The 72,089-nt window shown below is 37.3% G+C and overlaps 3 protein-coding genes and 3 long non-coding RNA genes across 6 annotated transcripts; 4 read left to right on the top strand and 2 right to left on the bottom strand.

Annotated features, from left to right (window-relative positions):
• The first annotated feature begins 4,085 nt into the window (after nt 1–4,085).
• Nucleotides 4,086–5,865, top strand: LOC131008164 (zinc finger BED domain-containing protein RICESLEEPER 2-like). Its single transcript, XM_057935058.1, has 3 exons — nt 4,086–4,226; nt 4,630–4,777; nt 4,811–5,865. Exons 2-3 carry the CDS (start codon nt 4,636–4,638, stop codon nt 5,863–5,865), a joined length of 1,197 nt encoding a protein of 398 aa, XP_057791041.1. The 5' UTR covers nt 4,086–4,226; nt 4,630–4,635.
• Nucleotides 5,866–5,884: 19 nt separating this feature from the next.
• On the top strand, nt 5,885–7,364 carry LOC131008163 (zinc finger BED domain-containing protein RICESLEEPER 1-like). The gene is made up of 4 exons (XM_057935057.1): nt 5,885–6,520; nt 6,598–6,641; nt 6,776–6,852; nt 7,122–7,364. The coding sequence occupies exons 1-2, from the start codon at nt 5,885–5,887 to the stop codon at nt 6,637–6,639; spliced, it is 678 nt and encodes a 225-aa protein (XP_057791040.1). The 3' UTR covers nt 6,640–6,641; nt 6,776–6,852; nt 7,122–7,364.
• A 1,815-nt stretch (nt 7,365–9,179) lies between these two features.
• LOC131007774 (uncharacterized) lies at nt 9,180–13,024 on the bottom strand. The gene is made up of 4 exons (XR_009096276.1): nt 12,495–13,024; nt 11,967–12,125; nt 10,618–10,711; nt 9,180–10,526 (listed from the first exon to the last, which is right to left on the bottom strand). It is a non-coding gene; the product is annotated as an uncharacterized LOC131007774 (long non-coding RNA).
• A 26,386-nt stretch (nt 13,025–39,410) lies between these two features.
• On the top strand, nt 39,411–40,401 carry LOC131007773 (uncharacterized). The gene is made up of 2 exons (XR_009096275.1): nt 39,411–39,736; nt 40,170–40,401. It is a non-coding gene; the product is annotated as an uncharacterized LOC131007773 (long non-coding RNA).
• Nucleotides 40,402–41,474: 1,073 nt separating this feature from the next.
• On the bottom strand, nt 41,475–44,078 carry LOC131007772 (uncharacterized). The gene is made up of 2 exons (XR_009096274.1): nt 42,188–44,078; nt 41,475–41,619 (listed from the first exon to the last, which is right to left on the bottom strand). It is a non-coding gene; the product is annotated as an uncharacterized LOC131007772 (long non-coding RNA).
• Nucleotides 44,079–44,865: 787 nt separating this feature from the next.
• Nucleotides 44,866–45,528, top strand: LOC131008162 (uncharacterized). The gene has a single exon (XM_057935056.1). It carries the CDS (start codon nt 44,866–44,868, stop codon nt 45,526–45,528), a length of 663 nt encoding a protein of 220 aa, XP_057791039.1.
• Nucleotides 45,529–72,089: the final 26,561 nt, after the last annotated feature.

Raw genomic sequence — 72,089 nt, 5'->3', positions numbered from 1 at the left:
TATTAAACCATTCGAGATTTCGAAAACCCAAACCCCCTTCACATTTACTAAACCATTCGACATATCTATTGTTAATTTCTTATTAATAAAAAAAAGAACACAATGCAAATAACCCAAATTGTCAATAACTTAATATATCAAATCAAATAATAGTATTTTTTTAATTCTCAAGTTTAAATCAATTTTTTTCTAGTTCACTATTACACAACTAATTACTCCAATATATAAAATAAAAGTCATTCAAATAGTATAAATATGTATAGTTTATAAAAAAAATAATCTTTAGTTAATGAAAATTTAATAAACTTTATTACTTAGCTAAATAAATTTTTCATATATTAAATTATTGATAATTAAAATGTTCTTTGGCTGACACACCTAAATTCGAAGAATCCCCTTACTATTATTGAATTAATTCAATTAAAAAATACTTATTTATTAAATTGAGGTTTATTAAATTTAAAAAAATACTATTATTTGATTTGATATATTAAATTATTGACAATTTAAGTTATTTGCTTTGTGTTCTTTTTTTATTGGTAATAAATTAAATAAAAAATATTATTTTGCCAACTAATTGTCACGCAAGAATAAATACGTCACGTCAAAACTGGCACACCATATTATATATTAGCTTGGTATTTGGCCGGAATTTGGATTAGTAGCAAAATCAGATAAAATCAAAAGTTTAGTAATTATCACGCCACAGTTCAAAGTTTGTGTGCAAAACCAGAATTGGATGAAAGTTCAGTATTTTATGGGCAATTAACCCTAATAATAATAATAATAATAATAATAATAATTATTATTATTATTATTATTATTAGGGTTAATTGATAATAATAATAATAATAATAATAATAATAATAATAATAATAATTATTATTATTATTATTATTATTATTATTATTATTATTATTATTATTATTATTATAAAGAAAATCAATTAAGTCAATCTCATTTCGAGCAAATATTACTAAACCATCAATATAACAAAATTAATAGATCATTTAATATAAAAAAATTTGGGCTCTTAAAAGTTCAAACTATATTATTATCAAAAGTTCATATTTAGATAACCCAAAAATAATTTTAAAAAATCAGGAAATATACGAATATTATGAAAAAAGAAAATATAACAACAAATATGTTTATATAAATAAATAATTCGTACATATAACATAACTAAATTCAAATAAATCTATATAATGTTTTGATTTCTAATTTTTAGATATATAACTATTTTTTATTTACAAATTCATACTAAAATTAATGCAAATTCCTTCTCCATAATTGTATAAAAAATTATTATAACTAAAAAATATTTAAATTTTAAATAATTATAGTATGTAAACTTTTTTGAGAGGACAAAAATTCGACAACTACTTATTTTTCCACCAACAAATGAAAACAACAAAATACAAGAGTATGATATTCAACATTAGAGATAAATAAGAGAGCAAAAAAAATTGACACTTTTAATGATCATAACTTATTTTTTTTAAATTCAATTTTCATAATTTTTATATCGAATTAAAGATTTTTTCATAATCATTAATATAAGGGGTAATTGCCTGTAAATCCATAACGTTTACTCGGAATTGGTTTTTGCTCCCATTTTCGAAGGTGTGGCCCCTAAATACATAACCTTTTATTTTGTCTCATTTTTCTCCTGTCACCGGTTTTTTCTTACGCCGGCGCCGGAAATTACACCGTGGCAGCCGGAATTGACAAGGTGGCAGCCGGAAATTGACACATGGACATATTATTAACATGTGGAATAAAAATTTAAAACAAAAAAAGAAAAGAAAAACCCACATCATCATCTTCCCCAACCCCCAACTCCCAAACCCTAGTTTTCCTTCCCCCACCCGGCGCCGCCGCCTGCCGCCACCATCGCCACCGGCCGCCACCCCTGCCGCCACCATCGTTGTCGACCGCCCTCTCACACAATCACACAGAGAACAACCCCAGCCCCAGTTAATTTTCGACCACGCAAATCGGCCACGCAACCCCAACCCCGCCGATCTCTGCATCGGCCACGCAACCCCAGCCCCAGTTAATTTCCGGCCGCGCAAATCGGCCCCGCAACCCCTACCCCGTCGATCTCTGCAAATCGGCCACGCAACCCCAGCCCCAACGCAACACCACCCCACACCGCCACAAACTCGAACAGAAGGTGGAGACCGGATTTGGGGATTTAGGGCTTCGGATTTAAGGGTTTAGATCTGGGGAAGATTCAAGGTCTGGAAGGAAATGGCGGAAGGGGAATTGGGTGAAGCTCTCTTCCTCGGAAATGGGGCGAAAATGGCGGATTTGATGGTGGGAAGGGCTGACGGAATTTGGTGGTGGTGGTGGGAAGGGCTGACGAAACTTGGTGAGGTTGACGCCTAGGTTCGCCGCCGCCGCCGCGCGTTTGCCTTGGCTCCCCTCCAGCGAAATAGCCACCACGTCGCCGCCATGTCGCCGCTGAGCCGAGGTGAGGAGGGGGGTGGCTGGCGCCGTCGCAGGCGGCAGAGGGTGGGGGGAGGGGAGGAAGGGGAAGAAGATGATGGAGTTGGGAGAATTTTGTTTTTTTTTTTTAAATTTTATTCCACATGTTAATAATATGTCCATGTGTCAATTTCCGGCTGCCACCTTGTCAATTCCGGCTGCCACGGTGTAATTTCCGGCGCCGGCGTAAGAAAAAACCGGTGACAGGAGAAAAACGAGACAAAATAAAAGGTTATGTATTTAGGGGCCACACCTTCGAAAATGGGAGCAAAAACCAATTCCGAGTAAACGTTATGGATTTACAGGCAATTACCCCTTAATATAATACCCATAATGAATATTTTTTCATGAATCAAAGTTAACAATTTTTTTGAAAAGATTTGAAATAAAACAAAAAAGAAGAGAAAAAAAATTGGTGAGAAAAATTGAGAAGAGATAGAATGGTAAAAAAAACTTTAATTTTATACTCATAAATAGATTACTATAATGCGATAACATGCGCATCTCTCAGCGACAAAAAAATGACGGAGAATTAATTATAAAACAAATTGATCGTACATGAGACGTTGTAATTATTCATATTTTTAGTAATATAATCTCTCCTTCTCGTAATAGTATGCATAGTCTTTATCAATATAAACTAGTGTATAACCCGTCGAAATTCGACGGGATTTTAAATTATAATTTAAATTATTTAGTAGTATATTATTTTTATATAATATAATTAATTTTTAATTAATTTAATTTGATGTAATAGAATTTACATTAGACTAATCTTAACTATATCCCTCTATTAAATGTTAACTTTTTGCTAAATAGTAAAAATACCCGTTTATATAAAATTTGTACATTTTTAATATATTGACGAATAAGAATTAATTTAAGATCTCATTTTTCATCTAAGCATCATCTCATCTCATGATCATCAAGAACTCGAAAGACAATATTTGACTTTTGAACGCCAAACTTTTGAGCATTATCTCGTTTAGATCCTAAAATACTATGCATGACTAGGGGTGTAAGTGAGTCGAGCTAGCTCGCGAGCTACTCGGGATCGGCTCGAAGATTACTCGAAATCGACTCGATGTTAGTCGAGTCGAGCTCGAGCTCGAGCTACTCGAGTTGGTACCGAGCCCGAGTTCGAGTTTCGTGATACTCGACTCGTTAGGCTCGCGAGCCTTATCGAGCTCAAATAATTATATATATAATATATAATATATAATATATAAGCCCAAAATTAAATATATTTCAAAGCCCACAAAGATGGCCCAATTCCTAAGCCCATTCTAACAACTAGTGAATTTGAATTACACAAACCCTAACTCTCACAACAGTCAACAGCTGCTGGCGCGCCGCCCACCCCCAATCTCTCATCTCTCTCTCTCAGCTGGCCGGTGACACGCACTCCGGCACTCGACGCGACGGCGGCTCGGCCTTTCCGGCGAAGGTCCAGACAGCTTAACAGCAGCAGTCACGCACGCACGGTTCTGTGCGATTCTGCGCTGCACGAGCACGACCTCCATCCATTCCTGCCGTTTCTTCTCGCCATTTCCCGCCGTTTCTTCTCGCCATTTCCAACATTCCAGCACGACCTCCATCCACCATTCCAGCACGACCTCCATCCACCATTCCAGCACGACCTCCGACTGCCATTTCCCAGCCCACCGCGACAGCAGCAGCGACGCCGCGACGGCTCTGCCCTCCTCGGCGTGACAGTAGCAGCAGTGCAGCAGGTTCTATTTTCTAAATTTTGGTTGTGGTTTCTGTTTTTTGTTGGATTCATGTCCAAATAGATAGAAATCTTAGTTTCTGTTTTTTTTTTTGCTGCTAATTCTGCACTATAGCTTTTGTGATATCAAATTAGTGATTGTGACAGGAAGCATATGTTAGTGATTGTTAGTGATTGTTGTTTGTGTTTTGAAGTTAGCATTATAGCTAATTCTGCACTATAGCTTTTGTGACAGAAATCATATGTTAGTGATTGTTTGTGTTTTGAAGTTAGCATTATTTGTTGCTGTCTGCTGAACTTCATTGAACTTCATTGCTGTTGTTGGTTGTGTGCAGTCCTTAACTTCATTTAGAACATATAAATGTGTCAATTGCTCTAAATCAATCTAATAAGGGTAACTCTTTCAGTTGATAATGGCATTCTCCCCTCCTGAAGTCTCCTCAACAATGCCCAATGCAATAACATCTCAAAACTCCATTGACAATCAACATTCAACGGATGATCATATTGTTACAAATACTGACATTGAAGGTGGAAGTGGAGATGGTGAAACAGGTGGAAGTGGAGATGGTGGAGATGGTGAAACAGGTGGAAGTGCAGATGGTGAAACAGGTGGGAGTGGAGATGGTGATACAGGAGGAGCAGAAGATGATTTGCACTTTCAGCCGAAGAAGAGACAAAAGACTTCGAAAGTTTGGTTGGAGTTCAATGTAATTGATGCTGTCAATAAAGCCGAGTGCAAGCATTGCAAATCTAGACTATCGATTTTGAAGAGCAAGAGTACTACCCACCTCTCAAGACACTTGGCTTGTTGTTTGAAGCGAAAGCTAAATCAGAAGCAACAACAGAAGATTTCATTGGAGCCTATCAATGAAAATAGTGTTTCCATGGCTTCCATTGCTCTCACAGATGGCAAATTTGACATGAGAAAAATGAGGGAGGCAATTGCTCATTGGATACTCATGCACGAGCATCCATTTACAATTGTTGAAGAAGAAGGATTTAATATGATGCAGAAACGTGCAGCATTGGATTGGGAAAAGGTATCACGCAATACAATCAAGAAAGATTGTACTCAAGTGTATGATATTGAGAGGAAGAAGCTGATGGCACAACTAAAGAACATCAACAAGATTAGTGTGACTACCGATTTGTGGAGATCAACGAATCAGAAGATCGAATACATGGTACTTACTGGACATTTTGTTGACTCTTGCTGGAAATTGCAAAAAAGAGTTCTTAGTTTTGTTCATCTACCACCTCCTCATCGTGGTGTTGAGATAGCGGATAATCTTTACAAGTGTATGAAAGATTGGGGTATTGAGAATAAAGTGTTCACCATTTCAGTCGACAATGCTTCAAACAACGATGTGGCAATTCGCATATTGGCTGACACTTTCTCAAGAAACAAGAAGTTGTTATGTGGAGGTAAACTGTTCCATGTGCGGTGTTGTGCACACATCCTGAACCTTATGGTTCAGGAGGGACTTTCAAGGATTGCTTACATTATTGAAGACATACATGAAAGTGTGCTCTTCATCAATTACAATGAGGCAAGACTTCGAGCATTCTCTGAAATTGTGCAGCAGTTACAACTACCACATCGGAAGCTTGTTCTCGAGTGCAAAACAAGATGGAACTGAAGCACCCTTTATTCATGACATGGTTGGAGCTATGAAGACTAAATTTGACAAATATTGGGGAGAGTGCAACTTGTTGATGGCTATTGCTGCTATTTTAGATCCGAGGTGTAAGATGACGGTCATTGAGTATTGTTTTCCCAAAATGTATTCCAAAGAAGAAGCTCGTGAAAAAATCAAGAAAGTCAAGGATGCATTATATGAGTTGTATGATGAATATGTGGCGGACATGTATTCTGATACTTCTACACAAAGTGAGCAAATCATTGACAATACCGATCGCAGAAGTGGAGTTAAAGTAGCTTCGGGCTGGTCCGAGTTCATTCAACATGTGAAATCTGCTCAAACTAGTAAGCCACAACAGTCAGAGTTGAGCAACTACTTGGAAGAGGGATGTCATATTTGTGAAGATATGTCAACTCCATTTGATGCTTTAGAATGGTGGAGAACGAGTGCCTTGAAGTATCGTATATTATCTAAAATGGCTCGTGATATACTAGCTATTCCCGTCTCAACTGTGGCATCAGAAGCTACTTTTAGCGCAGGGGGTCGAGTTATTGATGCATATCGAGCCTCATTGAATGCCGATACAGTGCAAACATTGATTTGTGGAGGAGATTGGTGTCGTAGTCTTCATGGTGTGAAGAGAAAAAACAAAGTAAGTTATGTTTTTATTGTTTTATGGCTTCTTAAATTTATTTTAACTTAAATTGATTATCTTATTTTATACTACAGAGTGAGAAGAAACCTTTGGAGATTATGCTGCCCATTCCTTGAAAGTAAGATAGATTTTGCAATTATGTTTGTAGTTGTATTTAATTATAACCAGGTTACATGCCTTTTGGTCTAAAAGGAAAGCTATCAAACTCTTTCGTCCTTGTAGCTAAGGTGTTAAATGCTGTGAAAACTGTAGGTTTGATGTTGCTACTTTGATTATCAATGTTGTGGCTGGAATTTATGCTGGAAATGTCCCACTTGTGCAGGTGTCAGGTGTGTATTATATATATATATATATATGTATATAACAGTTTATAATATAATACATAGAGTTACATGTGAATTTATCCTCAAATGTTGTATGAAATGAACGAACTGTGCGTTCTTACAATTTATGAAATGAAATGAACTGTGAATTTATCCTCAACAGTTTGCTTGTGTTTTTCAAGATCGATTCAGCAGTTTATAATTATGTATTCACTCTCTTGGAAATTTGAATATCCTTGTGTATTGAATTATGATATGATATGTTAACTTTGCAGAATATGTATGGCTGAAGTTTGATCATGGTTGGTGTTGCCGTGTTGGTACTGGAGAGACGACTTGGTGTTGCCGATTCGGAAGCTGCAAATTTATATTTTTATGTTGTATTTCATTTAAGACTTGTTACTTTTCGAATTTTTGATGCCTTTAAACTATTTGAAAGTGCATTTTTATGCTTTCGATGTTTTTGGATATCTAAGATTTGTTATAATTGATTTGGAGAAAGACTTTTGGTGATGAAATGATTTGTGATTTTATTCAATTTGTTGAAGTATGTATGAAACGAGCTCAAACGAGCTCGAGCTCGCCGAGTTTGAACGAGCTCGAGTTCAACGAGCTTAAACGAGCTCGAGCTCAAACTCGAGTAAGACTCTACAATCGAGCTTAACCGAGTCGAGCTCGAGCTCACGAATATGACATCGAGTCGAGCTCGAGCTCAAAAAATTCAAGCTCGGCCGAGTCGAGCTCGAGCTCGAGCTTCCTCAAAATAGTCGAGCTCGAGTCTGAGCTTAGCGATACTCGACTCGACTCGGCTCATTTACACCCCTATGCATGACTTAATGTGTCAATCATTTGAACATCACTATCTGGTGCTTTAAATATCATAACTCACTTCTAAACATCATTTTCATTATGAGCTTGAAAGACCAGGGCTGACTTGTGAGATTATACAATCTGAAGCTTGTGAGATCATAACTAACTTCTAAACACCATCTTGTATAGAGCTTGAAATATCATAACTGAGTTTCAAGCATCATTTCGTTTGGAGTTTGAAAGAATAAAACTGACTCATGAAAATCATCATATTTGAAGTTTGAAAGACCATAACTAAGTTCTGAGAATTATCTCGTCTAAGGCTTGAGAAAATTGATGTGATATTCAAATTATATCATATTAATTTATTTAGTAGTATTTCTTTTGGTAATTTTTCATAAAAAATCAATGTGTAATCCAAAAAAAAAAATGCAAAATATCTTATTTTATGACCAAATTAAAATGGAGAAATAATTTATTTAATCACAAGTATTTATTTTAAAAAATAAAATTAATTATTTTTTTATTCAACTAAATAAATTCGATCAACTTTTATTGCAATTCAAATTGTATTAATCTCAATCACTTCACCAATTAAATGTGGGTTTTTGGTTTTAAGAGCATCCTTTTATATAGATTTTATTTTGGTGAAATCTCATAAAAAATCAATGTGGGATGAGAAGATTTTGATAAATAAGAATGAATATGAAAATGTCTAGAGAATTAGGATAAATAAAAGTGCAAAAGTATGGTGATGCCACATAGGAGTATTCCATTTTCCTATTAGATATGTGATTATTTTAAATTTTAATATGTATTCTCGTCCTAAACCCATATAATAATATCAACTAATTTCTCGAATTTTTTTAAATTTATAAAATATGTATATAACCAAATAAAATGTTAAACAATAATTTGTTAATAATCTCAATAAAATTTCAAACAATAAGAACCTATTTATTTCAAATATATTTAAATATATTTTTATTAATTTTTCAAAGTTAAGTATTTTTTTTTATTTAGATTTTTAAATGGTAAAGTTTAATAATAATTTTTTTTTAAAATTGTGAATTGTGAGATTTAATATAGATTCAATATATATGAGCATGTGTTAGATCAATTCGAGAATGATAATTTATTTGAAATTATTTTTCATGATCAAATTTAATTGAAGAATCTATTTATTTTAAATGTATCCCAAAAGTATCCTTTTATTTATGTTTTTTTCATAGTGAAGTTCAATAAAGATCAATGCGCAATGGTAAAATATAATATGGAACGATGTTAAGCTAATATATGAATGAAGATTAAGCCTTTTATTTAGATATATCATTATGAGATTAATGTGGAAATGCAGATTTATTTCAAATTATTTTATATGAAAAATTAAATTGAAAATTTTCTTTATTACACATATATCTTAGTATCATTTTCTTTATTTTATATGACCAAATTAAATTGAACTACCTATTTATTTAAAATACATTGAAGTATTATTAAGTACTTTATGTGACCAAATTCAATTGAAGAAAATATTTATTTCAATCCTTTTATTTAGGTTTGCAAATATTGAAATCTAATTACAGTTTTTAAAACTTTAAATTACATAAGCAGCTCACATCTATGCGTGCAGTATACAAAAACAATCATCGTCAGAAACTATCTTCTGCTTCTTCCCCTTGTATGCGACTTCCAAAAATCCTTAAATTTGTAACTCCAAACATGGAGCCTTTCCACACTCCCATAAGCATCTTTTTGCTAAATTAAATACTCCGAGTGTCGAAACTTATTTTTGATCATCTTTTTGCTTCTGAAACTATGTTCCACGTTACTGCTGTTCTAAGTTATTCAATTGTTAGAACATACTAAATTCGAAATTTTATTATTAGCACACTCCCATAAGCATACCTAGGAACATTACTCTGCACCAAAAATCCAAACCCAAATCCTTGGATGGACTGCAGAATCTGATGGATCGCATCGTGGCTTGTCTGGCGCCGCCAGCCTTCTTCAGAGCCGTGCCGTCTGCAAGCGGGAGTACGGCCTCATATTCTCGGCGGCCTTCATCGAAGTGTACCTGTAGGTGGCCCCTTCCTAGCTGCCTGTTATATATATATGTTCTATAGCTGCAACGTGAGTTCGTCGTAAATGAGATAGATGTATATTCTTAAATGATATTTTCACTACTCAAAACCACATTGAAAATCAACTTAACAGAGGATGTTCCACATATCAACCCCACGTCAATCAGCACGGCCGACCCACCATAACAACGACGACGACAGCAATAACAAAGAGGCGAATAACCCATATATGATATATCCACCTAAATTTATAACTAATATATACACAGCCGAGAAAATCTCATCTCATAAGCATTGAGTTATGATTCATCACATGAAAAAGAACAACACACAAGCACACGAGCGTTTCCAAATATAGTCAAATAGCAAACCTCAAGAGCAGCAGAGCGAGCAAAGAGCCAAGCCATTCTCAGATAAAGTTATTATTCGGAGAACTTTAAGCAAATAAAGAAGTGTGATGAAGAAATATAATATTTCTCACCTCAAGATCAGTTGCGCCGTCTCCAATCATGACTAAAGATTTGAAACCTTTAGCCTGAAAATAGAAGAGTTTTGACGAGGGTTGAAGAAAGAAGAAAAACGTATTGAAACCAAGAAATGTATGATTATAGCCTGACCTTCCTAATCTGCTGAACAGCAACGGCCTTCCCTCCACTTCTTGAAGTTCCCTCCACTTCTTGAAGTCGGCTCATTAGGATCAAACCCCGAGAATTCACCAGAGCTTCCAAATTGAAGTTGATTGGCATATATGTTCTCGAGTGGTATCCCAAGGAGTGTAGCGACGGGCTTCAAAAATATTGCATAGACTATATTTTAGAAGCCTACAAAAGCTCAAGCAGTGAAGAAGAGATTACTACTTTTAAAATAAGCAACTTACGTTTATCATTTGACGAAAACCTCCAGAGACCAGATAGACAGCCTTGTTCTTTTCATGCAACTTCTTCACCAGTGCATCAATTCCAGGAGAAAGCCTACATAATGGAAAGTAAGCAAGCCAACCACTTAGAAGAAAGCGAAATGCATTTATTTTCACACAACAAGATCTGATAAAAATTACAAAATTATTCAGCTCGTATAAATTCAGAATTTAAATCACTCCAGAACAACAGCTAACGTTATCATCTCTCACTCATAAATACATATGGAGTCAGATAGTTCAGACTGTATGCCAAGCATTGCTCGAGCACAGCAGGCATACACACATAGGTGTCTGTTTATCTAATATCTCTAAAACAAAATAGAACACTGATAAATCGCTTCACATTCCTCAATTTCTCTTACACTGTAAACTGAATAGTGCAGTCTATTTTAAAATGCATATATGCTTAAATAACATCACGAAATAAGTAACCAGTCAAAAAAAAAATCAGGAGACAAGATGCTTGGAAGCCAAGGTTAAAAGGAAGTGTCCAGTTACCAACTATAATACCTTACATTGTTGTGGAAACATGTTTCAAATTTCAAAATACAAAACCTCAAATTACCTTTGCCAAATTGAAAGAATATTACTCAGTTATGGCTCTCCACTTCAGTCGAGTTGAATATTCAAACTTTTTACTACAACACTTGTAAGTTCAAAATATAATGAGAAAGTTCCACCCGCTAAAATTTTAACCATGAACTCATATTAAGAAGCAAGTTGACATAAAAATGTATAAAGAGGATATCGCCAACCACAACAATAGTTTATTAGATCCCACTGGTTAAATCTCAAATGAAATTAGCCGTAACAGACAAACAAGTTTAATATACATATTTCACCATGACATAAACTGCTAATTTAACAAAAAGCTAGAAAATATTTTCTTTTCCTTGGGATAACTAACAAACCAATGACAGACAAATTTTGCATACCAAAAGAGGAACAAAACTCTTCTGCTCAGAACTACTTCAACTACACATAGAGGAGTTAGATCTAGACAAACACGCTAATAGAACTCTCCATGAGATAAGGTGCAATGTAAAAAGGTCGGCACATTTCATTACTTTCATTAAAATTTATGTACAACATGTAAAAAGAACAACACACAAGCACACGAGCGTTTCCAAATATAGTCAAATAGCAAACCTCAAGAGCAGCAGAGCGAGCAAAGAGCCAAGCCATTCTCAGATAAAGTTATTATCTTATCACCATAAGTTTGCTCTTAGAGTAATTCGCTAAAGAAACCCCACTACTCAGCAGTAAGCATAAGAAATAAAATTCATCAAAAAGAGCTGAGAGCTTACCGTTGCTGATTCAACAGATACAATACCATGAAGATTAAGACGCACTTTGACTTTCAATTATGCTGACATTAAGTTAAGACCAGTGCTTCCAGCATGGATGCCAATCAAGGCAATTTTAACTTGATGAAATCCAAAGAGTCGTTATGCATAAGTAAGGGCCTTCAAAGAAATTGACAACAGACTTCTGTTATATTTTTCAGTTTGCTAGAGTTAAATACATAATACAAAATCATTTGATAGAAGACTTAAGGCAGAACAAAAATGTAGGAATAGTGGCATTACAATACACAAGCATCACTCAACCAGATCTCTCTTTCTTATACATGGTTAGCAGCTGAGCATTACAATCAAGACAAAATAGTTTGAAACTTGGACGAAATTGATAGTCCATTTCTACGTCACAGGAAAAATGAAATCAATAACCAGGAAAATCGACGCACCTGCGAAGAAGAGTTAGAGTAGGGGCGGGATGCTACAATTATGAGAAACAATAGAAATATATAAACATCAAACTGTTCAAGCACATACCTTAAAAAATAGTCCGAAATCAGGCGGGGGAGATGGAGCACCAAATCCTGATTTCCAATTTTGATGTATCGGCGGCGCGGGACCCGATAGATAGAGATTAGCAAATCAACTGCTATGATAAGTATTTGCAGACAGCGGGAGAGGGAATTGACGTGACAAGGATTTGCAGACGGGGGAGATGAGATTTGAGAACGATTTGTAGACGGATGGAGAGAGATTTGAGAATGATCGGAAGATGGGATTCGAGAATGGTGACTGCAGACGGATGGAAAGGGATTTGAGCAGATTTGTTGATCAATTGCTAATTTAGTTTTGTAACAGTGATTGACCATGAAATTTGCAGAGGGATTGAGAGAAATTTTAGAAGTATTTGCAGATAAATTGCGCTCTAATTTGTAACGGTTGACTGAGTATGAGAATTGGTTTTTTTGCAGAGCTTGAGAATTGAAACGTATATAAAAATACATAATGCAAAATACAGGATTAGATAAATCAAAATGCTGGTTTGAGAGGGTGCCATGTAGGAGAGAGAAACAATATGAGGGCTAGAATATGTATTGCTTTATAGAATTGATAGATTTTAATGAATATTAGATGAATATGTGATGAGTGAAAAAAATCGACATAAATTTTAATAAATATTAAATGAACATATCATGAGTGGAGAAAATAAATTATTATTATAGAGAGAGTATAATAAAGTTGAAGCGGCATTGATAAAAGCTGTATTTTTTTCACATTATTTTTTGAGTGGATTTTGAAAATAGCCACTTTTAAATAGTAAAATTAAAAAATACCTACTAAGATAAAAAATTTAAAAATTAGCCACACTTACCATTTTACCCTTGCATATAAAAATTTAAAAATTGCCCGCGAATTCACAATTGTCATTAATTTTGGTTGTGAATTCAAGCTTTGAAACTCGAATCCACAACTGAATAGCTAGTATTGGTTGTGAATTCAAGTTTCAAAGTTTGAATTCACAACTAAAAATAGTGTCAGTTGTGAATTCGTGTGAATTCACAACTAGAAATAGTGTTGGTTATGAATTCAAGTTTTATTGGTTGTGAATTCACAACCAATGCTGGTAATTCAAAAATGGTAACAAAATTAGAGAAACGAAAAGTAGAATACTTCTATTCATAAACTATTTACTTTCAAGACTAAACCTAACAGCTAAAATATATCAGCGAAACAAGTGTTGAACATCAGATCTAGAAAAAGAAAAGGTGAATAACACAACAACAAAACTAAGCCTTTTTGGGTGATTTGGTTTTAGAGGCTTTCTCCGCCGCTGCCGCAGACTTCTTCGGCAAAAGCACCAGATTAATGTTGGTCAACACTCCGCCATTAGCGATGGTGACGTCGTGAAGCAATTTCCCCAATTCATCGTCGTTCCGCACCGCCAGCTACACACGCCTCGGCACAATTCTACTCTTCTTGTTGTCCCTCGCGGCGTTTCAGGCGAATTCCAACACCTATAACCCAAAGAGGCATCGAATCAAACAACTTATCACGACAATCAATTTCTCCAGCTATTCACGAAGAGGCAACTAGAAGTCGGCACTTGAACCACTGGAAAGAGTGAGAGAGAGAGAGAGAGAGAAAGAGCGGGGGGGGGGGGGGAGGAAGGAGAGAGAGACCAAGAAGAGAGAGATAGGGATTTAGTGTGGGTAGTTTTTTAATTTTAATCATAGGGGCAGTTTAGTCATTTAACACAAAATGGGTAATTTTTAAAGTTTTTTTATTTGAGTGGGTAAATTTTAAGTTTATTAAAAGAAAATGGCTACTTTCATATATTGACTCTTATTCTTTGTTAGTTATTTGGACTTTCACCGTATTAACTTTGAAAAATAATACGTCTCGAAAAACAACTTTGAAAAATAATACTGTAATTTTTACACAAAATAATTGACATCCTAGAGACAGAGAGCTAGAAAACAAATTCCTGTCTTTTTTTATTATTGTTAAAAAAAAAAAACCATGCATCCATGTCATTTTGATAAGTTGTTTAATTATGAAACTTTTTTTTAAGAGTTACAAGAGGGTTCTAATATAATCTAATAAGTAACCCGCACGCAGGCTGGACCTCTACACCACACAAAGGTGAAAAAACAACAGCATGCAGGCGGAACCACTACCCACACAAAGGTGGGAACACTACCCACACAAAAGTGAAAAAAATTACCCTCACGCAAGCGGGAATTAAACTCAAGACCTCTCATAAAGGAGAGTCTTTGGGTGCTTCAACTTTGCTATTTGAACTAAGCCTCATCGGCTTGCTTATGAAAGTTTTTGTTAAATTGTTAATATGTTATCGCCAAACTGAAACTACCATGCGGTAGAATTATGCTTTCGTATAATCTTAGTGGGAATTTTAAATTTTTATAAAAAATGTTATAAGTTATAAAAAAAATATTTTTAAAAAGTTCAAAATATTAGGTTTGTATAAAAATAAAACCATGTATTCATTTTCGGTTCCCAAAATTATGATGTCTCGCTGAATATCTCTGTATAACTTATATTTTATTATTTTAAATGATATGATATAAAACCGTAAAGATTAATTATCTTGATTTACGCCGTCATGCCAATTCTGATTGTAATAATTTGGTGGCAATTTTGTCAAAGAATTTGGATCACTTTCAAGTTAAGGAAAAAAGAAGATTAATAAAATAAGAATAGTGAGATTAGAATGGTACAAATGGCTGTAGCTTTTGTTTGTCGTGAAATTGAATGGTCCGAACTAAGCCGGTCATTTTTTTTAGGGAGTCATTTAGTCAATTTGATTTAGATAGATTGATACAAATTACAAAATCGTCCAATTGTTGTATGGGAAGGCCTGCAATATTGATTGCATCAAAAGATTTTTTTTTCTCAAATTGTTTTTTCTAACAAGCACACGTATTTCAATATTTCTAAAATCAATATCAACTTTGTACAAAATTATATGTTTGATGGTTAATTTGAGAGTAATTTTGTTTATTGTTAAAAACTTGCTACTTTCTCATTGTTAGAGTGAATTTTTATAAAATATTAGGTAAAAATAAAAAATATTGAACTTGATAGAATTGAAGCTTATGTCTATATGTTGGAGTAAGAAGAAGCTCATATTAGTAAAAAGCGTGTTTAGCTTTAGTTTGTTAAGAGAAGTTACAAAGTTGTTAGTGAGGTAGTTAAGATGTTAGTTAAGCTACTGAAGCCTGCGTGCTTCCTACTCTTTCTCTATTTATATATCTTTGTACCTTGTATTCCTTTGATTTAGTTTCAGTCAATACACAGAAAATCTCTCTCTCAAATCTTTACTCTTGTTTTCATTAAGTTCAACATGGTATCACTCGCCGATTGAAGATCTCATTCGTGGATCTTCCTCCTTCGATCAATTCTAGGTCGATTCTCCGATCCTCTCCTCGATCAATTCTCGATCGATCTACCGATTGAAAATCTCATTCGTTTTTTTCTTCTCGATCTATTCTAGATCGGTTATCACATCATCTCCTCGATCAATTCTCGATCGATCTCCTTTTTTTTTCTGTTCAAAGTTTGTTTTCTTCGTCAGATCTCATGGATTCACGCTCCAACTCTCCTCATCTACCTCACTTTCCCACCATTATCAAGCTTGATCGCCATAACTATGCCTTTTGGCGTGCTCAAGCTCTCTCTACCATACATGCTCATGGTTTTGATCGTTTCATCTCCCCCACCGCTGCTGCTCCCCACCGCTTTCTACCGTCAGCATCATCTGGTGCGCCTGCGCCTAATCCAGATTTCGAGATCTGGCACCGCAAAGATCAGCTGCTCCTCAGCTGGCTCCTATCCTCTCTAGCAGAATCGATGCTAGGACATGTAGTCCGCTGTGCAACTGCTGGCGATGTTTGGAATGTTCTAGAGCGTCTATTCATGTCACAGTCAAAGGCGCGCATCATGCAACTCAGACTTCTTCTACAGTCAACGAAAAAAGGCTCTCAATCAGTGGATGATTTCTTTCTTAAGATGCGTGGTTACGCGGATCAACTCTCTGCTGTTGGACAGGTTATCAACGATGATGAATTACTGATGTATATCTTGGCTGGTTTTGGTCAAGAATATGAGGCGCTTGTTGTTAACATCATGCATCACTCTCAACCTCAAAATCTGCAAGAGGTTCAGTATGCATTCCAAGCGTATGAACTACGCCTTCAACAACAGCAATCTACTATGCACACTCTGTTTGAACCTGCTGCTGCAAATGTTGCATATAGAGGAGGTCGAAGCTCAACTCCTGGCAGAGGCAGTTATCAAAACCGTGGTGGCAAAACTTCATCGGGAAAAGTCATTACTTGCCAACTCTGTGGCCGGAATGGACATGTTGCCATCAAGTGTTTCAAACGCTTTGACATTCACTTCACTGAAAATACTCTAACTTCTCCTCAGGCTTTCTATACTGATACTAGTAACTCGTCTGCTGATGCCTCTATTTCTCAGGAAGCTCTGCAGGATGACACAAATTGGTATGTGGATAGTGGAGCAACCGCTCACATCACAAATGATATGAACAATCTTGCTATATGCACTGACTACAATGGCTCTGAAAACCTTGTGGTTGGCAATGGTACAGCTCTCCCAATCTCTTCCATTGGTTCAAACAGTATATCTTCTTCTTCCTCACAACACTCATTACTTCTAAACAACATACTGTATGTGCCTCAAATTACTAAAAATCTCCTTAGCATTTCTCAGTTCACAAAAGATAATCATGTCACTATTGAGTTTAACCATAATTCGTGTTTTGTTAAGGACAATCACACCAACAAGGTGCTCCTGATGGGCAAACTCTCTAATGGACTGTACCAGCTTGACCTCTCTTCTCTCCATAACACCAGAAATCGTAACACTTCTACTGATTTCAATTGTAAAACTGTTACTGCTGTCTCTAGATCTCAAGGTATTTTCAACTGCATTCAAAGCTCTGTATCTTGTAATAAATCCCAGACTTTTGCTGGACTGTGTACACAATCTTTGAATACTTTACATAAAAGTCTTGGTCATCCTGGTTCCTATGCTTTAGCTCAAATATGCAAGTCTTTACACATTCCTTTTGATAGCTCTAAACTAGAATTTTGTGAGGCATGTAAACTTGGTAAAATGCATCAGAAACCTCACACTCCACAGGTTGTGCACACAAAAGCTCCTTTTGACTTAGTGCATTCTGACCTATGGGGACCATCACATGCATCCTCCACACTTGGTTACAAATACTATATAGCCTTTGTTGATGATTTTAGTAGATACACATGGCTTTTTCCCCTCACTCTAAAATCTCAAGCTGCCCAAGTTGTTATTAATTTCTTAACATATATCAAGTGTCAATTTAACACTCAAGTAAAATCTCTTCAAACTGACTGGGGAGGGGAGTTTAGGCCCTTAGTTTCACATCTCCAAACCTTAGGTATTCACTTCCAACACCCATGTCCCTATATCCATCAGCAAAATGGTAAAATTGAGAGAAAACATCAACATGTCGTAGACACTGGTCTTACTCTTCTAGCACAGTCCACTCTCCCATTTGAATTTTGGTGGGATGCTTTTCAAACAGCTGCCTTTCTTATAAACAGGCTGCCCACCCCTTCACTCAAGCATGTGTCTCCTTATCAAGTCTTGTTTAACAAAATACCTGATTACACAATACTAAAAGTTTTTGGTTGTACTTGTTATCCCTACCTAAGACCCTATAGAAATCATAAAATGCAGTATAGGTCTGAAAAGTGCATATTCTTGGGCTATAGTGAAAATCATAAAGGATATAGGTGTCTCAGTCCTCAAAAGAAAGTTTATATTACAGATACAGTTAGTTTCAATGAATTTGAATTTCCTTATGCATCTATGTTTACTTCTCCTCCTCCTTCTTCACTTTCTACTGCTGGTACACCATTTCCTGCACACATTCCTCTCCGACCTTCTGCCCCAACTCCACTTCCTCATTCCCCTCCATCATCTTCCTCAAATACTTCCTCATCCAACTCCAACTCTCCAGATGTTATCACATCAAATCCTTCCTCATCCAACTCCAATTCCTCTAGTACTCCAGATGTTATCACATCATCCTCAGAACCCAACTCAACTGAGCTCTCCCACCCCTCCACTAATCCTGCTCCATCACTCTCTCCGCCAACCCCACCTCCATCAAACCTTAACACTCATTCCATGGTTACCCGTGCCAAGCATGGTATTTTCAAGCCTAAAAGTTATGCTGCGCAGGTGTTCTATGTCTCAGTGAACAGTGAGCATAACTCCACTGATCTTGTTATCCAAGAAACCTTTGATGCAAGCAGTTTCTCTGCATCCTCTCATCCTCAAGAAACAAACACACTTCCTGCTCTGCCATTGTCCACAGAGGAGGCTCTAAATCACCCTGGTTGGCTAGCTGCAATGAACAAAGAAATAGCTGCTTTAGGTATTAAAGGCACTTGGATCTTACTGCCTCCTGACCCCAGCTATAAGGTAATAAGCAATAAATGGGTATTCCGGATAAAAACATTAGCTGATGGTGCTCTAGATCAGCTCAAAGCTCGCCTTGTTGCTCGCGGTTTTGAACAAATTGCTGGAGTGGATTATCTTCAAACCTTTAGCCCGGTTGTTAAAGCTTCTACAATCAGGCTCCTATTTTCTATTGCTGCCACCAAAGGTTGGGTAATCCAACAAGTGGATATCAATAATGCATTCTTAAATGGTGAATTGGAGGATACTATTTACATGAAGCAACCTCAAGGGTTCGAGGACCCTGCTCATCCTGACTATGTCTGCAAGTTGCAAAAGTCCTTGTATGGGCTTAAGCAAGCCCCTAGGGCTTGGTATGATAAGCTCTGAGGCCATCTTTATCAGCTTGGTTTTCAACGCTCCACCTCTGACTTCTCCTTATTCTACAAAAACTGTAATGGCAAGCTACTTATGGTGCTAATCTATGTAGATGATATTCTCATTACAGGTGATGATGATGCAGTTGTACATGACTTGATTGCTCAGCTACATGCAACTTTTGCTCTCAAACATCTTGGAGAAGTCAGTTACTTTTTAGGCATTGAAGTCACTAAGCCCACTTCCTCATCTTATTCACTATGCCAACGCAAATATCTCAATGAGTTGCTGGCCAAAGCAAATATGTCCTCCTGCAAACCTTGCTCTACACCGATGGCTACCTCTCCAAAACTTACAAAGGCAGATGGCTCTATCTTCTCTGATTCGTCTCTATATCGGAGCACTGTTGGGGCGCTCCAGTATCTAACGTTAACCCGCCCCGACATCGCTTTCTCAGTCAACAAACTTAGCCAATTTCTATCTCAGCCAACAGACGCCCATTGGTCTGCATGTAAGCGTGTTTTGCGTTATCTTAAAGGGACGTCCCATCTTGCTTTACAGTTCACACCTTCCTCTCACCTTCGGCTTGTTGGTTTCTCCGATGCCGACTATGCTGGCTGCCTCGATGATCGTCGGTCAACAGGGGGATGCTTCTTGGAGCTCCAAGAAGCAGCCGGTGGTTTCTCGCAGTAGTGCGGAATCGGAGTACCGCTCACTTGCGAACATCACAACTGAACTTTTATGGCTGCATGCTCTCTGCACAGAACTTGGCTTAGTCATTCCCAGTCCTCATCAAATATGGTGCGACAACACCAGTGCAGTGGCTCTTTCTGCCAACCCTGTTTTCCATTCTCGGACGAAGCATATCGAAGTAGACATACATTTTGTGCGCGAAAAGGTAATGGCCAAAGTTGTAGAGGTTGGTCATGTTCCCACTGAGGACCAAATAGCGGACATTTTCACCAAACCATTATCGGAGCATAGGTTCTGTCATCTTCGCAGTAAGCTCAACTTACTTCCTTTGGCATAAATGTTTCTAGGTCAAAGCAAATCTTTCTGGGAGTATGTTGGAGTAAGAAGAAGCTCATATTAGTAAAAAGCGTGTTTAGCTTTAGTTTGTTAAGAGAAGTTACAAAGTTGTTAGTGAGGTAGTTAAGATGTTAGTTAAGCTACTGAAGCATGCGTGCTTCCTACTCTTTCTCTATTTATATATCTTTGTACCTTGTATTCCTTTGATTTAGTTTCAGTCAATACACAGAAAATCTCTCTCTCAAATCTTTACTCTTGTTTTCATTAAGTTCAACACTATACAAGTTTTATAGGTGGAAACGAATCAAAAATAAAACTACAGATATAAGAAAATGAACTGAAACAAAAACAATGTGCAATAGAAATTTGCACGCGATGAGTGCATGTGGCAGTATGCCTGGACCGCATGCAAGGACGAAGCTACATACTAGACTTGATTGGACGATCACCCATACAATTTATTATTATTATTATATCAATTTTTTTATAAGTAAAATTATAATTATGCCCATCTATTTTTAAAATTTAGCTCCGTCCCTGACCACGTGCGACACCCTTTTTGTGCATTATAGTCCTAATATATTGACAAAATTTTATAATAGAATGCTCAGACCACAATTATTAATAAAATTTCACTATATATTTAACAAAATTTAAAATACTTGCAATCGAGTATATCGAGAATTTGATTGCATATATACATAATGGATTCATGTTTATATAGGGCTTGAGAAATATACCGAAAACTCGGTATATCGATCATATCGTACCGAAAAATATCGTAAAATATCGAACTTAAGGTATACTGGATTTTTCGGTAAGGTATGATATCGTACCGAAAATTTTCGGTAAGGTAAATGTATGAATTTTCCAAATATCGAGGTATACCGATACCACAATATATACCGAAAAAATCAATAAATATTGTATTAAAGGTATATACCGTATTATTGGTATACCAGTATATGCCGTCTAACGGTATATACCGCTGATGTGGTATAATACATTTGTCTGGTATACTGCAGTTTACAGTATATACCGATAATACGGTATCATACCTTGTTCGGTATGATACCGCGATTGTCGGTATACCGAAAATTACGATATATATATATATATATATATATATATATATATATTTAAAATATACATATTTTTATGTAGATACTTTTAAAAATATTGATTAATAATATTGTAGAATGATGTATATAATCTATGTAGTTTATTATACAATTTAATACTATAATATATGAATATACATGTATGAGAATATTACTAACTTATAACATCTATGTAGTTTATTATATAATATATGAATATATATGTATTAGAGGGCATATAAATATAATCAAACTATATAAAAATGAATAAAATGTAATATAATAATTTAATATAATTGAATTATAGCATTGTTTATATTAGTATTATAATATTGTTATTATATAATTACCTTATATGAGTTACATAGTTATGATATACTAATAGCTTTATATGAGTTACATAGTTATAATATACATATATGTGAATATGGTACTTAGGACTTGTACTAGTTTGAAATTATTAAGACATGAATAAATTTTGTGTAGTTTATTTTATTGTATTTGAGTTTATTATAGTTATTATATTTGTTAGATGTTGTTCATTAGGTAAACATATTTGAAAAAAAAATAAGTTATCGATAATAACGTATCGAAACTTATCAATTTTAATATACCGATTATTTTGTATACCGTGAATGTGCGGTATACTAAAATATGATACGGTATACCGAAACACAGTAAGATATATCAAAATAAAGGTACAGTGAAGGTATGAGATTTTTTCATACTGTACTTTAAGGTATACTGACCTAAGGTATACCGTAGGTAAAGATAAGGTAAATGTATGCGATTTTTCCATACCGAAGGTAAAAATAAGGTATAAAATATGAGGGATTTAATAAGGTATGCTGTACCGTCCAACGTCCAACGCCCAACCCCTATCTTTATATATTTTTCACTTGGTCCAAATTTGGACAGTGTCCCATAAAGTTTACCTTCCTTGTATGATTTGTAATTATTATATGCGCATCAAGTTTAATGAGTAGATGCATCCGTGGTGGATTCAAATTCCCTATTAGCTAACAAACATAAATGCGATGGCTACATTTTGTTAAAATCATAATTGCTCTATTAAAAATTCAGAATAGCCCACTAAGATAAATACTTTCCTTTTGGTTTGTACTAATTTGTGTGAATTTCAATTATAATATTATAAGTGGGAACATACAAAACGTTTTTTTTTTTTTTGGGTACCCATAAAAATGTGTGTAATTTGTGAGTGCGGCGATGATTTTACGTCTAAAAAGAATTGATAAAATTTAAACTTTAAGACTTTTAACCATAAAATCAATCATCCATGAATATATTTTTGTGTGTGATATGAGGGTGGGTGTGTAAGTCAAAATATGAATTAACTTTTGTATTAAATTTAACCTAATCGCCTGCACACACAAAAAAAAGTGGAACCACTACATAGGAATGATAAGCGGGGGCCCAACGTCTAGAAATGGTCCAATCTTGCTGAAAACTGCATAAACATAAACTTCAACAATTGCGAATGAGATTCACTGGACCACACTTTATGTCATATTTTATATTCTATTATCAATTTTGCTTAATTTTTTATTTATATTTTCTTCAATTTCAACTTTATATGCTTTAGTTAATTTTGTGATTATTAATTAAGATTTATTCCATCAATTTAGAACATATAATTATTTTTCATCATTTAATTTCACTTTTATTAGCTAATAATAGGTTGATAAATTCAAAGTCGTGCTATATACTTTTTAATACAATTAATTTTTTAAAATAAAACTTCAATATAATTCATAGTATTATTGTAGAGGCTAAAATCTACAATTGAAGTTGACGTCTGCACGTCCGGATAGATCGGGCACTAGCAACCTGTCAACACAAGAACACGTAAGAGCCCTAGGTTGAGCACCGGGTGGGGGTGTCGACCGTAGAGCCTCCGACGCTCAAGTCAGTAGCGGAATAGCAAAATAAAATGATAAGCGAATTGAAATATAGAGAAAGGCAGGCTGGAGTGTGCGGTTGCTCCAGGCTGTAAGCGGCGTCGGAGGGTGGAAACGGTGACAGTGTGTTGTGATAATGGAATATGGGAGGCGGAGGTAGGCCAAGTTGGCTAGGCGGCGGAGTAGAGAGAATTCAAGGAGTCGATAGCAAGTAAGATTTTTTCGTGTCCCTTTTGATGACCTAGTCGGGCTGTTTATATAGTGGACATCCAGCCGCTAGGGTTTCTACAGTCTGGCCTCGTCAAGGCCCTTATCTCCCAGGTCGTTGCGATTTGGACGGGATCGTAAAGATTCACCATTTGACTATGTCAGCTTGGCGAAAGATGTTTCTTAGGGTTGATGGCTAGGTCATGTGACTTCGTCAACAAGGTGGGCGGTAACCCTTGGGCCGGATGTGATACCTTCGGCCTGGTTATCGATTCAAGTTGATCTATAGCTTTTTGGGCTAGATACACCAATATGTTTGACTGACTGAGCCTTTTAGGATCGTGCCAGATTGGCGAGCTAGCTTGGCGGATTGACTTGATGGGCCAGGCTGAGTGCGAATTATTCAGCCTGACGGTTCAGACAGATTGGACTTGAAGTGGGATAGTCATCCTGGGTCGGTCCAGGTTGATCTCGAGATAAGTATAACTTGACTTATCAGGCTGGGCGAACAAGTTTTCTTAAGTAAATGGGTCAGCCTCGTTATTGATCCAAGTTGGTTCGAAGTTTGTCGGGCTGGACTGACCGGGCTGTTTAGCTCATTGGTCCAGCTTGGAAGGTTAATTGGGCTTGAGCCAAGTTGACGAACTTTGCCCACTACAGTTAGCCCCCCACTCTACAATTAGAATTTTCTAATTGGAGAGTCAATTTGATTATAGCTATTCCGTAGAGGTGAATTTCTCGGAACGTCGGGTTGTCTCAGTTGATATAACCAATCGGTTTGTAGAAAGGAAATTACTCCAGTTGGCGTCGACTTGCTATTAAATTTCGAGACCGGTTTGTAAAGCGTGTATATATAAATTGGCTTACCAGCCTGTAAATAATACCGCGAAAGTAGACGGCGTGGACAAGTTCGAATTTTTAAATGCCAGCTTGTAAATATGTGAGTTAAGTTAGATCGGTTTGCCAACATGGGATTTTGTACTTTATAAGCTTGGAGCGATTAATCAATTTTGAAGTTTATTTTCTTCAAAATACAGCTTGTTGAGCTTTGGAGCGCTTCACCAGCTTGGGGGTTTCTTTTCCCCTTGTTCTCTTGAAATTTGGAGCTTGATAATTTGAAATAGGTGCATATCTTCCAGCTTGGTTTTTTTTTTTTTTTGTTCTGTTGAAATTTGCAGTTTGAAAATTCGAAATAGACACGTTGAAATAGGCAGATATTTCTCAGTTTGGAAATTTGAGGTGGAGAATTTTTCTAATTTCTCCATCCTGGCTTATTTGTCAAAATACAGCTTGTAGTTATTGTCGATACAAATTATACAGCTTGTAGTTATGTTGACAAATGAAGAATTCAGTCTGTGTTGACAACTGATAACCGTGTCCAACTTGGGACTAAAAGAATACAATTTGTAGAGATGTAGAGCAGCTTGAATTTTCTTCTCTCTTAGAAATTTGAAATAGGTAAATGTTTCCCAGCTTGGGTTTTTGGAATAGGCAAAATTCCCTATTACTCCAACCTGGCTTATTGTCGGAAATATAACACAGCTTGGAATTGTAGAATACGCAAGGTTTTTATTTACTCCAGCTTGGCTCATTGTCGAAAATTGAGTAACTAATTGCTCCAACTTGTATGTAACATATTGAACCCAGTAATAGAATTGATTCTTCAAATTAACTCATTTTCAGCCTGTGACGAATCTTCTATTTATCCTAGCCTGATTCGAATTTTCTGGATGTTGGATTATTTTGTACTATTGATGTAGATCTTTTCAATCTTGCCTAATCTCCAATCTGGTTCGACAATTGAAGAAGGAAAATAGAATTAATATTATAGTATATCCAGCCTGGCTCGTCTATCGGAATAGTGGAGTATTTCAGTCTGGTTCAATTTCTGAGAGTTAAAACTTGCAAGAGGCAAATTTGCTAAGTATTCCAGCCTGGCCCGTTTATTGAAATTGTGGAGTATTTCAGTCTGGCTTGATTTTCAAATTAATTCCTCCAGCCTGTCTGTAGTATGTTGATTCCAATTTTCAAATTGATTAAACTCCAGCCTGGGTCTAATTGTCGAAATAACTAAATGATCCAGCCTGTAATGCGACATATTAAGTCGAATTGCACTATCGATTCCTTAAATCAATTGCTTTCCAGCCTGGTCAAGAAATTGAAGAAATGGGTGTTATTGGTTTCCCCGTCTGGTCCAAATGAAGAAGAAAAAGGGAGTATCTTTCTCTCTCCCATCTTATTTTCTTTTTCTCGTTTCACTCTCTCGCCTCTTTCTTCCTGTAGGGCAGAAGCGGCTCAGACCGCCGAACGGCGGTTGGTGCCTAGGTTTTTTCAGGCGTGGCTTAGGGGCTGGGGTCGTTAGGCGAGCGGTGGTTGGACGTTGCTTCGTCGGAGGAGGAGCCACCGCAGTGGGTTCCGGCTGAAGAGAGAGGTAGCGGTTCGGCCGTGCGCGTGTGCGAGGGAGAAGAGAAGACGAGAGGACGCAGCGTCGATTTCAATTTGGGGATTTGGGTGACGCCGTCGTTCAATAGGCGACGGCGGTGACTGCGATTGAGAGAGAGATTTGTGTTTTTTGGGGCCGGATCTGTGATTTGTGTGAGGGAGAAGAGGAGATTGATAGAGGAAGATGGCTCTTGGCCGCCAGAGGACAGAGGGAGCAACGTCAGTTCTTCTAGTTGTTTCCCTGAACGGACGGTGGCAGCCCGAGGTGAGACATGCGGCGGCGGCGTGGTGTCGCCAGTGACCGTTGCTTATTGTGTGTAGTGAGGGAGACGAGCTGGGAAGAGATTCAGGCAGCGAAGGTGATGCTCCAACCGTTTTTCGCCGGTGTTCAGTGGAGAAGAAGGTTAGGTTGGATCTTTGTATTACAAAATACCTTATCTTAAGTTGCTATTGTGTATCACTTGGAGGTGGCGGTGCCTTCGCCGGAAGAGCTGCTGCCGCGGTGGGTTCGGCTGAAGAGAGAGGTGGCGGCAATGTGGCGTTGCCGGCGGCTGTAGTAGAGTTGTGAGATGAGAGGGTCGAACTGGGGAAGTCGCGTCCGACAGTTTTTGAGGTAAGTCGTGCTATAATTCCTTTTCACTTTTAGAGTTCTTGTAATTTTGGGATAGATTTGAGCGAGGAGTTTTTTTTTTTGCTTTTGTGAATCTGTAATTCACAGCCTGTATCTGTGTTGTGTCATCAATTTGAATTTGTGACTTGTATTATCTACGTTTGCTAGTTTGAGAGGGAGTTGAGCAGCCGGAGAGGCGAGGTAGGCGGCGGCAACCAAGTGTCGCCGACGACAGCTGCTGATTTGTGCAGCGAAGAAGAGAAATTGTGGGGCGTCTGGCGCAGGGGCGAATGGCTTTGCCTGCTCCTGTGGCCGCCGGATTCTGGACGCAGCGACGCCGCTTTGGGCTTATGTGTGTTGCGTTCTCAGCTGAGGGAGAAAGAAGGAGGGTCAATTCTGGCGACCGTTTGGCCGGAGAATTTTCTTGGCAGCGGCGTGGTGAAGCACAATTTTGCTTATTTTCATTTTTTTTTTGTTTTTTTGTGGGGTCACCTTCTTCATATTTGAATACTTTGTTCAGATGGTGTAACATGATAAGCAACAGATAGGATTTCAATTTTTGATGGCCTTTGCTAATGAATGAATATTTTTGTGAAACTCTTGGATATTTTATTTTTGGAGATTAGAGCCTTGAACTTTGGCAACTTGATGAGCATCTTGTGGTATGTCGTTGTTTTCTCCACTTAGAGCACGTCACATGGAATCAAAACAGGGATCCTTATATAGGATCATATGGCTCTAAATATTATTAATGCAACAAATTGACAATACTTGGAGAATTAAAATTTATGTGGAATCTTTGTATTTTCTTTGGAATGTGTCTCCAATAATCCCACGTGAAATATAAAATCATTTGTCTTCTCATATATATTCTTTGATGCATGCGTGTCTGATATTTCATGATTGGGTGGTGATTTTTGTTGCCTGAGTGCAGTCTCTATTTCCTATTGGATTTGGGTTTGAAAATCCTCAAGCAATGTTGATTTTGTTTTTGTGTAATCTTTGGAAGATTGTTTGGTGATTTAAATTTGGACTTGAACGTCGAGTTGCAATCTATCAGTCAATTCTATAAATTCAAGGATAACTTTGCCAGTTTGGATTACTGATAATTGCCTTTTAAGCATGGCCTTGATTTGCTCTTTGTAAATCACTTTCTTGCAGAAGTTGGTGTTTTGTAGGATTATATGATTATATGTTTGCCCTTTGATGCATTGTTTAGTACTTAGCGATTTATTCATTTAGGTGTTTCTGGACATGTCTGCCTCTTTTGTGTCGAGTGGGTCGAGTAGTGAAAATTATAGATCGTCGGATGATGACGCGAGCTGTCTAGATATAGTGAATGGCGTGACAAGGAACGAGTCTCGGGCTCGGCGGGGCATGGTTGTTTTTTAGTTTGGGATTGGGCAAAATTTTTCTAGACCGCTTGAAGGAAGTATTCCCATGTACAAGCTGGGAGATAGGAGCCCGAGGTCTGCTATCACGTTTGACAAGTTGGATGAACTTCGTGCTGCCTATGCTATTCATCCTTGTGCCAATCTGGCTGCTTCATCCGATTTGGAAAGGCCCGATTGGTTATATCCAGGATGGACGGTCATGTATGAGTGTTTTCTCCAGATGGGTGCCCGCTTTCCTCTTCCTCGACTAGTGTTTGAGGCTTGCACTTACTACCGTATCGCTCCGGGTCAATTAGTTCCAAACGTGTGGCGCATTCTCATAGCCATTCAGGTTTTTAGTGAGCTGAGGGGTGTTCACTTCAATTTTTTTGAAGTTTTACAGGCTTACAGCTTGGAGAAGCATAGAACTGATGATGTTCGATATCAGTTTAAGGCAAATCGTCCACTTGCTATCTCTTCCGGATAGCGCCAAGAGTTGGCATTCTAGATATATTTTCATTTCAAATAACGCAATAGGGGAACCACATGATTCGATTGTGCCCCAGGCGTGGGAAGCTTGTAGTGAGTGTTACATGTTGGATGATTTGGAATTTTTGTTGTAGTACCATGCTATCATTTTTATGTATTCATAACTTACTCTTTTCATATTTTCTTATTTTGCAGCTTGTCTAAAGAGAGGCCCGTTTGGCATTTTATTGACTGTTTTTTTCTTGTTTGTTTTTGGAGGTTTTGAGCTTCTCTACGGGAGGGATTGGCTCAGGGACGGAGGACCGTGACAGAACGAGATCTTGAGAGAAGGTTATAGGCTCTTTTTTTTCACATATATACGTATATATAACTTGACTTGCCAACCTGGAATGTATCGCACAGGTAGATGGTGTGAACTGGTTTAGAATTAAGTGACAATCCGTATATGTGAGCTGGACGGGATCTGTTTGTCAACATAGATTTTGAAGTTTTACAAACTTGAAAATTTTCAAAGAAAGAGTATGGCTCATAGCCGTTTTGCCAACATGGGTCAAGCATGGAAAAGTGTCAGCTTATAAATAAGTAAGTCAGGCTGGACCTGTCTGTCAGCTTGAAATTTGATGATTTTTCAGCTTGGAACTATTCAAAGAAAGAGTATAGCATGTAGCCATTTGCCGATATGAATAGTGGTGTTTTACCAGCTTGGAATTATTCAAATAAGAAATACAACTTGTATCTGTCTTCGCAAGTTGGGATCTCACAAGTTGGTGCCATCGATATATAGTAATATTTGTAGATGTGTGAACCAAGAATTAAATACTAGCCTGTAGTTAAGTTAGTCAAGCTGAGTCTATTTAATTGTACGAAATTTGCGCCGTATACCAACGTGGAATTGTCGAAATAGGGACACCAACTTGTTGCACTTTTGTGTTTGTTGTAGAGTATGCAGAAAGCTGCCTTCCTTATAGAAAGAACTCTTGCGATGGTGGCAAAGCTTAATGAGTTGAAGGCTGAACGAGCAAGTTGGCAAGACAAGATGGTAGCCGTCAAGAAGGCGCGTGATAAGGCCAATAAGATTGTCAAGAAATTGGAGTCTGCCAAGTTGTAAGACGCTCATCGGCTGGAGCGAGCTGCAGCGGACTGCAAAGATCTCAAAGATAAGGTTGTTGTATTGAAGCAACAAATCCTTTATGCAAGCTGTGAGACGGAGATTTGAGTTCGGGGTGAGATGGCCTTGGCGTATCTCGAGAATCAGCCTCCCAAGACTTGGGATGTCCAGCAGTACGTTGATGAGTTCAATGAGTGGAAGGCTGACAGGGAGGAGCAAGAGGCGGAGCTAGCTAGCAACTTGGCTGGGATGACCACTGAAGACGACCATCCTCAGACGGGCGAGTGACTCTCTTAGGCGGATAAGGGATTTTGTTGTTTGTTCGCTTGTTTTTATTGTTTTCTTACATTGCACTTATTTGAGACTTGACTATTTAGCCGACCTCCCGTGTCGGCGTATGCGTGCTTTATATTCAGCTTGGACTTTAGACCATTGGGTCCTGTTTGAGCAACTTCTATCTTTTTATTAAAAAACTCTTGGAGAGTTGAAACTGTCGACCATTTGTGATATTTGCCTTCTTCTATAAATCAATGTGGTTTGTTGAAATCTTGTATAAACATTTTACGTATAAATCCGTTTAGAGCATACAGGCGCTTTATTGAAATGTCGCATGGATTGGTACAAGGTAGCTTGTATGCTTGAAAAAACAACAATTTGTCGAAGAGATGAATGGATGCAGCTTGTCCTTCACACTTTTATTTCGTTGCACCAGCCTGGACCGGATGTTGGAGAATTTATTGTTTTTTGAGCAAGGTCAGGTTGGACTTTGATTTTCTTTTGGTTATACAAGCTAGAATCGATTGACCTTGGCCAACTTGTGATTGCGTTTGATTTGGGCGAGTTGTGCCTCATTTTGGTGTGCAAACTAATCAAATAATTTTATGCAGTATGCCAGCTTGGGATTATTTTTTGAATCAAATGCTGGAATTGTAGAGTTGTCGGCTCTGAATTGCCTAAGTCGAATACTTGAAATTGAACCAAGTTGGTTTTCATTGGGTCGCACTGACTTCGACCAATTGTGGCTAGTACAATATGATGAGAATATATGAACATGTGGCACATTCAGACTTTCAAAAAGATGAATGTTTACAAACTTCTTATCTATCTAGTTGATTGCTCCAAGCTGGGTAGTCCATCCAATTTGATGATCAAGATGATTTTATCGACATAGGTTGATATTATCGTCGCAAACGGATTATCATTGACGACTTGTATTTCGCAAGGTGTTAACGTCGTAGGGCAGGCTGTGCCACGTTGATTTGAGGTTGGTGGTTGCACTCCAGAGAGTTGCTCGGATCGTGTCCGTCCACCTGTTGGTTAACTTGGGTTGGCGTGATCGTCTGATTGGACCCCAATATGGTGGGTTGTATGTGCCTGCTCCAGTGCGGGCGTTGTGAAAGTGCGTTGATTCGCTTGATTGCTAAGGCCCCACGGTGGGCGCCAAATTGTAGAGGCTAAAATCTACAATTGAAGTTGACGTCTGCACGTCCGGATAGATCGGGCACTAGCAACCTGTCAACACAAGAACACGTAAGAGCCCTAGGTTGAGCACCGGGTGGGGGTGTCGACCGTAGAGCCTCCGACGCTCAAGTCAGTAGCGGAATAGCAAAATAAAATGATAAGCGAATTGAAATAGAGAGAAAGGCAGACTGGAGTGTGCGGTTGCTCCAGGCTGTAAGCGGCGTCGGAGGGTGGAAACGGTGACAGTGTGTTGTGATAATGGAATATGGGAGGCGGAGGTAGGCCAAGTTGGCTAGGCGGCGGAGTAGAGAGAATTCAAGGAGTCGATAGCAAGTAAGATTTTTTCGTGTCCCTTTTGATGACCTAGTCGGGCTGTTTATATAGTGGACATCCAGCCGCTAGGGTTTCTACAGTCTGGCCTCGTCAAGGCCCTTATCTCCCAGGTCGTTGCGATTTGGACGGGATCGTAAAGATTCACCATTTGACTATGTCAGCTTGGCGAAAGATGTTTCTTAGGGTTGATGGCTAGGTCATGTGACTTCGTCAACAAGGTGGGCGGTAACCCTTGGGCCGGATGTGATACCTTCGGCCTGGTTATCGATTCAAGTTGATCTATAGCTTTTTGGGCTAGATACACCAATATGTTTGACTGACTGAGCCTTTTAGGATCGTGCCAGATTGGCGAGCTAGCTTGGCGGATTGACTTGATGGGCCAGGCTGAGTGCGAATTATTCAGCCTGACGGTTCAGACAGATTGGACTTGAAGTGGGATAATCATCCTGGGTCGGTCCAGGTTGATCTCGAGATAAGTATAACTTGACTTATCAGGCTGGGCGAACAAGTTTTCTTAAGTAAATAGGTCAGCCTCGTTATTGATCCAAGTTGGTTCGAAGTTTGTCGGGCTGGACTGACCGGGCTGTTTAGCTCATTGGTCCAGCTTGGAAGGTTAATTGGGCTTGAGCCAAGTTGACGAATTTTGCCCACTACAATTATAATAAATTTTATATTTATAAAAAATATTTTTAAAATAATAGATATAATACAGTGGTACACATAAGATTGTGGGACATTGGATCTCATCTCAACAATTGAGGGGTATCTTGGTCATCTTAATTTTTTCTTTTTCCTTTTTTTTTTATAAAAAATGGATAAATATCAATTTTTGGTCCATTATTTGGACATTTTTTCAAAAATATTCCACCCTAAGTATTATTACAAAAAAATACTCATCATTTCCTTGTTTTCTTATTTATGACCCACAAAAATAACCCGACAATCGATATATGACGTGTTCCGACCAAATGCCATGTGGGTAATACACGCGAAATTATAAAAAAAAGCCTCATGAATTCCACGTATTGCAGCTGCACTGCTGCAAAGCTCTTCTTCCTCTTTCAAAAAGATTTCAACCTCTCAAAAGGCCCTCTTCTTCCTCTTAAATTTACATTTATTTAGCATCTCCCATGCATAAGAACATAACATAATGGCGACGTTAATCCAACACATTAACTTGAGTTCTGCTTCAATCTCTACACCGCCTCCCACCCTCACCACATTCCCACTTCTCAAACCCACCAATTTGAGCCAATCCCTTTTCTCATTCACCCAAAAATTAATTCTTGGCTCCCCGACCAAGTCTTTGGACGAAGCTTATGCGTTCGTTCTTGATCATTAAGTCTCCCAACAAGCGTTATCGGATGAAAAACATATTCACGTCCACATAATAAAGCGTCGCAGTTTGCATGATTTCATGTTCTTGACTACCAAGCTTATGTTACTGTATGGAAAATGCGGGTCCTTGTTGGACGTAGAAGAGTTATTCGATGAAATACCTGAAAGAGGTATTTTTGCTTACAAGGTTTCTTACGTGATTGGAAGGAATCAAAGGGTTTTTGAAAGAGGAAGAAGACCTTTGCAGCTGCAATACGTGGAATTCATGAGTTTTTTTTTCTTGTTTTTTAAATTTCGCGTGTATTACCCAAATGACACTTGGCTGGAACACGTCATATATCGGTTGCCAGATTATTTTAGCGGGCCATAAATAAGAAAAAAGTGAAACGATGAGTATTGTTTTGTAATTATGCTTAGAGTGAGATGTTTTTAACAAAACCCTTAAACGATGGGCCAAAAATTGATATTTTTCACTTATTTTGACAATTGTATATTTTCATTTCTCTCCCATTAATATAAATAAATAGTTATAATACAATCCAAATAATCTCATTGCATGCCCATCAAGATAATAATGTAGTTAACAGTTAGTTATTCTCTTTGTTCACAAAAAAAGTTATAATTTATTATTTTTGTTCGTCCATAAAAATATATCTTAATTTTTTTGAAATAATCTCACTAATATTATTTTTAAGATTCTCACATATTTACGCATATTGTTATTCATGGATTCATTATATTTTAGTTTATGGGGCCTTTTCTCTCATTAATTTTCTCCATTTTCTTTAATTTGTGAGATATTTTCTCTACTCATTAAATAAATAATTAATTTTTTTTTAAATTCATATTGATCTCTCTTAAAATTTGTTTTCATGAACAAAGGAAGTATGTAAGTGTTTGAATATCATATCGTATTCGTACGGATGAAAATGATGATCATGATGAGAAAATTCACGTTCCTTTGTTTTTTATGATTTTAATTTATCTTCTAATTTTGGTGACATGTTCTTCCTAACAAAAAGTGTAATCCTATCAAATTAACTTTGTATCTTTTTTGGTCTATTCTAGAGTGTAATTAAATCGTCGAATTGAATCATTTTATATTATTTTTATAATCTTAGTATATGGAATATTTATTGTGATATCCCGACCCTTTCATAGGGAATATAGACGACCTTTAATTAGTGTATACTATTGATACACGTCCGATTTTAATAAGTTATATTATTTCAAAGAGATTTAGTTTATAATTGAGTTATTTATTATTACCCTATCGATTAAAGGCCTTGAGGCCGTTTTATTAGGTACATGAAAATGTTCCCACAATTATCTTTAATTTTATGTAATTATTTATTCACTTATTTATTTATTTTCTAATGGGCCTCAAGCCCAATATATATTTTTACATGTGAGTTGAATAATTTTTATGGGCCTGCAGCTCAAATTTTGTGAGCTCATCAATAGCCCAAAATTGGGAGTTTTGGTGAGTGCAGAGGGTGAAAGCTGAAACATTTCCTCTTTTCTCCAAAAATTCTGCAGTATCAAATCTCTTCTTTTATTCCCAAATCTTGTCAATCTATCTTACAAGCAACCCCATGCCTATGCATAGCCTCTCCATTTCCCTTATCTTATAATCTAAGATTTCCATTCATCCCTCACAACTCACTCTCGCAAAGAAAGATTTCAGGTTCAAGATTTGAGACTCAGCCAAGCTTCACACACTTCATCCTGTCGACGTTTCTTAAGGTTCCATCATAAACTTCTCTTACCTCATTTTACATTCACAACAAGATCCGAGCTTTCCAATCAACCACAAATAAGTTTAAATTTTTGCAGGCTGTAAAAGATGCAAACTTTATATATAAGCATATTCACAGTCGCTTCACCATTGTGTATAAATTTTTGTAAGACATTCAATGATTTAAGAATATGGCTTTCACTGAAAAGAAAATTGGGGAGAAGTAGATTTTTGAAGCTGTGTTTACATTTTTTATTTTTAACTTTCGATGTCGAGTCGGGAAGGGTGGGAGTGTTGACCGGTTGGCTGAATCGGAGCTCGGCGGCGGCGGCCTGGCAGCTGCTGTCCGTCGAAGCCAGAGAGGGGAGGGAGAACAGAGGGCAATCTTGAGGGTGAAATCGGCGGCTGGCGGCGGTGGTTCGTTGCTGTCGACGACGGTGGCATCCGCTTGCTGCAGTCGCCGGAAATGGTGAGAGAGCAGTGGAGGTGGCCTTCGTTTTTGCTCACCGAAATTTGAAGGGAGAGGGAACAACGGCAGATTGAGAGGGAGAATCGGAGGGGGGTGGTGGTGAGGACGGCGGCGCTGAGGTCGCCAGGGTGACTGCCCACCGCGAGCAGGAGGAGAGAGAGATGGAGAGAGGGGATGGGCCATGAAGAGGCGCGGCTGCCGTCGATTCACCGGGGCTGGAGCAGGCGGCGGTTGCGGATCTGTGGAGGGAGAAGAGGCGGTGGTTTTGAGAGAAAGAAAAAGAGAAGTTTTAGAGAGAGATAGAGAGAGGCGGATGGGAGGTGGTGAGAGAGGGACGACCGGAGGTGGTTTGCGACGATGATTCCGCCGGACTTGGAGCGGAGAAAGAGAGAGAAGGGCGGTGGTTTTGAGGGAGAAAGAGAGAGATAGAGAGGGAGAGGGGGAGAGCCGTTTGAGAGGAGAGAGGAAGTGAGGAAAGATGTTTAAATTATTTTGTTTTTAATTTCATTTTTTTTTTTTTCATTTAGGGTTTTGACCCTTTTAATTGAACTTTTAATTTGGGCTCCTTAAAATTTGATTGGGCCGATTTTATTCTTTTCATTGGGCCGATTTTTGTTATTTTAAAATTAGGCTCTGTTTATTATACTTGGGCTGCATTATTAATAACAAGTCTTTAAATTATTTTTCTTGGGCTTTAAATACTACTTTGGACCTGTAAATGTTTTAATAAAAATATTAATTTTTCTTCCAAGAATAAGATTCTTTATTTTCTTTAAATGATTAATAATTTTTAGATTTAGTGTTAATTATATTGTTAAAATTACTAATTATGTATTAAAAGTTTATGGATTCACTTAAAGAGATTATTAATTCGGGCAAAGTGTATCAATAATTAGTGATTTTCCCCTTTTTATTTAGAAGTTAGAATAACACCAAGAGACCTATTACGAATAGATTTTTGTAGGCTTTGAGGATCAGGAGGATTAGCATTGATTTCCCGTGACAGGTTTACGATTAAACTACAGGCTTTGCCTATTCAGGTGGGTTATGTTTTACATACAATGTATCTTGAGTTATATAAGCTCTGATATTTCATGAAAATTATCTGTTTATCCAATATAAATGTTTTTATGTGCGTTCTGTAATTGTTTAAGGCTCGCATAAGTATCGATCGAGATTCTCATTTGGCCTAACACGCTAAATGAGGATTGTGTACACAGGGTTAGTGGCTCGATGGGTTGATCGCCATCGTGCACTAACAGATTTAGAACGTTATAAGGGTGGGTGCTTGACAGGAGGTTATCCGGAGCACAGTTAAGACTATTGATTCTGACCGGGTGCTTCCCGAGATCAATAACCGATTTTGGATCTGACTGGGTGCGTCCCGAGATCAGTGAATATGGGGAGAAAGTGAGTAACAATCGAACGTACATGGGCGCCCTCAACAAGAAAATATTTTTGTCATGCTTTGAAGTGGGATTCCATTTTAAAACCTTCTAAGTCATGATTGTGATATTGGATAAACTGCCTTATCATTTCATAAAATATTTCGAAAACTTGTGCCCACTGAGTACATTAGTACTCAGGCCAAATTATTTTCAAATGTTTTCAGGTTGATCAGTTGGTGCAGACGAGGCTGAGTTGAGGCTAGGTACCACGATGTCTTTTGCTTTCGCTAATGACTAGCTTATCATCTCGTCTTTTAACTTCTCTAAATTGAGAATTTCTATTGTGGGGTGCAATATTATCTCGTTGTATTTAAACTCGTATCCTATATATTTTAATGAAGCTATCATTGATTATGATCAGAGTCACGAAACTAAACTTATGTGATCCTGAGTTTGAATATTGTCACTTGATTGGCATCTCTTAATGCCTTTCATTTTATCTCCTTTCATATTATCCCTTTGGATTATATAAATACTCAATTTAATGGGTAGGTTGTCAAATTTATTCCGCTTGATTATGACTTTCCATTATTTTTCCTATTTCTTCTTGCCTCGGGAAGTCGGGTCGATACATTTATTATATAAATTATTTCTTTAATTAATTTAATTTAATCAAATTAAGTTAGCGGTGCATTTCAAGTTAGGGTTAATTACGCCAAAAACAATGATCTTTGGGCCAATTTCCAAACTTGCCATGAAACTTTTTTTTTTAAATAAAAAATTCCCTGAATTTAATGTGTTGAACAATTTTTCTATGACTTTCAAGAATCCCCAAATTGAGTGCTGACATGGCACATTTTAAGTGATCTGAAAAGTGACATGGCGTTGCCGGCGGTGAATCAAAACGACGTCGTTTAGTTGGGGGTAAAACGACGTCGTTTTGAGTCCAAACCTCTCTCTCTCTCTCTCTCTTTTCGTGCTCGTCGGAGTGCGGATTTTCTCCAAAGATTTTCGCCCAAATTCATCATGAAAATCACTGCGCCGCCGTTACAATTCAGGAGCACACCCACACAATAAATCCCATCTCTCGATCTCTCTTCTCAATTTCTCAATTCAGGAGCACACCCACACAATAAATCCCTAATTTGCCTCTCCCTTTCAGGCGATAATGCCGCCGCCAAACTCCGCCCACTGCCGATGTCAGCATTGGGCTTCTTGAGTTGTCGTCGTGCTCAACGACTATGACACCCCGTCTTCTTATAGCTAAATTTAGAGTAATTTTGATTTTAGAAGTTAAGATAATTCACTGCCGGGTAAAGAGAAATAATTTATTTTTTTAAAATTCCAACAAAATCATTTACAAAAGAACTTTTGTAAAATTCATTTATTTTAATTTATATGAATTGCATATTTATTTAATTAAGCATTCAAGCATTTACACGAGCTTTTAATACGCGAACCCTGGAGAATTTTACAGTTCACATAATTTAACCCTGAAGTTTTAATTGTCCAATCAACTAGCCACCCTACCTATACTCCACCCTACATACTAGCCGCCCAACCTACCTACTAGCCGCCCAACCTAAAAGAGACTTTCAACTCCCAACACACCTTTGCTTAAGGCAACTCCTCTGCCAATTCAAAAGAGAATGCAGCCAAGTTCTCCTTCACTCATATTCCACCCAAGTTGTTTTCGCAAATCCAAGTTCATACAGGAGCATTCATCAAGTTCTTCCTCACCACAAATCCAACAATCAATCAACTTCAAAGTTTCAACAGATTCATTCTGAAAGGTTATACCTTTAACTTAGTTAGCATCTCAACTCGCTTAGAGACAAAACAAGAAATACAACATATGCATCCATTTCATCTTTACAGTACATATATATATATATATATATATATATATATATATATATGTATATTTGAGCATAATACAACAAGAAAATTCAATAAAAAACATTAGCTTTGTTTTTACAACTAGATAAAGATTTTTGCTTAAAATGGAAGAAAAGTTTCAAGCTTTTGAAACGTGTATGGTGTAGTGTGTGTGTTGAGCTGAGTCGAGCGGCGTCGGGAGGGCGGCAAGCTTGTTGCCGGCCATCCGACCGATGCAGGAGAAAGGGAGGTGCCGGAGTGTACAGGTGAGCGAGAGAGGGCCGTGAGACAGAGGGAGGCGTGGCATGGCGGCTTCGCCGCTGCTGCCGGGCTGGAGACGGTGAGAGAGAGGGAGATAGGGGCTGGGGTGCGGTGGCCGTCCGACAAAATGCAGGAGAGAGGCGGCGCCGTCGTCTGAAATTCGAGCGGCGGCGGCTGGCCTCACCGGCTGCTACGGTTGCCGAAGTCGAGAAAAGGAGAGGATGGCTGTCAATGAGTTTGGGGCTGAGGTTTTTAGAGGGAGAAAGGGGCGGCGACAGCTCTCCAGCCGTCGAGGGAGCGGAGCACGCGACGGCGGCCATGGTGGTGGTGGCTGTCGCCGAAAAATTTTGAGGAGGAGGCGACAACATTTTCAGTGTGTGAGTGTGCTTGTGGGGAGGTGAGGAAGAAAGAGAGAGCAAGGGCGAGGGAGAGGGAAGTCAAGGATACCGGTGGCGGCGGCGGCAGCGGCAGAGGACGGCGCTGCTGCCGTCCGCCGGAGGAGAGAAGAAGGCGATGGGGGGGAGGCTGCTGCGCAGCAGCAGCTGCCTGTGTGTGTGTGTTTGTGTGTGTGTGTTTTAAAAAGAAGAAGAAAGAGTTTGGGGCCTTGCACCAATTAATTTGGAGCCTCTTATGGGCTACGAATTCTTTTCAATTGGGCTCAGATTTTATTTAAAACTTGGGCTTTATTTTTTTTTAATCAAGTGGACTACCTCATTTAATTATTTGGGCTCTGTTATGGACTGCATATCTCATTTAAATTGGGACTCAGATTTTAATTAATTGGCACTTTTAAAGAGTATGACTTGCCCTTATTTGATTATTGAGCTTGACATGTATTTAGATTTGATTAATAAATTGCTTTAATGAATGAGTGCTTAATATTATATATATTAATAATATGTGCATATATTAAGTACAATTACTTATTATATGAGTTGAGCATGAGATGATTTGCATTACATATTTCGCTAATAAAATCATTTATGTTTTAATTGGTTTGATTTATAAAATCAATTATTGAAGAAAAATGAGTAAGGATATTGTTGGTGTCCTTAACTCAAGAGATTTAGTTTTCAAATATTTATTTATTAAATTTTGAAATCCCGGCTAAGTGAATCATAGAATATTAAGCGATTCACTATAAGATTAAGGTTTATTTTAGGACTATGAGTTTAAGTTGAGAACTTATCTTGTAGGACCTACAGAAGAGGATACTTAAGTTCCTAATCAGCTCAGTTAAATTATTTGGATTGTCTCCAAATCAGGTGAGGCTTTATTTACGAAATGTATGTTGAGCTAATAAGCTCGCTTTTATGAAATGTTAAAGTGGATGGTTCATGCTTAAAATATTTATGCTCTCTATTGGTTATTGCTTCTACCAAAACATTGTTGGCTTCGCCAACCAGAACATTGTTAGCTCTGCTAACCAGAATTGTGTACGTACACCAGAACCTGTTGTCTCGAGAGATTCGATGACAACCAGTTGTAGATAGCACTCCCAATAGATGAGCCAGGAAGATAAGAGCTTTGATTATTTTAGTATGCATGGAATGACTCACTTTAAAAACATTCTGTGTTATACTGTTTAAGGCATGAATTATCTTTTTCAGTAAATGATTTTTAAAGTGTTTTTAAATGGCTCAACCCACTGAGTACACTAGTACTCAGCCCTGCAATTGTTTTCAAAACCTTTTGCAGATTGAGCAGCTGGTGGTGACGTGCGAGGCTGAGGAAGGGTTGTTGCTATGGATTTTGAAGAAATGCTATGTTTACTCCCGCTGAAATAAATTCACTTAGTGAATATTATCTGATGCCCAACTATGTTAATACTTTATTCATATTTTTATATGAATTTCACTCTCCATCACTTTCTTAGCAATTGTTTTCCGCATCTATCATATGCTTAGTATGAGACGTTGTCTTGGTCTCAGACCTTCGAACTTCCGATCCTGATAGGGAGAATAATTATGTTATAATGTCGTACTTGTTTTCATTTAAATACGGCATAATGCCCAAAACCCTCAGGGCACATTACCTATTTTATTCAAGTAAAGCTTAGTAGTCCTGTCACATAGCCCATTTCTTTTTCTCCCGGGAAATTAGGGCTGTTATAAATGGTATCAAAGCAAAAGTTCTTGGCTCTGAGACCGCTATTTCATTGATGTTGAGTCTAGAATAGCATCTCTAGACTTCTAAGCTACACAGCAACCCTCAGCTCGCCTTCACACCGCTCTCAAGAAGGAAAGGTACGCGATTATAACAAATTTTACTTATAGTGCGTACAAGTATTTAAAGTGGTTTTAAAAGCAAGAGTTCTTGTTAAAAGAAAATATTTCAGTTTGTTGTATTATGTTACAACTAAATTCTCATAAAGATGTTATTTTGAGCTTTAGCTTGAATAACCAGAAAAGTTTCGTCATGTTTTTATGATCAGAAAGATTTGTCATATATATTTATATGACCAGAAAGTTTGTCATGTTTGTATGACCAGAAAGATTTGTCATATTCATTTATATGACCAGAAAGTTGTCATATTTTTATGACCCGTATTTGAGCTTTGACTCCAGAATCAGTTATATGTTACAGCCAGAACAGTCAGTGAAATTATCAAAATGATTTTATGTCTGTATGACCTGCAACTATAAGTAGGCTTGCCTAGTTTGTCGCCTCAATTATCAGTTCAGACAGGTCTAACTTTCTCGTAGTTAGAGAAATACACTGGATAATAGCATGAGAATCTTATGAGATGAACTTGTAACGACCCAACTTCCCAAACAAAAGAAATAAGAAAATAATGTGATATGAGCAGATCAATTATGAAGATTTACCCAAAATATTAGGTATCTGTGTTTCGAAGAGATTAATAAAATAAAATAAATGAATGGGCATTGAGCGACAATATCGATTAACAACATTCAACTTTCCAGGAGCGCATAAGTTTAGTTTCGTGACTCTGATCATAATCAATGATGGCTTCATTAATTGAAATGCGAATTAAGGGACTAAGCTCAACGAGATACTATTTTACCATATAATAGAAGTTCTTAGTTTAGGAGATTGAAAGACAAGATAGCAAGCTAGTCGTTTAGCGGAAGCAAAAGACAACGTCGAACCCTCGCCTCAGCCCCGTCTGCACCAACCGATCAACCTGAAAATATTTGAAAATAATTTGGGCTGAGTACTAGTGTACTCAGTGAACAGGAGTTTACAAGATATTTTATGGAATAATTAAATAGAGCAGTTTATCCAATATCATAATCATAACTTAGAAGGTTTTGAAAATAGAAATCCACTTCTAAGCATGACAAAACATTTTTCTCATTAAGTGGCGCGCCATGTGACGTTCGATTGTTACTCGCTGCTTATGATCCCGGGACTTAACCACCGTCGGATCGCTTACCGCCGCTTAAGTGAACCCGGGACGTTACCCAGACGGAACACATCATCATCTGTGCTTGGAACGTGTCCAGGAGCACCCTTATAACGCCTGCTTAGCTTCGTTAGTGCCCAAATGGCGATCAACCCATTGAGCAACTAACCTTGTGTACACAATCCTCATCTAACGTGTTAGGTCAAATGAGAATCTCGATCGATGCTTATGCGAGCATTAAACAATACAGAACGCACATAAAAACATTTATATTGGATAAACAAGTAACTTTCATGAAATATCAGAGCTTATATAACTCAAGATACATTTGTAAAATAAAGCCCACCTGGATAGGCAAAGCCTGAAGATCATACACATATAAACTTGTCTTGGGAAAGCAGCGCTAACCCACTTGGTCACAAAGCCTACAAGAAATTATATTCTTAATAGGTCTCGAGGTATCATTCTAATTTCTAAGTAAATGGAATCGCTAACTATTGATACACTTTGCCCGGTTTAATAATCTCTTTGAATGAATCCATAATCTTTTAATATATAAAATAAGTTTAAAACTTATAAAATAATTAATAATTTAAAATAAATTATAAAACATTAATCTTGGGAGAAAAATTAATAATTCTTATTAAAACATTTTCAGCAAAATAATAGTTCAAGCCCAAGAAGATAATTTAAAAACTTGTTATAAAATAATGCAGCCCAAAGTAATTAAAGTGAAGCCTAAATGCTTAAATGTACCTGAGCCCATTGACAATTTAAATCAAACTAAGCCCAACCCATTCTTTCAAATTCCCTTAATTAAACCTACACCTACGCACATCACACACACCCCCCCCCACGCACACTACGCACACCAGCCCCCAGCCTTCCTTTCTCCCTCTCTTCTTCTCTCCCTCTCGGCCGCTCACGCCCTCCTGCCGCCGCCACCGAACGGCGGCTTCCGCCTCCCTTCTCTCATCCTTCTTCTTATCTCCCTTTCACCCCTCACTTCTCGCCGCCCTCCCTCACCTCTCTTTATAATTCTCCTTTTCTCTCTCCCAGAACCACCGCCTCTTCTCCCTCCAAGATCTGCCGCCGCCGCCTGCTCCAATTCCGGCGAGAATCGCCGGTTCCGACGCCTCCCTCACTCATCACCTCCCCTTTCTCACCTTACCTTCTGCTCACCACCTCCCATCTGCCCCTCTCTCTCTCTCTCTCTCTCTTGTGTACCCGACGGCAGACGGCCAAGGAAGGAGCGCCGCCATCACTGCTGCTGCTCCGTTCTCGGCCGCGTTAGTGGCGCCTGGCCTCCGGCCGCGCCACCTGGTTCAGCCACCCGGGACTTCGCCGCCTTGCTCCGACTCTGTCTGCCTTCGCCGCGAGTGGCCGGCGAGCTGCTGCCACGCATGCAGCGCCGGCAGCCGCGGCCTTGACAGCCCGCGTCAAGCTCGGACAGCCCCACTCCTCCCTCTCATCGAATCCTCGACTCTCACTCACCGGAGGATCAAAAGGAAAGGAATTCAGATGTAAAAGATGAGAAATTTTAGAAGTAAAGATTTGATTTTTTTGTATTTTGTGTGTCTGAAATCTTTGAAGTTATAAGGAAATGAAGTATTGACAGATGCTGTTGTTGTTGATTTCATTCGATAAAAAGTCAAGCTCCTAAAATTTCTGCAGTTGAAAAGTAATTGAATGAAAGGAAATTGAATGGGAGAGAGGAGATTACCTTCAGCAATCGGTGTGTGTGGATGGGGAATGTTTGTGGGTGTGGTGAATCTTAAAGAAACAAGAAGGTGATGTGGAAGAAAGAAAGCCAAAGCTTTTGGGAAAAAAATAAAATAAAATCGACACTGTAGAATTCTTGGGGAAAAAGGAAAATGTATCAATTCTCGCTGCCCGGCTCAGCTTCTCACACTGACATCCTAATTTTGGGCCACTACTGATCTTACAATACTTGAGCTGAAAGCCCATAAAATTATTCACTTAAATAGAGATTGTTGGGCTTGAGGTCCATCAAAACTGATAAATAAATAAACAAATATAAATGAAAAATACTAGTAAGAACCTTTCTAATGTATTTTAGTATTGGGCTCAAAACCTTTGATTGATAAAAATTAATAGAAATGAACTTTAATTATAGAAAAATCTCGTTGAAATAATATGACTTATTAAAAATTGGGCGTGTATCAATAGTATACTTAATTAAAGATTTTCTATATTCCTTATGGAAATGTTGGGGTATCACAGAACTCCTAGCATGAGGTCCTATAGAAGAATCAAGAATTAGAGTTTTCAACGAAAGGGCGTATGATTTAGAATGAGTGAATAGAAAGATAGAACGAAGCAAGACAGAACATAGAGAGACATCATACAAAAAGATAGATCATAGAAGTGTGGAATTTAGAAAAGATAGATCATGAAAAGACAAAAGAGAAGAACAAGACACGAAGAAACGAGCCCAAGATAAGCAGAAAGACGCATGAATGGTTCCACGCACTCTACAAGTATGGAAGACTCAAGGACGTCACACGAACGTGTACCAATCAGAAAAGATAGGTGGAATGGAACTAACGGAACCTCGCCACAAGCTAACAAGAATTTGAAGCTACAAGCATAATATCCCACTATATAGTAGAGTTACCGGATATCTATATATATATATATACAGTTTCTAAACGTAAACCTATTATTGTAGACCTTTATTTTCTTTCGATTAAAAGCCCCAATACTTTTGGACATATATGTATCCTATATATAAATCCTTGAAGAGCCTTATTTCTTGTGTTCAAAAGCCTTGATATTTTGGATATCTATATAAATCCTTTCGGAAAGACCTTATTTTTTCTAAATACCCTTGAGAGCCTTCTTTTGAGGCACATAAACATACATCTTCATACCTTGATGTATGAGTCGTTCATTCACGCCTTGATGTGTGTTGTTGTTTCTCTTGCAACATACCTCGTTATTTTTGCTCATATATTTTTCGATGTCGTTAAGCTTTCGCTAATCAAGTTGTTACTACAGAAAATGGCTGGGGAAGGAGGAATGGTACCTAACGCTGATGAACCTGGTGCACCAGAACGCAGAGCAAGTGAAAGGTTCCGAAAGCACAACCCACCCACTTTCAATGGAATGGGAGATCCAATGGATGCAGAAAAATGGATACGGTGCTTGGAGCGAATCTTCGACTTCATGGGTCTTACTGACAAGGAGCGTTTGACATGTGCTATATTTCAACTAACAGACGAGGCTGACTATTGGTGGGAGTCAGTGCAGAGGACATTGTCGCCACAACAATGGGAGGAATACACGTGGGAAAATTTCAAAGTAGAGTTGTACGAGAAGTATATTCCTCAGAGTTATCGAATCAAGAAAGAAGCAGAATTCTGGAATCTTCGACAAGGGAATAAATCTGTCACTGAGTACGACAGACTATTTGTCCAATTATCACGCTACGCTCCACACTTGGTGGATACTGAGGAGAAAAGATCTGAGAAGTTCAGGCGAGGTCTACGACACGAGATAGGAATGCCCTTGGCTAGTCAAGGAACACTAACATATGCTCAATCCTTGAGCAGAGCACAAGATATTGAAGCTATGATGCCAGAAGAAATGAAAACACTTAATCAAGACAATAAGCGTGTCGACAACAACAACAAACGAAAAAGAAAATGGCAAGGGGCTGATTAACAAATGCAGCAAAACCAACAAGAAGAGCGAAATACCCAGCAACAAGTACCGTTTTGCCAAAATTGCCACAGAAATCACTTCGGAGTTTGCAAAGCTGGGAGCGACGCTTGCTACAAGTGTGGAGATAATGGTCACTTTGCTCGACAATGCCCAGGAACCCCACACAGACCTCAACAACATATTCAGAATCGAGGGAGAAAACGAGGCCAAAGGCCAATTCAAATAGCAAGAGGATATGCACTTGACCGACAACAAACTCAGGCACCAGAAGATGTGGAAGGTACGACCATATAGAATTGACGTACTAGAATAAGTGAAATTCGTAGTGATAATAAGTTGTCATTTGGGATGATGTTGAATCAGAAAAGCAAACATATTATTCTAGTAGAGTCACTACGAACCAGAAAGAATATATGATAGCTACAAGTTGAGAATGATACTCAGAGGTTCGGAATTTCGAGGACGAAATTTTTTTTAAGGGGGAAGGATTGTGACACCCCGTCTTCTTATAGCTAAATTTAGAGTAATTTTGATTTTAGAAGTTAAGATAATTCACTGCCGGGTAAAGAGAAATAATTTATTTTTTTAAAATTCCAACAAAATCATTTACAAAAGAACTTTTGTAAAATTCATTTATTTTAATTTATATGAATTGCATATTTATTTAATTAAGCATTCAAGCATTTACACGAGCTTTTAATACGCGAACCCTGGAGAATTATACAGTTCACATAATTTAACCCTGAAGTTTTAATTGTTCAATCAACTAGCCACCCTACCTATACTCCACCCTACATACTAGCCGCCCAACCTACCTACTAGCCGCCCAACCTAAAAGAGACTTTAAACTCTCAACACACCTTTGCTTAAGGCAACTCCTCTGCCAATTCAAAAGAGAATGCAGCCAAGTTCTCCTTCACTCATATTCCACCCAAGTTGTTTTCGCAAATCCAAGTTCATACATGAGCATTCATCAAGTTCTTCCTCACCACAAATCCAACAATCAATCAACTTCAAAGTTTCAACAGATTCATTTTGAAAGGTTATACCTTTAACTTAGTTAGCATCTCAACTCTCTTAGAGACAAAACAAGAAATACAACATATGCATCCATTTCATCTTTTCAGTACATATATATATATATATATATATATATATATATATATATATATTTGAGCATAATACAGCAAGAAAATTCAATAAAAAGCATTAGCTTTGTTTTTACAACTAGATAAAGATTTTTGCTTAAAATGGAAGAAAAGTTTCAAGCTTTTGAAACGTGTATGGTGTAGTGTGTGTGTTGAGCTGAGTCGAGCGGCGTCGGGAGGGCGGCAAGCTTGTTGCCGGCCATCCGACCGATGCAGGAGAAAGGGAGGCGCCGGAGTGTACAGGTGAGCGAGAGAGGGCCGTGAGACAGAGGGAGGCGTGGCACGGCGGCTTCGCCGCTGCTGCCGGGCTGGAGACGGTGAGAGAGAGGGAGATAGGGGCTGGGGTGCGGTGGCCGTCCGACAAAATGCAGGAGAGAGGCGGCGCCGTCGTCTGAAATTCGAGCGGCGGCGGCTGGCCTCACCGGCTGCTACGGTTGCCGAAGTCGAGAAAAGGAGAGAAGGGCTGTCAATGAGTTTGGGGCTGAGGTTTTTAGAGGGAGAAAGGGGCGGCGACGGCTCTCCAGCCGTCGAGGGAGCGGAGCACGCGACGGCGGCCATGGTGGTGGTGGCTGTCGCCGAAAAATTTTGAGGGAGGAGGCGACAACATTTTCAGTGTGTGAGTGTGCTTGTGGGGAGGTGAGGAAGAAAGAGAGAGCAAGGGCGAGGGAGAGGGAAGTCAGGGATACCGGTGGCGGCGGCGGCAGCGGCAGATGACGGCGCTGCTGCCGTCCGCCGGAGGAGAGAAGAAGGCGATGGGGGGGAGGCTGCTGCGCAGCAGCAGCTGCCTGTGTGTGTGTGTGTTTGTGTGTGTGTGTTTTAAAAAGAAGAAGAAAGAGTTTGGGGCCTTGCACCAATTAATTTGGAGCCTCTTATGGGCTACGAATTCTTTTCAATTGGGGTCAGATTTTATTTAAAACTTGGGCTTTATTTTTTTTAATCAAGTGGACTACCTCATTTAATTATTTGGGCTCTGTTATGGACTGCATATCTCATTTAAATTGGGACTCAGATTTTAATTAATTGGCACTTTTAAAGAGTATGACTTGCCCTTATTTGATTATTGAGCTTGACATGTATTTAGATTTGATTAATAAATTGCTTTAATGAATGATTGCTTAATATTATATATATTAATATTATGTGCATATATTAAGTACAATTACTTATTATATGAGTTGAGCATGAGATGATTTGCATTACATATTTCGCTAATAAAATCATTTATGTTTTAATTGGTTTGATTTATAAAATCAAATATTGAAGAAAAATGAGTAAGGATATTGTTGGTGTCCTTAACTCAAGAGATTTAGTTTTCAAATATTTATTTATTAAATTTTGAAATCCCGGCTAAGTGAATCATAGAATATTAAGCGTTTCACTATAAGATTAAGGTTTATTTTAGGACTATGAGTTTAAGTTGAGAACTTATCTTGTAGGACCTACAGAAAATGATACTTAGGTTCCTGATCAGCTCAGTTAAATTATTTGGATTGTCTCCAAATCAGGTGAGGCTTTATTTACGAAATGTATGTTGAGCTAATAAGCTCGCTTTTATGAAATGTTAAAGTTGATGGTTCATGCTTAAAATATTTATGCTCTCTATTGGTTATTGCTTCTACCAAAACATTGTTGGCTTCGCCAACCAGAACTTTGTTAGCTCTGCTAACCAGAATTGTGTACGTACACCAGAACCTGTTGTCTCGAGAGATTCGATGACAACCAGTTGTAGATAGCACTCCCAATAGATGAGCCAGGAAGATAAGAGCTTTGATTATTTTAGTATGCATGGAATGACTCACTTTAAAAACATTCTGTGTTATACTGTTTAAGGCATGAATTATCTTTTTCAGTAAATGATTTTTAAAGTGTTTTTAAATGGCTCAACCCACTGAGTACACTAGTACTCAGCCCTGCAATTGTTTTCAAAACCTTTTGCAGATTGAGCAGCTGGTGGTGACGTGCGAGGCTGAGGAAGGGTTGTTGCTATGGATTTTGAAGAAATGCTATGTTTACCCCCGCTGAAATAAATTCACTTAGTGAATATTATCTGATGCCCAACTATGTTAATACTTTATTCATATTTTTATATGAATTTCACTCTCCATCACTTTCTTAGCAATTGTTTTCCGCATCTATCATATGCTTAGTATGAGACGTTGTCTTGGTCTCAGACCTTCGAACTTCCGATCCTGATAGGGAGAATAATTATGTTATAATGTCGTATTGTTTTCATTTAAATACGGCATAATGCCCAACCCTCAGGGCACATTACCTATTTTATTCAAGTAAAGCTTAGTAGTCCTGTCACATAGCCCATTTCTTTTTCTCCCGGGAAATTAGGGCTGTTACAACGACCATCGCCGCCTTCTCTTTCTATGATTCGAGCCCGTAGCTATCCTTGATTCTCATCCCTCACATTCATCGCCCCATCGATCTCAACATTCACGTCCTTGGCCGACTTCAATTTGAAAATCGGTGCACTAGGGTTGACGCAGTCACACAGAGGAGGCAAACGTAGAGATTCAGAGGGGGGCACCTTCACGGCGGGCGAAGAATTGATGGCTGTAAGGTCTGATTTTATCAGCATATTACGTACCCAACTTGTTTAGAGATCTGAATACATGAAGCTATAACTGGATGCAATCATTAGAATTAGGGCGGTGGAGAAAGAGGTGTGGTAGTGGAGAAGGGCGGCATAGAGGCGGGAGGCAGAGGGCGGCATTTTAGGGTTTATTATTTTATTTTTATTTTTTTCCATGTGTCAATTTTTAGTCATAGTAGGCATGGTCAGCTCGGAGTTTCACCAGAGCAAAAAAGCATGAAAAAATTGTTCAACACACTAAATTAATTCAGGGAATTTTTGATAAAAAAAAGTTCATGACAAGTTTAGAAATTGGCCCAAAGTTCATGGTTGTTGGCGTAATTAACCCTTTAAGTTATAATACTTTCAACCACTTGGTTAATTAAATGCTAATTTTTTGTTGGAATATAAAAAAACTTTGATATATTAATTTTCATTTAATTGAGGTTTATAAAAAGTAAATGTGAAATTATAGATATTAGAAAAATAAAAGAAGAAAATATGTATTTTATGTATATATGTGATGGATGATTGATGTGTCGCATTTTTCTGTTAATCATATCATCTAAAGTTTGTGAGATTAAAATTGATTGTTTAGCATAATCTATTCTCGAGCTTGAATGATCGTAATTGACTTTTGAGCATAATCTTGTTTGAAATTTGAAAGGTCAGAACACCATTCTAAGCATCATATAGAAATTGAAAGATCATATTTGACTTGTGAGCATCATTTTCTCTGTAGTTTGAAAGACCATAACTAAGTTTTGAGCATCATCTCGTTTGGAGTTTGATAAATCATATATGACTTATGAGTATTATCTCGTTTCGAACTTGAACTGCCATAACTGAGTTATGAATATCATCACTTCTGGCGCTTGCGATAACAACATCAAATGTAAAATGATATTAATTCATAGTACAATTGTCAGCTCTGTAGCAAACAAAATTCTAACAACTTAATTAATAATAATTAAAATTTTCGTTAATAATTTGAATTAATTTAATAATTTATATTTTGAATTAATTTAATAATTTATAATTAAATTTTTCATTATAAATTGGTGTGATAATGGTTATTTGTCTCAAATTCTCAATACACATTCAGACATTACAGAATACATAATAATTTAAATAATAAAAAATTAAAAAAATTAGAAAAAATTTCATGTAAGCATGTCGATAAATGTTTAGACATATCTAGAATGTGTATATGCGTACCCGTCCAAATTTGAATAATCAAACTTATTTAAATTTATAAATATAATAATTGATTATTTGTCTCTATATAATCAAACATTACAAAGTTATATGCCTTAATAATAAACAGTATAAATAATAAAATATTTAAAAAAAATCAACATAGGCAAGTCGATTAATATTGGGAGGCCTTTAAAAATTATTTATTTGTACATGCCCAAACTCGATTAAAAGGTAGTTTTACTGCTCATCTATTCCCGAACCCAACAATTTCTTTTCGATTTTCATGAGTTTATTAGCATCACAATAAACACACACACACACACACATGTATATAATACTCCATTTGTCTCATTACTTTTTAGCACGAAGATTGAAAAAGTGTAGTTAATGTATAAAGTGAGTCGGTTGAAGATATTTAAGGATTATTTTAAGTGAGTTGATGTATAAAGTGGGTTGAGCCCACATTAATAATATTTTTAAATAGTTAGTTTATTACTAAATATGGTATGGGCATTACTAGTGGGACGTCCCAATATAATAAGTGAGACATTACTAATGGGACAGAGAGAGAATTTATTAACAATAATTATTTTTATTTTTATGAATTAATTTACTACATTTTAATATTTACTAGTTCTTAATAATTAACACGCACAAATCATTTAATAGCATAACACCATATTAAAATTATATGTAAATATTAATAAATAATATATACTATATTAAACAAGCAACTTTCAATTGGAAATTAATTTCAAATCAATTTTAAAATTGAATGACAATTTTGTAGTTATAATAAAATTGAAACTTTATTTTCTTTTTCTTTATATTTTTTGTTTTGTTTTAATTCTTCTAAAATTATGAAATTCGACTAATTATAAAATATTGGGTTAAGGTGCACATAGACCCCTGTTACCCTGTAGTATAGGCCCCTATAGCGTATTACTTCTCATAGTCACTGTGAGTGCAAGTAGGCCCTCAAAGTTTGAAAAATCATACATTTAAACCCTTTTGACCTAACGCCGTCCAACTCCGTTAGTCAAACTTTTTTTTTTAATTCAAATTGTGGGGCCCACCTTCATTTCTTCTTCTTCTTCTACCATTGCCTCTTCTCCTTAAAAACAACAAGTCAAACAAGACCAGCAATTGAAGATAGCTAAACCCATCGCCTCCTTATTCTCTGACAATTGAAGATAAAAAACAAATTGGATAACGAGCATTTATATAAGCTGGTGAATATGCGCATAATCTCTTTTGATTTTCTTTAATATACGATTATGGAAACAAAATTTCCCATAAAACCTCCGATCATTTTCTTTGTCTTATAATTCTTCGTCTTATCTTCTGATCTCTTTGTCTGTACTAAAAACCCTTGTACATCAATTCTGCAAATTCATCCGATTGCTCCAGAAATTTTATACTCAATCACTCATACGTTTTAGATTCAGAAGCTGCAAACCCTTGTACACCTCTTAGGGATTGTAGTTTCTTGAGGGACTTGGTCTGGTTTGAGTCTTGTTTGGTTGTTGGATTCACTTGTGTTTTTTCTCTTTTCTGGAGGTGGTCGTTGGGAGCTTGTTTTTGGTATTGATTGGACGGGTCTTTCCCCTCAGCGGTTTTTCTGGGGTTTGTGGTCGGGCTCGTTCTTGTGTTTCCCTTGGTTTGCTTGGCTGCTTGTGTTTCTTCTTTAGTTTGCAGGTTTCAGGTGTGCTAGGCATCGTAGTTGGTGTTTCTGGCCCCTGCTTCTGTGTTTTTTTGGGTGGTCTTTGCGTGTTTTGGCAGCTACTTTGTTCGCCGATGTGCTGTTTCTGGTGCTTCTTGCTGCAGCTGGTTACCGGGGTACTTGGCTTTTAGGCTGGCTCCTGATGCGTCTGGCGTTTCTCTGTTTCAGTTTCTTTTGCTGTTGGCTTCTCTGTGGTTTTTGTTCTTCTTGTTTGGGTTTCCTGTTTTGGGTTCTAGGGTCGGGTTCCCTAGAGGCGATGGTTCGGCCGGAGCCTCTGCCCATCTTGTTCTTTGATGTTTTTCGTTTGTTTTTGTTTGTTCGTTTGAGTTCTCTTTTCTGAGGCTCTTCCCTTAGTTTGCGCCTGTGCTCTCAAGGGTTTCAAATTTTCTTTTTTCAATAAAATTTCTATTTCAGCAGTAGATTCAGAAGCTGCTAAGCTTTGATCACTATTTTATTAGCAATAAAAATACCGCAACTAACACGGTGTAATCGTAGTATAAACATCAATCGAATATCGTATCCATAGGGACTGACACAATGAAATAACTTTAGCTATCCCCTAAACAGACTATAACAGTAGACAGACAAACGAATAAAAAGAAGATTTGATTAACACTAAACTCAAATAGCAACAAATAAAAGCACGTAGAAAAATCAAATATTAAAGACAACTGATCCTAGGGTAGTAAATTCATTAACTAAATCTACACAATTAATCTATTAATCCTATGTACCGGTTTAATCCAGTTATGATGAGAGATCACTTAATTAATCAATCACTCTCGCTAGAGCAGCAGCGATCGTAGATTAGTAAATTCTCTATCTCCGCTAGGTCTCAAGAAAATCTACTAACTCCCAATAGCTCATAAGAATAGCTGTCTATGATCCACCTATCTCCGCTAGGTCTCAAGGTTAAAATCATATCATACATTCCTGAATCCGCTAAACAGTTATCTCCGCTAGGTCTCAAACCGAATAGCTACACATGCAAACTATTGATCAGATAATTTACAAGAAAACAAGCACCAGGAATTATGAATCATAAACTGGAAGGCACAAAGGTATTAACAAATAAATCACATAAATTCAATTAACTATTTACAAACCCTAGAATCAGCTAAACGAAACTAGCCAGACATAATGAAATAAAACATAAACATAATTAATAAGAACGCAATTGGAAAAAATGAATTATATAAAAACCGAATAAGAACAAGTGTAGCGGCTTGAATCTTCAATCCTGATCCAAGCATTGAAAACTGGAAAGCAATAAAATTCTAAAGCTATAAAACTGAAAAATTAAGTCTGGGAACTGAAAAATAAAGTTGGGAAGCCAAAATAGGTCAAAAGAAGACCTATTTATAGTACCAGGGTAAAATACAGAGTTTGAGCTCGAAAAGAACTTGAAAAATGCATAAAAAACGTAAAAATACGGAGGCGCGACAGTCTGGCGGCGATCGGACGACGCTCACCGCGCGGTCGCCGCTGGCGCCGAAAACTCGGCGGGCTGCCCGACGGTCGCCGGATCCTTCCCAAAAATCCTTCTACCGGCGGCGGTCGCCGCCGGGTTCTCTACTGCGTGTGACTTTCTTGTTTTGGTCATAACTTTCTCGTCCAAAATCCGATTTATGATCCGTTTGTGTTCACGAACTCGTATCGAGACGATATACAACTTCTATTTCAGACAATTTTTCGAAATTCGAACTCAATAAACCTGTAATATCCTTCAAAGTTCGAGTAAGAATCATATTTCACAAGATAAAGCAAATTAAGCACAAAACAATCATCCAACACTCAATTCTCTATAAAATTGACATAATATGAACACTAAAAACCTTGGAAATATGAGTGTTATCAAGTTTTCACCATCAAAAGAAAGGAAGGTGGGCGTAGTCGGGCTCGACCTCGTCAAAGCTGTTGATGCCGACGCCGTAGCTTCTGGCGTCAGACTCCCTCATCTACTGAATCCAGCAGCTGTAATCGTCTTTGTTCTTGTGCAAATTGTAATCGGAGACCAGGGTTTTGACGAGCTGGACTTGATGGGGGAGATTGGGGATAAGAAAGGGCTCGGAATCGGAAACAACGTGGTTGAAGGGCTTGTGACGGCGCATCTCCTCAGAGACGCAAAGGGATAAGTAGCTGGTGCCGTGGAAGACGAGCCGCGGGATGCCGAATGCGGTGGCGGAGTCGGCGGTCCACGGCAGGAACATGTCGGAGACGAGTCAGTCACAATCTTCGACCGCATCTCCCATTGCTTGGATGGGATGAGGTCTGGGGAGATGGTGAGGTGGAGGTGGATGAGGAGGAAGAGTGCAGCGGAGACAAGGAGATGAAGAAGGCTTGGCCCGTTGGCCGCCATGGGATATGAAGGTTTTTTGGTTGGATTATTAACTTGGACTATTTTATTATAGGTGGGCCGCCCCACAATTTGAATTAAAAAAAGAAAAAGAAAAAAAAAGTTTGACTAACGGAGTAGGACGTCGTTAGGTCATAAGGGTTTAAATGTATGACTTTTCAAACTTTGGGGGCCTATTTGCACACACAGTGACTATGAGGAACAATACGTTATAAAGGCCTATACTACAGAGGCCTATCTGCACCTTAACCCTAAAATATTTAATATGTATATCAAATTAAAGATTGCGATAAGGACTTTAATTTGATATATTTTAGTAAATGTTTGATTTAAAATGTAAAAGTTGTATTTATTTAAATATTAAAAATTTAAAACATTCTCAATCCTATCCCATCTTTTTTTAAATAGATCTATTTTTCATTTCTTTTCTAATTTTAGTTTTATATTTATTTTCATTTTTTTAACTTATATATTTTTTTGCCTTTTCATAATATTAGTTTTTATTATTGCGAAATTTTCTTAATTTTTTAATTTTTTAATATTCAACTCAAATATATTTACTTAAAATTAATTTTTTACACACACACACACACAAATATACACACACACACACACACACACACACACACACACACACATATATATATATATATATATATATATATATATATAGAGGGGAGCGCTCCAATGAGACCCCCTATTTTTAGGGCTGTAAATGAACAGAGCTACTCGCGAGCTATTCGAGATTCGGCTCGAAAAATGCTCGTTCGAAGCTCGATTCGATAATAAACGAGCCGAGTTATTTCGAGCTTGAAATTTTTATCGAGCCGAGCTCGAGCCTGATAGTGCTCGGCTCGTTGAGCTCGCGAACATGTTCAAATTCGATTGTTCGCGAACATGTTCGCGAGCCTGTTCACGAACCTTCAATCGAGCCTTCAATCGAGTTAATACACGAGCCTTAAACGAGTCAAACTCGAACTCGAATTACATATTAATTAAGAAGATTTGCTTAAATTTATAACAAATTCGAGCTTGAACATCATATATACGAGCATCTAACGAGCCGAGCTCGAGCTCAAGCTCGAATTCGACATTATCGAGCATCACCCGAGCCGAACTCGAACCGAGCTCGAGCTTAGTATGTGGGTGACGAACCGAGCTCGATCATCAAGATAAAAGCTCGAATCGAGCTCGAGCCAAGCTCGAACACCCGAATATTTAAACGAGCCGAGCTCGAGCCTGCTTGTATTCGACTCGGCTCGGCTCGTTTACAGCCCTACCTATTTTTAGTGAGACCTAAGACACGATCTCGTGCGTTTATTTCATCAATCCTATGGCTGATATTGTATCTAGAGGGAGAAATTTTTTTCTCAGGGTTCAAATCCCGGAGAGAGCGAAATATTTTAAATTTCGTTATTTATCAGTATATACTGCATTGTTCATCGGTATATGTTGTCTTGTTAATCAGTTTATATGTTTTATTCATTATCAATTTTTTAAATTTCGTTATTCATCAGTATATACTGCCTTGTGGTCCTTGTTCATCAGTATATATGTCTTATTCATTGTACTTAATGTCTCACGAAAGATAGGGGTCTCAATGGAGCGCGCCCCTATATAGTAGTTGATTTATGTTTAATTTTGACGATGAAACGCAATCTGTTGGTAAGACGCTTCTGCTCCAACCAATAGGTCGGGGGTTTGAGTCACCCTAGGAGCTCAAGTGTGAGTGGGTTTTTTTCCTTTCTTTGGTTGTAACAAATTAAAAAAAAAAAAAACTTAGTTGATTTATGCTTTTGTAACGGATTTATTAATTGATTAATTAATAAGTATTAATGTCAATTAGGATATACGATTAATAATTACTATAATTTATAGTTCAACAAATATAAAATAAAGAATAATTGTAAATAAAGGAGAATTAAGATAAGATTTTGAAATGTTGAGATTTAAGAGTGACACACGGAATAAAATCATTTTCCCATAACTCAATTACGAATTCTCTCGGAACTAGATAACTCCACAGTTAGGTTACCTTATAAGGGGCCTCAACCAAGTTTTTAATTTTTTTTTATTAATTATTAATAGTCGTTATTTCAATACTCTACTCGTCTTTTAAAATTATGTATATATTTTTTAGTATATCCCCCAAATATATATATTTTTATTTCTAGACATGATTTTATATATTATTGAATAATTTTACTTTTATAACTTACACTTATTCATTCATAATTAAATTAACAACACCCTCAATTTTTTTAGTATCGATATATTCGACAAGTTTTTATTAAAATTTGTGTGAAAAAATTGTTTTCATAACCTTAAAGGATAAAAGAAGTTCATATATTGGACACATATAATCTGGTGCACGTGTATTTTACATATGCGATTTACTTATATGTATTTGTAATTTTGCGTTAATCACAATTTCATCTATTTTTTTTTGTGGTAAACAATTTCATCTAATTGGTGATCAGCTAAGTATATTTATAAAACACAAAATCTCCTGTACACCTGAATGTACCGTACACTCGGGTTGACCCGTACCCAGATCCTGACCTGTATGTTAATTCAAACCCGCATCTTGACCCAAATCGTGTAAATGATACTATTCAATTATACAATGATACTGTTTGTAATTGACACTATTCAATTATATAAATGACACTGTAACATTTTAAAATGTTATAATGTCATTTTCAATTTTATAGTGTTATTTAAAATATTATAGTGTTATTTACAATCTTATAGTGTCTATTACAGTAAGTGTCATTTTTATTTCTGAATAGTGTCAATTATACACAGTATTATTTATAATGTTATAGTGTCATTTATACGCAGTGTCATTTGTATAATAGAATAGTATCAATTACAGACAATATTTAGTGTCATTTACACGATTTAAGTCAGGATACATGTTAGTATCTAGGTACGGGTCAACTCGAGTGTACGGTACACCCAAGTGTACCCAAGGGCCAAGACCACCTCTTTATAAAAAGTCAGATAATAACATAAATGAAATAATAAGTAAGCAAAATATGATGTTGATATGATGTGCTCTAATATATCTCCACCATGTTATGTTATGTTATGTTATGTTACGATATGTTATACATGTATAAATCTGAATAACAAATCACGTTGTGCACTAAACGGTGATATTTCCAGCTTTCTGCCTCTCATCTCCTGTTTCTTCTTCTTTTTTGAAAAGTTAAAAAACTAACGATATATGAACCCTAATAATGAAATAGTACTACTCAATTCGAGTTAATAATTATTAGTTAGAAACATAAAAGTTGTTAATAATTAGTATTAGTTAGAAACATAAAAGTTGTACACTGCAATTATGAAACAATCAATTCTGAATAATTTTCATTATCTAACAACTATAAACTAATTAATACACTTAACATCAACCTTATAAAGATTAATTAATAGTTATTAACTAATTAATTAAACATAATTTCCAATTAAAAATGTAGCATGAACTATCATTAATAATTACTCTATCCGTCCTGAAACATCTTCCTAAGGAGAGGCAACATGAGTTTTAACGAAAGTCAGTTGTGTATTTGATGTGTGTATAATGTCACTACGCCAAAAACGCGTATACATAACAGATTTTATCCGTTATCTATGCGGAAAAACTTGCGTTAAGTATAGTGGTGTTATGTATGTGGCGTGCATACATAACGGATATTTATACGTTATTTATACTATTATACATAACGGTTGTCCATAAATAAATAACGCCGATGCGGAATTTGGATTCCATCTTTTTGAACCTTTCAGTCAACAGAGCATATTGACTGAAGAAGTCTTCTGACTTTAGTTCAGTCGGTTCCCTCGACTGCTTCTTGCTCTCCTTTGCTGAAGCTTTCAGTGCAACTCTTTTTGATGTCGATTGAGCATCTTCATCTGATCCTCCGGCCTTCTTGGTTTCTCGATTTCTCTGGATATCAAATTCATTTGCTACGAGATCTGAGGAACGCTTGTTGGTTGGAAGCATGTTGAATCCGAGTTTGTTCTGATGAGCAACTGCATAAATTTGCCATTCACCTCGCGGAAGTGCTCGTAGAATCTTTAGGTTGATTTCTCGTTGGGTATACTTGTCCTTAGAGATGGATTGAACCTCGTTCAATATTTGGTTGAATCTGTACTCCATTTCCTCGACTGATTCATTTTTTAGTATCAGGAATATGTCGAACTTCTGACAAGCTATAGATAACTTATTCTCTTTTATTTCCTTTGATCCGATGCACATTCTTTCAAGAATATCCCACATCTCATTTGATGTCTTGCACTTGATGATCTTGGTGACATATTTGTCTGGGATAGTTCCGGAGATGATACTCTTGGCAAGATTATCCAACTCATCTTGCTTTCTTTCTTCAGTGGTGAAGTCGCCCTTCGGTTTGATCTGGACTTCATCATATGGGTCTCGTGTGGTGTCCAATGGTATCTTCTTGACCACTTCTGTAATGACGATTGGTCATTTGGAGATGACTTCCCACATCCAACACTGCTGAGCTATGAGGAAGCTTTCCAACCGAAACTTCCATATATCGTAGTTTTCAATGCTAAACGTCAGGAGTGATGAGGCTCTGCTGTAGTTAGTTTCCATTGAACACAGAAAAGAGATATAACAGATAAAGAACGTAAGTAACACAATGAAAAAGAAAACGATTTAAGACATTCTTTTTGAAAATGATCTAGTTCAGTAGAACCGGGTCAAAGCAAATTGTTCTTGCGAACAACCTGCTCTGATACCAATTGTTAGGTCCCGGAAGGTCTAGAATAGGTGTATGGGGGGGGGGAATACACCTATAGGCTATTTTCAAAACACAAAACAAAACAACCTTTTGGAGTTAACTGAAACAGAAGACTTTAGTTAAACAAATGTTGAAGACTGATACTAAAGATGACTTCAGTAAAGGGATATCAGTTAAGCACGAGACTTTAACTGATATTCACGTAGAGCTTCAGTCTTGATTTAGAAATAGATGAGTGTTATGAATCTTACTGATTATTCGAAGATTGGTTAGTTAGACTAATAACACTGGCAGCGAAAAACTTTTCTTTTGAAAAAGCCTTTAATAAACACGTTGTCAGATTAAGGTTTCACTTTGCGATTAATCAGTTTCAGTTAAGAACAGGTTTGAGCACAGATAAGAAATTAAGAACTGAAAGCGATAAAAGACAAAGAAATTTTAATGTGGTTCGGAACAATTTCCTACGTTCACGGTCAGTTGATCACACTGACAAACACTCTGGGCTTGTTCTTACGGGTGCACAGCAAACCTTACAACTGAAAATCAATTTTTCAGTACCAGCACGCTGGGTTTGTCGCAGCCCGATTCCGACACTAGTAATAGCGGGGACCGAGTATCGATACGACTAATAACAGAAAGGGGGGAAGATAGAAAGAATACATAGATCAACAGCGGAAGCTAACAAAGAAACATGCTAAAGAAAGATCTTCATAGTTCATCAAAAGGGTATATTCGTCAACATCGTCACAACTCGATAAATATCAGGAATCTCAACATGAAAAGCAAAACAAGTATAGTTCAATTTTTATGTAGAGTAAAAATATTCAGAGTGTGATAACAAAAGGTGAACCGACCATATGTATGAAGACATATAATCGTGAGTAAAATGCTTGATTTAATATAACATAACTTCATATCAAAACTCTATCGACAAAACAGTCATACGATAGAGAAAGAAAAGGTCAACCCAAAACATTCCCCACCAGCACCGCACCATACTCCCCCTCCGCTTATCCTGCACGTTTAGAAATACATGCAGGGCGTGAGTACATAAATACTCAGTGGACATATCGCCGAAAACAAAGCTGCTCATAGAGCTATAAATTGAACTTGCCACATCTCAGCAAAACACAGGAATTATATCTTAAAAGAACCTGTGCAAGCAGTTTTAATCATAACATCATAATTAAGTGTCTGCAGACAAGTACTCGACATGTATGTACCACATCTACAACTCTTCATCATCATCAAGGTACTGAGAAGCAGGCCTCCTTCTCAAGCACCGTGACCGGCCGACCCGAAGACGGCTCACAGTCACCTCAGTGTACACTAGCCCTGGCAGGATAGCTATCAACTGCCTAGGACCCGATCGTCTCATCTCAACTCATCAGTAGAGGGTAAACATACAAGCTCAACATCATCATAAAAAAATATTGGCAAGTCAATAATTCTCAAACATCATCATAATCTCAAAACATCAAATATCTCATATTTTCATCATCATTTAAAACAGTTTAGAAAAGCTCTTAAATTGTATACTCAAAATAATGCCCACCTGAAGACCTTACTCAAAATCTCCCGTCAAAACGGAGTTACTTACTTCCTTGCTCCGCTTGTGTCTTCAGGGATCATCATCATCATCGAAGGTTCATGTCATAAAATGAATCTCGATTAGAAACTCATTGACTAATTCTCAAGCCTTAACTCATGCTCTATCTCATATTCTATCTCCTTACTCAACTCTATTAAACTCTCCACTCATCTCACATCCTTTAGTTCAAGGATAGGTTTCTAGAAAATCATGGTTCTAGGTCTCGATTTATCTCTCATATAAGGCTCGTCTAATCTCATTCAAACACATAGGCAACACAATCACATAAGGCACATAAGAAATCACAATCAAACATCAACAAAATATGCTCTATTTTTACACTGACTCAACTTCAAAATTTAAAATGATCTGACTCCGACATCTCCTGGACTCGAGACTCATACCGAAAGAAAGATCTTCGAGTCTAGTTTCATTTAAAAAAAAGTAGAGTCGAAAAATCCAAGTGGTTTGAGAGATATGACGTTTTTACCACGATCTACCATTTCTGGCAGTTTTGTGCAACCGAAGGTTACAATTTTTGAAAAATAGTAAACGTTGTCAAACTGGGCTCAACTTTGGTGGATATCTATCTAACACAATAAGGTTGATACCATAAAAATTTGGAAAGCTAGATCACATAGGAAGCTACTGAAATGAATGACTCTTTCCCCTGTTCTCTGAAATTCTCGGTAATAATGTGCAGTTTAGGTTTTGCATTTTAAAGAAATATCAAACGAAGTTGAAATGGCTTGAAATTTTACCAGGGTACTCAAGACTCATGTAGGGACTTGATATAAAACTTTTAAAGCTATTAGACATCGATAAACCGTCGATCACAGTAGGTCAGTAGGCCTACGAAATTTCTCCAATTTGGACTCAAAAAATCATATATCTCAAAAACATCTCTAACTTGAATATAACATCATACACTACAAGAAACTGCGCCTTTAACGACCGAAATTAACGACCGAAATTTTCGGTCGTTAATTTTGCGGCCTTAACGACCGATTTACGACCGTTTAACGACCGATTTTATTTTTTAATTTTTTTTATTTTTTAACGACCGAAAATTCGGTCGTTAATTATTATTTTAATATTTTAATATTTAATTTTTCTTAACGACCGAATTTTCGGTCGTAAAAATTATTTTTTTTTATTTTAATTATTTTTTTAATTTTAACGACCGAAAATTCGGTCGTTAATATATTTTTTTTTATTAAAAAATATTTTTTTAAAAAAAATAATTTTTTTTTTCGAAAAAAAAAATTAATTTTTTAACGACCGAATTATTCGGTCGTTAATATTATTTTTTTATTTTTTTTAAATTTTTTTATTATTTTTTTATTTTTTAAATATTTTTAAAATAAAAAAAAATATTTTTTTTAATTATTTTTTTTAAAGACCGAATTTTTCGGTCGTTAAAATTATTTTTATATATTTTTTATTTTTTATTTATTTTTTATTTATTTTAATTTATTTATTTATTTATTTTATTTATTAACGACCGAATAATCGGTCGTTAATATTATTTTTCAAATTTTAAAAATTTTTAAAGTTCATTTATATTTTTATTAATTTTTATTTTTCGATTATATATAAATATTTAATTATTTTTTATTAATTTTCTATTTAATTATTATTTTCAAATTATAGAGATTATTTTTAATTATTTAATTATTATTTTTCGATTATTATTTTATTTTTATTTTTCTATTTCTATTTATTTATTTTTATTAATTTTCTATTTAATATTATTTTTAATTATTTTACAAATTTAATTATTTTTTATTAATTTTCTATTTAATTATTTTTCGATTATATATAAATATTTAATTATTTTTTTATTATTTTCAAATTATTTTTATTTTTATTATTTAATTATTTAATTATTATTTTCAAATAATAATAAATTATTAGATTTATTATAATAAATTATTAGACTTATTAGATTTTCTGAATTATTGTTGTATACGATTATTATTTTTCATACTCATATTTTCTTTTCTTTATTTAATTACGATAATATTAATTTTTTATTATTTTTAATTCGATCGTATATTTATCGTAAATGTTTAATGATATTTTATATTATCTCGACATATTATAAGGTTATGAATGATTAATGATATTTTATATTGAATTAGAGTTTAAATGAATTAATAGGTACTATATATATCAATAATACGAGTGTTCTGTACTGGTGACTACTCGAAAGGAACTCCAAGGTTAAGCGTGCTTGACTTAGAGCACAAGTAAGATGGGTGACCTACTGGGAAGTTCGTCAAATGGTATGCAATTAAGGTCAAAATACATTAGAAATACACTAAAAATACTTGTGGGATACAAAGAGATTAAAAAAAAAAATATATTTTTTTCGAAAAAAAAAAATATATTTTTTTATTTATTTTTAACGACTGAATTTCGGTCGTTAATTAAAAAAAATTAAAAAAAAAATATTTTTTTTATTTATATTATTTATTTTTTTCTCTTTTTAACGACCGAAATTTCGGTCGTTAAAAATAAAAAATCGGTCGTTAAATTTAACGACCGAAAAAACGGTCGTTAAAACTCGGGCGACGATGCAAACAACGACCGAAAAAAACGGTCGTTAAATCGGTCGTTAATAATATTAACGACCGATTTTTGGGTTTTAACGACCGAAATTTCGGTCGTTAGAGCCGCATTTTCTTGTAGTGATAACTCTCAACAACAAACTCATACCACAACTCATTTCATCACTTCTAATCATCAATCTAAACCATCACTTAACATCATAGCATGCTCAAGAACTCATATAACCATTCAAGTCTTCAAATCAACTCAAGAACTCATGAATTTCCTCCAAACTTTCGAAAATTAAGAAAAACAAAGAGTTGAAGTTTTCATGCTTCAATCTTCCATCTAATCTCACATAGCACATCATAGAAGCTAGATCTATGCAACTAAAGATCACTTACCCCAAGATTAAACAAAGATCAAAGTTTTCCTCTTTCATCCTTCATGATCAAGCTCCACGGTTCTCTTGGAAACTTCAAGATTTGGAAGTGTTTAAGCTTGATTTGGTGGATGATTTTGATCTTGATGTGTGTTTAGGAAGCTTTGGAGGTGCATCTATGGTGATCTTTGGAGAAAAATCGGAAGAGGGAAAGAGAGATTGAAGGTGGCCGAGAGTTGAAGTGTGAGGGAGAAGTGAGATGCTTGTCTTGTTAAGGAAGAGTGATTAAGGACAAAGCACTATTCCTAATTAATGCATGGTTCCCTCATAACTCTATACACTAATCCCTTGCCAACCTCCTTATCCACTTGCCAATTAAGATATAAGCATGTGGTAAAAAAAATATCTCAAGTGTAGTATTAGTGGAATTAATGTAATTATGTATCTCTCTCTTGATAAAATAAAACTACACTTTATTTACTCATGTGATAAAATCAAATAAAATAATAGTAACACCAAAAATAGTGTACTCGAAAATATCACATCGCATGTCTCAGTAAAATATTTCTCATAAAATACTGATATGCAAAATAATAATAACTGTATGCTATTTCCCGATTTTAAAAATAATCTCGTTCTCTAAAATCTCAAAAATAATCCGTGTTAACATAACACGAAACAAATCATACTCACATCATCATACAAACACACGTAACAAGTAGTCACGTAGACAATCACTCAAACAATCTTAGATAAAACACGGATACAATTCACATCAAAGCAATCAGAAATCATCTCTCAATTAAATCATCTTTCAGATCGACTCTCCCTTCTATAGGGTTTCTCACTCACTTATCTCAACTCTATTCTTAAACAGATGTTCCTATTAACAATAGGACAAATAAACTCACAGATACTCGATCTCAGCTCTGCTACCAGAGCAGAGCAGAGCAGAGCTAAAAGACTCGGCCATAGCAGAGCTAAATAACTCGGTCAGAGCAGAGAAATGAATTCTCTGTCAGAGCAGAGAAATGAATTCTCGGGTCAGAGCAGAGGAATGATTTCTCCGTCAGAGCAGAGGAAAGATTTCTCTGTCAGAGCAGAGGAATGAATTCTCAGTTCATAGCAGAGGAATGATTTCTCTGTCAGAGTAGAGGAATGAATTCTCGGCTGAGTAGAGGAATGATTTCTCTGTCAGAGCAGAGGAATGAATTCTCAGTTCATAGCAGAGGAATGATTTCTCTGTCAGAGCAGAGGAATGAATTCTCGGTTCATAGCAGAGGAATGATTTCTCTGTCAGAGCAGAGGAATGAATTCTCGGCTGAGTAGAGGAATGATTTCTCTGTCAGAGCAGAGGAATGAATTCTCGGCTGAGTAGATGAATGATTTCTCTGTCAGAGCAGAGGAATGAATTCTCAGCTGAGTAGAGCAAGACTCAAGACAGAACAGTGCAGACAAGAGCAAACTCGAAAATTTATCAACTTTTTCATTCCCAAAGTTCATCAAACACTCTCAAACATCAAAATACTATCAGACTCATATCTCCATCTAGAATAATAACTCGTCTCATCAAAAAGTGTAACTCTAATGCTCAATATCTCTATTTATCATCATAACTCCATTTCATCTTAATTATAATCTTGTATCTCAGTACTGTAGTACACTCTCTGTAGTGTCTCGGCACTACTACTACTCATAAAAGTACGGGGTGTTACAGGGTTGGACTTCTTGCTCACTCTTAGCACACTAAGACACCACAATGCCTTTGCTAGCGCTGGCTAAGATCTCTTGGAGTCAGAACACTGGTCTGAACTTCGCTGTACTCAAACACTCTTTTCGCTCAGTTGAAAGGAGGTTCGAAATACCAACTAGATCACAGAGAATAGGCTCTCTGTAATCGGAAATTAGGCTTTGGATATTACAAATATTTGCCTAAGGATCTAAGATAATGTAGGTAATCAGTAGTCTGATTTTGGCTTTATGTATTCTCTTATTCGATTCAAACTTTGATAGCTTTGAATGGCTGAGTTGCAATTTCGGCAGCGCTTCAACTTGTGCTTTTGAATCGGTGAAGATTGAAGTGATCCTCGAGCTCTATTTATAGATGTCGCAGCCCGCCCTAGCTAGGGATAGCTAGGCCGAGTGATCCACGACTAGGGATGGGGTTAAAGAAGAAGGGGAAGAAAGGGGCGTCATTTAAAACCGTAAGACTTACTCATTTTAAGAAAACTCGTCATTATTACTCATTAAATGCTTAATAAAACAGTCTAAGAAAGACAACGTAAAACTCAATTAAAGCATTAAAGAAAGAAGACATAAAACTTAATAAGACATTAATCAAGTTATTACATCAACAGGAACCATCCTCTCAAACTTAAAGTACGACATGACATAACATGGTACCAAAAGTACTCTGCAGCGGAAAAATAGCTAGACATATGTATGAAGACATATTCCAGACATGTTACATATTTATTAACAACCCTGTGACTCCGCTCAATGCAGCACCATCATCACACCGGCTCAACCTGCACATTTTTAGAAAAACATATGCAGGGCTGAGTACAAAAGCACTCAGTGAACACATGCCAAAACATCTCATCTCATGCTTTATAAAGCTATAAATATTGTCATTGCCATATTTTAAACAAAGCATAACGGATTTATCTAAAGCCTTATGTTTGCAAACTCATTTTCGTTTCTCAAAGTTGACTAGCCAGTCTATGTTCTCAAGTAAGTACCATATCTGCTAACTCATGTACTGAGAGGGAGGCCTGCCTCTGCAGCACTGCAATCGGTCAACCTAAAAGCTGACTCACGATCACTGTGTACACTAATTCTACCTTGTGTAGAACCGATATCATTTCTCATACAGATAGATAACATACCAAAATCTCAAATATTTGGCAATGCAATAACTTCAAAATAGGTTTACAGTTCATCATCATACATCAATAAATTAAACACGTAAACATCTTGAAAATAGTTTCTCAGTTCATCATTCATCAATAATTTAAACGCGTAAACATCTTGATTTTAGCGTAGAAAAGCCCACCTCGTTGCGTCTCTGCAAACAGGTAACGTCACTCTCTCCCTCTCAAGTCGTCACTTCCCAAACGGACCTTCATTGTTATGAAGAATCGATGAGAAGAAAGATCATCATAATAGAAAACTCACTAATTAAACTCACATAGGAAAAATAAAACTTAACACCTTAACTCAACTGCCCTGCCAGCGCTGACTTGGCAGCCAGAGCTGACCTCACGGCAGAGCTAACTCTGCAGGGCTGAAACTCACTCTACAAAGCTGACTCGGCAGAGCTGACTCACATCCAGAGCTGACTCGCCAGCCAGAGCTGACCTCCAGAGCTGACTCAACAGCCAGAGCTGACTCGCCAGCCAGAGCTGACTTCAGAGCTGACTCGCCAGAGCTGACTTTGGTCAGCCAGAGCTGACTTTCAAGAGCTAACTCGCCAGAGCTGACTTTCCAGAGCTAACTCGCCAGAGCTGACTTTGGTCAGCCAGAGCTGACTTCCAGAGCTAACTCGCCAGAGCTGACTTTGGCAGCCAGAGCTGACTTTCCAGAGCTAACTCGCCAGAGCTGACTTTGGCAGCCAGAGCTGACTTTCCAGAGCTAACTCGCCAGAGCTGACTTTGGTCAGCCAGAGCTGACTTCCAGAGCTAACTCGCCAGAGCTGACTTTGGCAGCCAGAGCTGACTTCCAGAGCTAACTCGCCAGAGCTGACTTTGGCAGCCAGAGCTGACTTTCCAGAGTTAACTCGCCAGAGCTGAACTTCAACAGTCAGAGCTGAACTCAACAGCACTTCAACTGCCAGAGCTGACTCGCCCGGCAGAGCTAAAATCCACACGTCAGAGCTGACCAACCCGGCAGAGCTAAACTGCAGAGCTGACCAATCGTCAGAGCTGGATTTCATGTTGCCAGAGCTGACTATGCTCGGCAGAGCTGGAATTCACGCAACAAACTCAAATAGTTCAACACTCAAACATGCTCTGCAAACTCAAACAAACCTCCTACACATTTCCTACCACCTCCAAACATCAAACTAACTCTAACATGCTCAACTTCTAACTTAAAACACAAAACTCAAGAAAACCCTAACATGCATTTCTAAGTTCACGCAAAGTGTAGCCATCTCTACAACCTACAATTTAACATGCTTGGCAAAAACAAGATTAACAAAGAACAAACCTAGCATGCTCCTAAAACACATTCACAAGTTACAACGATTAACAACAATCGAAGAACGAGTGTCGACGACGAAGAACACGGACGGCTGCCCTCATGGATTCCATGGCTAGGGTTCGAACCATCCTTAACTCATTCAGTAAACATGCTCGACATTTACCCAAGAACATCATACTAAAAACTTACGACGATCCGACGTCGTTTCAAAATAAAGTCGAGAATTGACAATTTTCGACGTCGACTAAAACCGAAAATCAAACCATCAAAACGTAGGTAGAGAAGTTACCTACGTAAATACGTGCTCGAAAAGGTGCTCGACGCTCGTCTCGGTGCTCAAATCGGAGCTCAAAAGCTCGAAGAAAGCTTTAATGGAGAAATGTGTGTGTGTTCTTGGTGTTGGTGTGTTTGTGCGTGAGAGTGATGGCTGTGGGCTGACCCACAGCCGCCTTTTTATAGGGGGGGAGCTTTGGGCGGTTGGGGGGGGGTGGTTGATGGTAGGGTAGGCCTAGATATTTAGGATATTAATCCTACTTAGTCGTTAAATATCTCGTTTTAACGACTAACTACTCGTACTCTTCGTTACTCGCCCTCTCGACTCCCACTCACTTTCATCATACTCGTAATTCTATATAAATATAGAAAATGTAAGCTCGTTCTCGAAATTATGATAAACGAGCTCGGTTCGTTTATCGAGAAATTCCAATTTACTATTCACTCATCGTCCAAAAATAAAAACTTTCGTCATTGGACTCGTATCGAGAAACTAAGAATATTTCTCGACGACGTGCACGTAAGATTTTGAAAGTCGACAAAAAGACGAAATAGCAGTATTTCACTATTCATCGTCAAAAAGTCAAAATTTCAAAAACATCTTAACGGACTCAGATCTCACTTCCGAGTTCACCGTTCTCATTCAAATAATTATCTCGAATTATTTGAATACTCAAACTCAAAAATGGATATAAAATCCCACATCATTCTCACATCATCAAACAAACATCTCAATCATAAAAAGAAAAACAAGAAAACATCATATAACTCCTCATCTCTTTACAAAGTAAAACAAACAAGGGATCTAAACCCTAATCACTCAAACTTAAGCAATTAAACACGTCATCAAAAGCTCGGGTATTACAATAGAAGAGGTCTTGAATAGATTCGTTGGCAGAGATGGTCTTCAAGAATTCATCCGTTGTGAGAGTAATTTGAATTTGGGCTGAGGTTTCAATCTTCGAGGTTCCTTGTTTGGTGAGAAACGACGTATCAGGTACAGGAGGCAAGGCGCCTCTGAAAAGTAATCACCAAAAATGAATGCTTTTCAAAGAAAGGATGATCCTCTGTATCTCTGCATTTAATGCGGTTGTACTTAGAGTGCGTGGCTTCCTTTAAACTTATGGAGATTCAGTTCGAGGAAGAATGTTAACTGATACTTGACTTTAGCATCAGTCCGCTGAATCCACGTAGCCTGCATTGATGAATCAGTTATAACTAATTCTTCAGTTGAGAAATTCGTTCAGCCAAACATCTGTATTTGACTTGGCCTTTCATTACAACTTCCGTTGAGTTCTTCAGTCTTCAGTCTTCAGTCCTCCAGTCTTCAGAACACTAAACAAACTAGAAGGAGAACTCCAACACGTGAGTTCGAAAGGTTCTAGTCTATTACAAAGAAAACCTAAGGATTTTGGTATCATCAAAACTAGGGCTAGGATATTTCATTAAGTTCCCAACACAAATATATTGTCATACATTAACGTAATGCATACTTACTTATATGACGGTGGAAAGGTGTCATGTATATATATAAACGTCATTAAAGCCTACATACATGACGGTAAGAAAACGTCAAGAAAAATATTACGGTGTCATGTATTATATAATACTTGACGATTTTAAACCGTCAAGAATACAAGTATAACTGTCAAGAAAGGTAAGTATACATGACGGTTAATAACCGTCATCTATACTAGGGACTATACATGACACCACTATACTTGACGGTTAGCGGATGGCATAGATGACGGTTAAAACCCGTCATCTATATGAGTGTTTTTCTTGTAGTGTAGATTCCCCGCATCAAGCTGTAGTTGGGCGGGTATGCCCAGAACGCATTATGGCGTAGCGGACCCAAATGGTCATAGGCATGCCTAGGGCATACTACCACCTTCTGCATCTTCCGTACTATGTGGAGCAGGATGTCTCCAAACTTGAGCCCACGTAATGCTTCTAACTTGGTCGTGCCCAGAACATTATCGACCGTATAAGGTATCGGGTTTGGCCAAGTTGTGTTGAAATCTGGCCAAATGCTTCGGGAACATGGTTGCACAATTATAAAGTTCATTTTGACCTCACGAATATTGATTACCCCATACCAAACCTTAATTTAGCCCATTCCGGGTATAAAAACTTAGCTACTCATAATAACAAAAGTAAAGGCAAATGAGAAATAGAAATGAAACATACTTTATTAAAAGTATCTGGGCAAAAACTAGAAGTAATATTTGTCGGCACCAACTCCGGGCATAACAAAACAGAACATAAAATTGTGGCCTGTGGCTCTGTATCTACCTCACACGCTCAAAACATATAAAAATAGACCAAAGAACAAAATAAGGAAAGTGGCTGCGTAGGGGGTCGGCCTGGATCAGTGTCACTCGCCGAAAACTCAAAGTATCGAAGAGCTTCTCCTTCTGGGCAGTCCATCCATATTGATAGAGAAGGCATGGGCTAGGGCTTAGCCCAGAATCAGTCGTCGGCTGGGCTAGGGTTACACATGCAGTTCTTTCCTCATGTGTCGGGCCTTAGAATATGAAGATCCTCCGGGTATGGCAAGATATCGCGTGGGGAAGGTAAGGGATCTCCTTCCTTTTTTGGACCCTTGGGCAGATGTACTCTGCCTTTGCCTATGTACGCCAGTTGTGCCCATATGCAAATTTATCTCTTGGCCTCCTTTCTTTGCCTTTGTTCCCTTGTCCTCTGATCATGTCCCTTGCATCTGGGCATTTCGCCCGAACACGACCCGATCCCGCACGGTACTCGATATGGGCAAAGCGTGGGCTTTGCCTCTGTATATGAACTTGGGTACTTGCCTCTATTGCAGAATGGAGCCTGTTCTGCCCCTGTACGGTTCTGCACACTCCTGTGCCCAAAATATACCCTCCCAGTCACAAACACACACACAAACATGCAAAAAGACTCGATCTAGACCTAAAAACAGACTAAAAAATAGCACAAAAATCGGGCTCGTCAAATGCATAAAAATTTAAATAACTTAAATATACAAAAGCTTTTGTAATTTATTTTGTTAGAATTAAAAATAATCATTTTTATTTTTCCGACGTGAATTCTCCTAACTTCTAAGTTCAAAAATTACTCTAAACTTAGTTATAAGGAAATGGGGTATTACATCCCTCCCTTCTTAAAAAAAATTATGTCCTCGAAATTGCAAATCTGAGCATTCTAGCTTGAGATACTAGACTCCCATTTCATTTAATGCCCTTATGTGGCCTTTTTCATCTTGTGATGATGGTTCCACTACATGACGAGAACAATATACTTGTTCCGTAAACATGAACCTTGCAATCAAGTATCTCGATTGGTTTCTCTTCATAACTTAAGTTCTGGGCGAGGACTACTTCATCTTGTTTAGTCACATGCTTTGAATCAAACACATACTTTCTTAATTGCGAGAGATGATATACATTGTATATGCCCACAATGCTTGGTGGCAGAGCCAACTTGCACGCTACAGGGGCCTATCTTAACTGGGATCTTAAAAGGTCCTATATAGGGGTTATTACTTACTCTTCTTTCTAAACGAATAACTCTTTGCTTGAGAATGCTCACTCTAGCGCTCGCTCCCTAGGGTTCCGATGCACATCTCACACGGCCGTGGCCGTCTAGATTTCTCCGATCACCACTTCCCGTCGACCGCTTATTGGACTTCACCGGCGCGGCGTCCTCATGGCCACCCTATCGCAATATCTGCAGGTATCCAACAACTTTGCTCGGCCTCCCCCGTCACACTCACGGCCTGCCAACCTGCCGCT

This window comes from Salvia miltiorrhiza, chromosome 2 (assembly GCF_028751815.1).
Source record: "Salvia miltiorrhiza cultivar Shanhuang (shh) chromosome 2, IMPLAD_Smil_shh, whole genome shotgun sequence".
Lineage (NCBI taxonomy): Eukaryota > Viridiplantae > Streptophyta > Magnoliopsida > Lamiales > Lamiaceae > Salvia > Salvia miltiorrhiza.
The sequence above is the reverse complement of the archived record's forward strand: the minus strand, read 5'-3'. Positions and strand labels throughout refer to the sequence as shown.

Bases quoted from the DNA above. Each gene is read 5' to 3' on its own strand.
- LOC131008164 (XM_057935058.1), top strand. From the start codon at position 4,636: ATGGCATTCTCCCCTCCTGAAGTCTCCTCAACAATGCCCAATGCAATA. The intron at 4,778-4,810 runs GTGGAAGTGGAG...ATGGTGAAACAG, and splicing joins AAGTGGAGATGGTGAAACAG to GTGGAAGTGCAGATGGTGAA.
- LOC131008163 (XM_057935057.1), top strand. From the start codon at position 5,885: ATGGTTGGAGCTATGAAGACTAAATTTGACAAATATTGGGGAGAGTGC. The intron at 6,521-6,597 runs GTAAGTTATGTT...TTTATACTACAG, and splicing joins GTGTGAAGAGAAAAAACAAA to AGTGAGAAGAAACCTTTGGA.
- LOC131008162 (XM_057935056.1), top strand. From the start codon at position 44,866: ATGGCTGGGGAAGGAGGAATGGTACCTAACGCTGATGAACCTGGTGCA.